The sequence below is a fragment of the Papaver somniferum genome, chromosome 8 (assembly GCF_003573695.1).
Source record: "Papaver somniferum cultivar HN1 chromosome 8, ASM357369v1, whole genome shotgun sequence".
In the NCBI taxonomy this organism is placed as follows: domain Eukaryota; kingdom Viridiplantae; phylum Streptophyta; class Magnoliopsida; order Ranunculales; family Papaveraceae; genus Papaver; species Papaver somniferum.
The window spans coordinates 36,975,553-37,047,641 of NC_039365.1; the positions used below are offsets into that span (position 1 = coordinate 36,975,553).

At 38.2% G+C, this 72,089-nt stretch overlaps 3 protein-coding genes, 1 long non-coding RNA gene and 1 pseudogene across 4 annotated transcripts; all 5 read left to right on the forward strand.

The window, feature by feature from the left end:
• The first annotated feature begins 13,417 nt into the window (after nt 1–13,417).
• LOC113306549 (12-oxophytodienoate reductase 1-like) lies at nt 13,418–19,336 on the forward strand. The gene is made up of 7 exons (XM_026555471.1): nt 13,418–13,469; nt 17,657–17,666; nt 17,749–17,889; nt 17,986–18,116; nt 18,383–18,523; nt 18,617–18,788; nt 19,045–19,336. The coding sequence occupies exons 1-7, from the start codon at nt 13,418–13,420 to the stop codon at nt 19,208–19,210; spliced, it is 813 nt and encodes a 270-aa protein (XP_026411256.1). The 3' UTR covers nt 19,211–19,336.
• Nucleotides 19,337–20,594: 1,258 nt separating this feature from the next.
• On the forward strand, nt 20,595–24,835 carry LOC113306548 (annotated as a pseudogene).
• A 668-nt stretch (nt 24,836–25,503) lies between these two features.
• LOC113306550 (putative 12-oxophytodienoate reductase 11) lies at nt 25,504–28,295 on the forward strand. The gene is made up of 5 exons (XM_026555472.1): nt 25,504–25,692; nt 25,949–26,089; nt 26,239–26,369; nt 26,938–27,114; nt 27,360–28,295. The coding sequence occupies exons 1-5, from the start codon at nt 25,622–25,624 to the stop codon at nt 27,962–27,964; spliced, it is 1,125 nt and encodes a 374-aa protein (XP_026411257.1). The 5' UTR covers nt 25,504–25,621; the 3' UTR covers nt 27,965–28,295.
• Nucleotides 28,296–39,312: 11,017 nt separating this feature from the next.
• LOC113305415 (12-oxophytodienoate reductase 1-like) lies at nt 39,313–39,783 on the forward strand. The gene has a single exon (XM_026554455.1). The coding sequence runs from the start codon at nt 39,313–39,315 to the stop codon at nt 39,781–39,783; it is 471 nt and encodes a 156-aa protein (XP_026410240.1).
• Nucleotides 39,784–51,988: 12,205 nt separating this feature from the next.
• Nucleotides 51,989–53,470, forward strand: LOC113301740. The gene is made up of 2 exons (XR_003336456.1): nt 51,989–52,203; nt 53,309–53,470. It is a non-coding gene; the product is annotated as an uncharacterized LOC113301740 (long non-coding RNA).
• The last annotated feature ends 18,619 nt before the right edge of the window (nt 53,471–72,089 follow it).

Below are 72,089 nucleotides of genomic sequence, written 5' to 3' on the forward strand. Positions count from 1 at the left end.
TGGGCCAGAGGATTCCCAGACGGTGGGGGCCTGGGCAACGTTCTAGGATATGGGGCGTAAAATATGTACGCACCCATTCCGTCGACCCGTTGCCTTAAGATTGGTTGGGTATCTCTTTCTGCTGGGTGCCTTCCCCCTGGTCCTACACTTATGGACACTGATGGGGGAGCCCTGAGAGATTGTAGATTAACTACTTTCCCCAATATTGTAGGTAGATTCCTCAGACGTGATAATTTGAAAGCTTGCTTAATTGATAAGTTGAGGTTTGCAATTCCTCTTCCAGAGATAGAAACATGTTGGGCGGGGAGGCTCCTTTCTTCTTCTGGTATATTCCCAGCAGATTCAAATCTGCGTTGCTTCTATGGGAAGTATGGTTTGAGCCATTTAGCATTCCAAGGATGCCGGAGAACCTCACCTTTTAGATTATGGAGGTAGTAAGAACCATTACCCGCGATGTCGTGGATCATAAACGGTCCTCCCCATGTAGGTGCTAACTTTCCCCATTTCTTTTCTTGCTGATATCGTGGGATTGTTCTCAACACATACTGTCCCTCTACAAAATTTCGTAGCTTTACCTTTTTGTTGTACTCCCTTGCTAGTCTTCGTTGATAATTTTCCATCTTTTGCAATGCTACTTCCCTCCTTCCCTCCAAATCGTCCAACCTTTCTAACATCATATCTGTTGTTAGGTTTTTCTCCCAGGCTTCAGTCTTCGTGGTTGGCATGAGGATTTCTGTAGGTATGACTGCTTCAGCTCCATAAGTAAGAAGAAACGGGGATTCTCCGGTAGCGGACCTTCGTGTTGTCCTGTATGCCCACAAGACATTGTGCAGTTGTTCGCACCATCTTCCCTTATGCTCGTCTAATTGTTTTTTGAGTATAAGGGCGAGGGTCTTGTTGGTAGCTTCCGCTTGTCCGTTGCTTTGAGGGTATAAGGGAGTGGACTTGTTCTTTCTTATTTTAAAGGTGTCGAAGAGCATGTCTATATTTTTTCCCTGTAATTGCTTGCCGTTATCAGACACAATTTCAGCAGGTATACCAAATCTGCAAATGATGTTCTGGAATATGAAAGTGAACACATCCGCGTCTCTGATCCTGGCCAAGGCCTTAGACTCCACCCATTTACTGAAGTAGTCCGTGGCTACTATCAAAAATCGTCTCTTCCTGGATCCTTCGATGAAAGGCCCGACGATGTCTACTCCCCATTTTGCAAATGGCCACGGGCTATCGACAGAGTTTAGCAATGTTGCCGGCGCGTGGATTTTTTTTCGCGAAGCGCTGGCATTCTTCGCATCGTCGGGACATCCTCGCAGCATCTTGTATCATGGTCGGCCAGTAATATCCTTGCGTTTTTGCCTTGTCAGCTAGTGATCTCATACCGCTATGATTCCCTGCGTCACCATAATGGATATCCTTTAGAATTCGATGCCCTTCTTTTCGGGATAAGCAGCGTAGTAATGGTCCGAGGAAAGATTTTCTATATAGGACCCCGTCCCGAAGATCGTATCTTCCCACTTTGGAGAGCGTCTTTCTAGCTTGCTTCCGATCCGCAGGTAGGCTTCCTTTGTCGAGGAAAGCATGTATTGTCACCCTCCAGTCATCTTCATTGCTGAAATCTTCGTCTTGATTTGCTTTTGACAAGATGTCTTCTTCATCAAAGTCGTTATGGATGTCTTCTCCTACTTGGTCTTCAATATCTTCTTCCATCGTATCTTGATTGGTAGCGAAGGAGAATTGAGATGCAATCGAAGGCTCGTATACCCTTGCTATTTTAATACCTTCGGCATTTTTATCCCTCAACATGGATGATATGTATGCTAGGGCATCCGCATGCCTGAGGTCCCTTCTGCATAAGTGCCGGAACTTAATGTTCGGGATTTGTGAAGCCAATGTTTGGACCAATGCCATGTAAGCTGAAAGGGTGTCGTCGTACACATTATATTCGAGCGCGATTTGCCGTATGACCAGCTGCGAATCACTTGTCAGCCTTACATCGGTTACCCCCATCTCTATTATTATACGTAGGGCATGTATGACAGCTTCGTATTCAACAATGTTATTGGTATGCTCTTTGAATTCCAATCTAAGTGCCTGTATGATTCTTTCTCCAGTTGGGGTGATGATGACAATACCTATTCCTGCCCCTTCCTTATTTTTAGATCCGTCGACGAAGACTTCCCATTGTCTATGACTCGCAGGTTCGAGGATATCCATTGGATCCTTGATTGCTTCTTCGGTTTCTGGTATTCCCTTGATCTCTTCGTCGTTGTCTAGAGGGAGGTCTGCTAAGAAATCTGCCAGAACTTGGGACTTCTGAGAATGCTGAATTTCATGAATGATGTTGAATTGGTCCAGATGGGTGTTCCATTTGGCTATTCGGCCCACTTTTCCTGTGCTTTTGAGGACTGCTTCCAATGGTGCTCTGCATGGTACCCTGACGAAGTGAGTTAGGAAGTAGGTTCTTAGTTTTTGGGTAGCCCATACCAGTGCGAGGATGAGTTGTTCAATCTTAGTATAATTTCTTTCCGCGGGATTGAGTGTCTTGCTGACGTAATAGATGGGCTGTTCTATCTTTGTATTGGTTTTGACTAATACCGCGCTGACTGCGTCCTCCGTTGCTGCTATGTACAGTGCCAAAACTTCATCAGGGTCAGGTTTCTGCAGGATAGGGATCGAAGCTAGATGTTCTTTGATCTTTTGGAATGCTTCCTCGCAATCGGCGGTCCATTCGAACCTGCTTCCTTTCTTAAGAATATTGAAGAAATGTTTGCACTTGTCCGAAGATCGTGCAATAAATCTGCCAAACGCTGCTATGGACCCATTGAGCTTCTGCACTTCCTTTAGATTCTTTGGTGACGGCATCTCTACTATGGCTTGAATCTTAGCTGGGTCTACCTCGATGCCCCTTTTCGTCACCAGATAACCGAGGAACTTCCCTGAGGTGACACCGAAAGTACATTTCTCCGGATTTACTTTCATGTGATGTTGTCTCATTACATTGAAAATATTCCTCAGGTCCTGGTGGTGATTTTCACGCAGCTTGCTTTTGACGAGCATGTCGTCCACGTAGACTTCTAGGGTTCCTCCAATCCATGGTTTGAAGATAGCATCGACCATCCTTTGGTATGTTGCCCCTGCGTTTCGGAGCCCGAAAGGCATTCTGGTATAGCAATAAAGGCCATGTGGTGTATAGAATGCTGTGTGTTGCTGATCTTCTTCTGCCAGGGCTACTTGGTTGTAGCCAGAGTATCCGTCCATAAACGACAGCTCCTCGTACCCTTCAACTGCTTCAACCAGTTGATCTATGCTCGGCAGGGGATAGCTGTCCTTTGGACACGCCTTGTTGAGGTTAGTAAAGTCGATGCATATTCTAACCCCTCCATTTTTCTTAGGAACAATGACCATGTTGGATATCCAGGTAGGATACTTGACTTCCTTGATAAATCCTGCGTCTAGTAGCTTCCGAAGTTCTGTTTCTACCGCCTCATGATATTCTGGAGCCACTTTTCGTATTTTCTGCATGAACGGGGGTGTGCCCTGTTTGATGCGTAGTTCATGTTGGATTACTTTTGGGTCGATCCCTGGCATATCTCCTAACTTCCAGGCGAACACATCCGCATATTCCTTGAGTAATTTGGTTAAGGAATGTTCTCTCCCTTCGCCCATGATGGTCCCGATTTTGACCCTCTTTGGGTCTTCTTCCGTTCCTATGTTGATTTCCTTAGTGGGTTCCACGGGTGTGAACATAGGCCTTGGGTTTCCGAGGACTGGGGCGCTCTTTAATTGCTATTTGGCGTGTTTCTGCTCTTTGTTGATTGTTGAGGTACTTGTTTCCGAGCCTCGGACATTACCCTGTATCATCAAGCCTTTTCCTGTGGTTTCCTTAAGGAATAGTTCTACGGCTTTCTCTTGCGTGGTTTCTTGATTTCTTACTCTTCGGATTTTTCGCTGTTCTTCTTGCTCGTTGTTGATATGATCCTGAGTGGCCTGGCATTCTCGTGTAGCGATTCGATCTCCCTTGATCTCCATAATTCCCTCAGGTGTTGGAAATCTTAGGTACTGGTGGTATGTTGCCGCCACTCCTTTGAGCTTGTGTACCCACTGTCGTCCAATAATGGCGTTGTAGGGGGAAGGGGTATCCACCACACTGAATCGGGTATCCAGTTTCATGGGCCCTGCGTTAACCTGTAGCACAATGTCTCCCAAGGGCTTCGTGGCCGCTCCATTGAATCCGTAGATGGTGTGATAAGAGGTCATCAACTGTTCATCATGGAGCTTCATCCGTTTGAATGCGTCATAGAATAGGACATTCACAGAGCTTCCCCCGTCTATGAGGATTTTTTTGAGGTTACACCCCGCTATTGGTAATGTCAGGACCAAGGAATCGTTATGGTCTTCCATATCTTCTTCGATATCCTCGGCATCGAAGATGACGGGTAATTCCATCCATTTTTCATGTTCGTCCACTGTTATCCCATCAACCTTATATAACTCGCAGCGATCTTCGAATTGCTTCCGTAACCTTTTTCCAATCTGTGCTGTGAGCGAGGGTCCTATGGCTGCGGAACACGAGATGGTGTTGATTGTTCGGTTTTCTTCCGGAAGTTGGACTGGCTTGGTTCGTTTGGATCTGTCCTCGGTAACCTCCTTCCGTATGTAATGTTTGAGCTCTCCCGCATCAATTAATTTTTGAATCATTATTTTAAGGTTCTTGCATTTTTCGGTCTGGTGTCCGTTGAAACAGTGATACTCACAGTAATCTTTAGACTTTTCGGATCTTGGGGGCTGCTTTCCCTTAGACCATGGCCATTCTAAGTTTTCCCTCCCTTTGATCTCCCGCAGGATACGAGCATAGCTAGCGTTGAGTTTCGTGTAAACTTGGTCTTCGAATTTTCGGTCGCCTGTTCTTCGTTCATCCCTCTGTTCCTTTCTATCTTCGTGAGGTCTCTCATCTGAGGAACCCCTTTTGGCCCCATTGGTTTGTTCTGCTGAATTGGTGCGGTGAGACCTCTGCGGATATGCCCTCGGGTTTTCCCGTTGAATTTTTTCAAGTCGAGCGTGCTTCTCGATAATTATTCGGAGATCGCCTTCTGTCTTGGGCACGCTCCCGTGAATTTCAACAAATAGGGGACTCATTCGGTCCAAGCCCCACTTATAGCAATTGATGCTCACCACTGGGTCCACGCTTCCTATGGCTTGGCAGATCCTATGCCATCTGTTTGTGTATTCTCTCGTGGTTTCCTTGTAGCCGATTGCTAGTGAGAAAAGCTTATCCATCCCAGTGTTTACAGTCTTGTTGTACATGTATGTTCTTAAGAATTTCTCTGCCAGTTGGTCGTATGAGTGTATGGAGTTTGGTGGCAGATTATCAAACCATGATAACGCCGATCCCTTCAAACTTGACGGGAAGTATCTACAGAGTACAGCGTCGTTCTGTCCCCATCTTGCTAGGACGCGGTTGTAGTACCGAACATGTGCAGCAGGGTCGCTGGACCCATCATAGCATTCGAACGTCGGGACATGGCATTTCAGGGGAATAGGGGTGTTGGCCAAGCGATGCGTCAGGGGCGTGGAGTTAGCTTCTCTCATAACCTCTTCTAACCTTCCCCCTCCTTGTTTATTTTTCAATTGCCTGATCTCTGCCATCATCTCATCTCGCAGTTCCTCCATTGCGCGTTGGTGTTCTAAGTTCTTCAGATCATTTCCGTTTGATTCTCCATCGTCATAGTCCGGGTCGGATACGCTATGTCTCCTTGTTGCGTCTTCATTAGTCGCTAGGACGACTCTGCAGTCTTGGTTTGGCTCTGGTGCTTTGGAGCTTGCTTCATCAAGTTGTTGGTTGGTCTTTGTGCTTAGAGCAATCCGCTCCTTTAAATCTTGATTTTCTCTGGCCAAAAGTGCTACAGCTTCTGCGTAAACCTGTTGGTTCCTTCTCAGTTCCTCGAGCTCAGCCATTAGCTGGTGTGATTGGTTGGACCCCTGATTGGGAGTCCCCGCACGTGCCGCTACAGCCGTGGCGCCACCCTCCTCCATGGTCTGTACCAAAGGTGGCAGGGGTTCAACTTCTGTTGCTGGTGTTTCCAAATTGGAGTGAGCGCCCCTTTGCGGTGCCCGAGCCGTCGGTATGGTTTGGTTCTGGTTATTTGTTAACGGCATTCCAAAGGTTAGCAGATGCGCGGGTTGGAATGTTCTGGATTCATCCACCCTTTCCCTTGGTTGGTTAAGTTGACTCATGGCGAAGGTATTGCTAGCCTCCGCGGCCTTCGGGACTACCGCGGCTTCCCCGTATTTTATCGTTGCTGCTCTGAGAGCCGCCATTGCAACTGAATTAGCGTTCATGGGTGAAGTGATTTCAGTTGTATCCTGCCTTCGATTGGTCATTTTAGTTTTATCTCCTTTCTGCTTGCTTCGGGTGATGATCGGGGTTGTCCGGGGTGTTTCTTTTGACAAAGCTTTGGATTTTCCTGCTTCCTGCGTCTTCTCCATCACGTGCCTTTTTGTTGACGAAATCTAGCGTAAACTCGCCTTCTTTACTCACAACACGTTCTCTCTGTATAAATTTATTCAAACAGAAACGGGAATATCCGCGTGAAGCGGGTTAGTTGTCGAAATACAATTTTTCAAAAGCGGGTTTATTAAAGGCGATCTTTAGTATATATAAAAAAAACTATGAAAACTGTAAATCCGACGGATTAGGACAATAACCCATGCTTGGAACACTAACTCTTATCGAAGGAAAAAGGTGGGTTTTTGAATATAATACTGTTGACGAATGATCTATACAGTCAGAGCTGATAAAATCGGAGCAATCGTATGCCAAATTAGAATGAAATCACAGGACAAGATAAATCTTTTACCGGGACGAAGTCCCTGTTTCTAGCGCCAAATTGTGGACACACGAACTACGCGGGGTCCGAATGCCCGCAATCAATTGTTAAAGTCTAAAGAGATTACGATGATGATACCCGGATGTGGGTTCATTGGCTCAAAACCCACGGGTTTATCATGGCCTCCTCCAACTTCCCCATGCGTAGCGATTATGCATGGGGTACAAATATAAAAGGAAAACAACATATATAAGCAAATGCATGCGGAACTAAATAAATGCAAAGTGCTGAAATGTAAATAAGACCAAGGTTTACGTGGTTCAGCACTAAGGCCTACGTCCACGGGGTTTGTTGTTCTGCTATATTATTCACGGTTACACGAATAGTTTGAATGACTTGGGGTTTACATATTTCTCTCCACTATGGGATTCCTTACCTTTGCTATTCTCTCTCTCTCTCTCTCCTCTGATGTTTTCGATTTTGACCCTCTTTGGGTCTTCTTCCGTTCCTATGTTGATTTCCTTAGTGGGTTCCACGGGTGTGAACATAGGCCTTGGGTTTCCGAGGACTGGGGCGCTCTTTAATTGCTATTTGGCGTGTTTCTGCTCTTTGTTGATTGTTGAGGTACTTGTTTCCGAGCCTCGGACATTACCCTGTATCATCAAGCCTTTTCCTGTGGTTTCCTTAAGGAATAGTTCTACGGCTTTCTCTTGCGTGGTTTCTTGATTTCTTACTCTTCGGATTTTTCGCTGTTCTTCTTGCTCGTTGTTGATATGATCCTGAGTGGCCTGGCATTCTCGTGTAGCGATTCGATCTCCCTTGATCTCCATAATTCCCTCAGGTGTTGGAAATCTTAGGTACTGGTGGTATGTTGCCGCCACTCCTTTGAGCTTGTGTACCCACTGTCGTCCAATAATGGCGTTGTAGGGGGAAGGGGTATCCACCACACTGAATCGGGTATCCAGTTTCATGGGCCCTGCGTTAACCTGTAACACAATGTCTCCCAAGGGCTTCGTGGCCGCTCCATTGAATCCGTAGATGGTGTGATAAGAGGTCATCAACTGTTCATCATGGAGCTTCATCCGTTTGAATGCGTCATAGAATAGGACATTCACAGAGCTTCCCCCGTCTATGAGGATTTTTTTGAGGTTACACCCCGCTATTGGTAATGTCAGGACCAAGGGATCGTTATGGTCTTCCATATCTTCTTCGATATCCTCGGCATCGAAGATGACGGGTAATTCCATCCATTTTTCATGTTCGTCCACTGTTATCCCATCAACCTTATATAACTCGCAGCAATCTTCGAATTGCTTCCGTAACCTTTTTCCAATCTGTGCTGTGAGCGAGGGTCCTATGGCTGCGGAACACGAGATGGTGTTGATTGTTCGGTTTTCTTCCGGAAGTTGGACTGGCTTGGTTCGTTTGGATCTGTCCTCGGTAACCTCCTTCCGTATGTAATGTTTGAGCTCTCCCGCATCAATTAATTTTTGAATCATTATTTTAAGGTTCTTGCATTTTTCGGTCTGGTGTCCGTTGAAACAGTGATACTCACAGTAATCTTTAGACTTTTCGGATCTTGGGGGCTGCTTTCCCTTAGACCATGGCCATTCTAAGTTTTCCCTCCCTTTGATCTCCCGCAGGATACGAGCATAGCTAGCGTTGAGTTTCGTGTAAACTTGGTCTTCGAATTTTCGGTCGCCTATTCTTCGTTCATCCCTCCGTTCCTTTCTATCTTCGTGAGGTCTCTCATCTGAGGAACCCCTTTTGGCCCCATTGGTTTGTTCTGCTGAATTGGTGCGGTGAGACCTCTGCGGATATGCCCTCGGGTTTTCCCGTTGAATTTCTTCAAGTCGAGCGTGCTTCTCGATAATTATTCGGAGATCGCCTTCTGTCTTGGGCACGCTCCCGTGAATTTCAACAAATAGGGGACTCATTCGGTCCAAGCCCCACTTATAGCAATTGATGCTCACCACTGGGTCCACGCTTCCTATGGCTTGGCAGATCCTATGCCATCTGTTTGTGTATTCTCTCGTGGTTTCCTTGTAGCCGTTTGCTAGTGAGAAAAGCTTATCCATCCCAGTGTTTACAGTCTTGTTGTACATGTATGTTCTTAAGAATTTCTCTGCCAGTTGGTCGTATGAGTGTATGGAGTTTGGTGGCAGATTATCGAACCATGATAACGCCGATCCCTTCAAACTTGACGGGAAGTATCTACAGAGTACGGCGTCGTTCTGTCCCCATCTTGCTAGGACGCGGTTGTAGTACCGAACATGTGCAGCAGGGTCGCTGGACCCATCATAGCATTCGAACGTCGGGACATGGCATTTCAGGGGAATAGGGGTGTTGGCCAAGCGATGCGTCAGGGGCGTGGAGTTAGCTTCTCTCATAACCTCTTCTAACCTTCCCCCTCCTTGTTTATTTTTCAATTGCCTGATCTCTGCCATCATCTCATCTCGCAGTTCCTCCATTGTGCGTTGGTGTTCTAAGTTCTTCAGATCATTTCCGTTTGATTCTCCATCGTCATAGTCCGGGTCGGATACGCTATGTCTCCTTGTTGCGTCTTCATTAGTCGCTAGGACGACTCTGCAGTCTTGGTTTGGCTCTGGTGCTTTGGAGCTTGCTTCATCAAGTTGTTGGTTGGTCTTTGTGCTTAGAGCAATCCACTCCTTTAAATCTTGATTTTCTCTGGCCAAAAGTGCTACAGCTTCTGCGTAAACCTGTTGGTTCCTTCTCAGTTCCTCGAGCTCAGCCATTAGCTGGTGTGATTGGTTGGACCCCTGATTGGGAGTCCCCGCACGTGCCGCTACAGCCGTGGCGCCACCCTCCTCCATGGTCTGTACCAAAGGTGGCAGGGGTTCAACTTCTGTTGCTGGTGTTTCCAAATTGGAGTGAGCGCCCCTTTGCGGTGCCCGAGCCGTCGGTATGGTTTGGTTCTGGTTATTTGTTAGCGGCATTCCAAAGGTTAGCAGATGCGCGGGTTGGAATGTTCTGGATTCATCCACCCTTTCCCTTGGTTGGTTACGTTGACTCATGGCGAAGGTATTGCTAGCCTACGCGGCCTTCGGGACTACCGCGGCTTCCCCGTATTTTATCGTTGCTGCTCTGAGAGCCGCCATTGCAACTGAATTAGCGTTCATGGGTGAAGTGATTTCAGTTGTATCCTGCCTTCGATTGGTCATTTTAGTTTTATCTCCTTTCTGCTTGCTTCGGGTGATGATCGGGGTTGTCCGGGGTGTTTCTTTTGACAAAGCTTTGGATTTTCCTGCTTCCTGCGTCTTCTCCATCACGTGCCTTTTTGTTGACGAAATCTAGCGTAAACTCGCCTTCTTTACTCACAACACGTTCTCTCTGTATAAATTTATTCAAACAGAAACGGGAATATCCGCGTGAAGCGGGTTAGTTGTCGAAATACAATTTTTCAAAAGCGGGTTTATTAAAGGCGATCTTTAGTATATATAAAAAAAAACTATGAAAACTGTAAATCCGACGGATTAGGACAACAACCCATGCTTGGAACACTAACTCTTATCGAAGGCAAAAGGTGGGTTTTTGAATATAATACTGTTGACGAATGATCTATACAGTCAGAGCTGATAAAATCGGAGCAATCGTATGCCAAATTAGAATGAAATCACAGGACAAGATAAATCTTTTACCGGGACGAAGTTCCTGTTTCTAGCGCCAAATTGTGGACACACGAACTACGCGGGGTCCGAATGCCCGCAATCAATTGTTAAAGTCTAAAGAGATTACGATGATGATACCCGGATGTGGGTTCATTGGATCAAAACCCACGGGTTTATCATGGCCTCCTCCAACTTCCCCATGCGTAGCGATTATGCATGGGGTACAAATATAAAAGGAAAACAACATATATAAGCAAATGCATGCGGAACTAAATAAATGCAAAGTGCTGAAATGTAAATAAGACCAAGGTTTACGTGGTTCAGCACTAAGGCCTACGTCCACGGGGTTTGTTGTTCTGCTATATTATTCACGGTTACACGAATAGTTTGAATGACTTGGGGTTTACATATTTCTCTCCACTATGGGATTCCTTACCTTTGCTATTCTCTCTCTCTCTCTCTCCTCTGATGTTTTTTCGATCCCCCTCCCCCTTTGTGGAGATTGGGTATTTATAAGGTAGGAATGTGGGACCCATCTCTGAAGACCGTTGGAACCTTATCTTCTAGTGTCTTGTGTCCATCACGCAGAGGTCTGCGTTTCCCCCTAGATCCCGCGGAGGCATCTTCGCTCGTTCCACAGGTCGGTCGACACGTGCACTGCTCAGAGTGTTTAATGCGGGTGGTTGAGGGGTCTGCTCGTGTCAGACAAGTGTCTTCTGCCCCTGTCAGTCCGTGTCAGCTGACTTTCTCCCCACCGTTGATCTTAGCTCCTCTTCTGGGGATGAGATAAAGCAACTCCTAGGGGTTTATTTGGTGCTTCGCGACGCATCGTGTTTTGATGTCTTGGCTTGCATGCTTTCCACGTACCTTTCTGTATCCACGTGTCCGATAGTGAGATATATGTGTACACACCAAGAGAGGAATTCAACCAACAAGAGGCTGAGAGAGACATCCTGTTATCCTAGTCGGCCATGTTCCGGGTTTTCACTACTCGGTCTAGTTATAAATGTTGTCAACATAAGCTTTAGTATGTTTTTGCAAGTACAATGCATATCTTTCATCAGTTAAATCAAGAGCTTTTTGGTTGTGATTTTCCCCCCCAAAATGCAAGTGAAGTTTTCCGGGCCCCGTAATGACTAGATCACCGCTGCCACGGGGGAGGGCCAATCAAAGAAAAACGAAACACTATTATGCGTAATGGTGTTATATGGCTAAAATTGATATGCATGGTAGTTTATGTAAATTTTCCTTTTTTTTATGCATCTTTTATGGCATCAATTTACCCCATGTGTATTTATCCTTTGTGGTGGTTTGCATCAATTTTCCCATGTATTATAATTTTTTGTGGTGCTTTGTATAATGGCTATGCATTAAATTTTAAAAGTCACCATCGGATTTTTCGTAAAAACACTAAATTCTATATTGTTGTTTGTACTCGTTTTGTAAATTTTTTAAAATCATTGTCAATGACACAAAATTTGTAAAATTCCAAGGCATGGATTTTTAGATATGTTAAAGTTTGGTTGTCAATTATACCCCAGAAAAATAGGATGTATAAAGAGATATAATAATTAGACTAAAAGGAGGGACATTTTAGGTTTTTCAGCTCCTAAGAGCAACTGCAGTGGTGCGATCAAAACCAAAGATCAAAGATCAAAAAAAAGATCAAATTTTGGGTTTAGTCCGTGTTGTCACGTAACGGTCGCGATTAAAATTTGGTCGCGCGTAATTTAAAGATCCGCCCCAAAAAAATTTCATCGGGCGTATCTCAAATGTCCGCCCAATCAATCACCAGGCACACTTTAAGTTTACGCCTGTCAACAGGCGTACTTTAAGTTAACGCCTCACTTTTTTTTTTTTTTTTAATTTGAATTTTCATCGGGCGTAATTTAAATCTCCGCCCGTTAACAAGCGTACTTTAAATTTACGCCCAGCAACAAGCGTACTTTAAATTTACGCCCGACTATATTAGGATTTGGTATTTGGTCGCGACCAAATATGGTCTGGAATTTGATCTTTGGCTGGGATTTGATCTTTACTCCGTCCCACTGCGTCACGATCTCATCCCAAATTTTTGGTTATACTCGCCCACTGTGGATGCTCTAAAGACTACCACCAAAACCAAATCCAATCTTTTTATTAGATTATGCTTCATTTGACAAAAAAGTTGCCATAAAAGGACTCCCTCCCTACTCCGGTCGGTCGGCCCAATTATAGGTGAACATGGATACGCTTCCCTTTTTTTTCCTTGTCTTTGGTGATTGGTGACCCCGTCCATGACGTTGCAAATTGTCACAATTATAAATTAATTTTGTCCAACCCAAAAGTTTTTCAACAGCCCTTCGAGATGTAGTACAGTATATGTTTATTTTAATGTACTAACGCTTTTGTGGATCCTTAAACAAACACTAAAATGAATTCAATGGTTCAACCAAAAACAACCAATGAATTTGGGCACATAAATCCGTTCTCCCCTTTCTTTTTTTGTCGATGGGATGATAATTAGCATTAACAATGATACTCATGGCTGCTAATGGAGGTATTAGTTTATTGGAAACGGTACAAAAACCCATAGAAAAACTAAATAGTCCTCGTATGGATTTGAATACCTTTCCTAGTGGTCCGGCACCCCATTAGCAACGTTGACGATGCTATCAATAGTCAATAGAGAAGCTTCAAGCTGCATCTTGTTCAAAAATTATGCGAAACTAGTGAAATCCAAGGTTTTAACAGCGAAATTCTGAAAAACTGACCGGACACAAAAAGTAGATAATCACTCAGGTAATTCCGTAATAAGATCTAAAGTTATGGGCTAAGAGTAGAGCTAGTTTTGTCAGTGGTACGACTGTGAATACCATTTTCCTGGACTATAAATAGAGCACACGCATAGTTTCAAACATTCAAAAAAAGAGAAAACAAAATCAGAAGAAGAAAGAAAGAAAGATTTAAATTCTTAGAAAAATGGAGGCAACGCCACTATTCAGACCTTACAAAATGGGCAATTTCGAACTCTATTGGGTATATTCTTGTATATTTTGTATATATTTACTTACTTGTATTGAGAAGATATTCACCTCTTTTAGAATATCTTCAGACTATGGTTGTAACCCTACTCCTTTATATAGGAGTCTTTGTTATCAATGAATCACACACGGAATTATCCTTCTTGTCTTGTTGCTTAGGTTATCTCGTCTTGTCTTAGGTTATTGAAACCTTCATGGTATCGTGAGTCCGGTAACAATGTCTAGTATTTCAACTTCAACTTCCTCTTCACCAAACAAACAGTCTTCTTTATATGCTCTCGCCTCCAATGATGGACCAGGGACTATCATCACACATGTAGTTCTCAAAGGATCAAAATCGGGAGCTGTTAAAACTACATTGAAGTGCACCTATTGTGGTCATAATGGACATCTTGAGGATCGTTGTTGGGAGAAGCATGGGTATCCAGATGGTCGCCAACCCAGACGTCCACCTGCAGCTTATCTCAAAACCGAGTCACCATCTCACCGTAATCAACCAGCAGCTAAGGCAAACGCTGTTGTTGGTGAGATGCAGACTGCAAATCATGTTCGTCTCTCTGGTAAGCGTGGTCACATCTGGATTGTTGACACAGGAGCCTCCAACCATGTTTGTTGTGATGACACTGTGTTTGAATCTTGTTATAATATTAGTCCTCTTCAGGTTGGTCTGCCTAATGGTGTCAGCATACAAGCAACCAAAATTGGCATTGTGCAGTTAAATGATTTTCTTATATTGCACAATGTGCTGTTTGTTCCTCAATTCACATGCAATCTTCTCTCGGTTTCTCAACTTTTATCTTCATCGCATGCTACTCATGCACAGAAGAATAATATAAGTGTTCAATTCACTAACTCTGAATGTGTTATACAGGACCATACTTTGAGGACGAGGATTGGTATGGGTAAGCTCATGGATGGGTTGTATTGCTTGATGATGGGGAAACCAGCTCGTGTCAACGTTGTGTTAGAGAAGACTGCAGCAGAATTATGGCACAAACGGCTTGGTCATCCTTCTATCCAAGCTTTGAAGTCTCTACCTCAGATTGGTTGTGTTGATAGTCAGTTAGATTTTCATGCTTGTGATATCTGTCATAGAGCCAAGCAAACTCGTACTTCGTTTCCATTGAGCACTAGTAGGGCAGTTGATTTATTTGAATTAATTCATTGCGACGTTTGGGGGCCTTATCATCCAAATCGTGCCTGTAACTCCAGATATTTTTTAACCATTGTCGATGATTTTTCTAGATGTGTTTGGGTGTATTTGATGAAAACCAAAGATGAGGTACCTACCTTGTTAACAAACTTCTTTGCACTAGTTGACAGACAGTTTACTCGAAAGGTTAAGACTTTCCGCAGTGATAATGGAACCGAGTTCAAAGGTCTTGTCTCTTATTTTCGAAACAATGGCATTATTCATCAAACCTCTGTTGTTAAGACACCACAGAAAAATGCTAGGGTGGAAAGAAAGCATCGTCACATTCTTAATGTTGCTCGTGCGCTACGTTTTCAAGCATCCTTACTAATTGACTTTTGGGGAGAATGTGTTCTTACTGCTGCCTACTTAATTAATCGAACCCCTTCTCGTATTCTTCACTTCAAGACGCCTTATGATCTTCTTTATGGTTCGGCTCCATCTATTCACTCTCTTAGGGTTTTTGGATGTCTTTGTTACGCAAAAAATCTCAATCCTGGTGATAAATTTGGCAGTCGTAGTCGTCGTTGCATATTTCTCGGCTATCCATTTGGAAAGAAGGCCTGGCATTTATTTGATCTTGACACAGGTCATTACTTTCAGTCTCGAGACGTACATTTTATTGAAGATACTTTCCCGTTGGCAGATAATGATGAGCTTCAAAAATTGCACTCACTGTATTCTGATGCGGTCACTGATTCAGTTCCTAGAAATTTGTCTGATGATCATTTTGCAACTGACTACAATAATGCACATGTATCTGGTGGTTCTTCTTCCGCTGCTACTCTCTCGCCTGTTGACACTACACCTCCACAGACTAGTTCTCATGTTCCGTCAGTCTGCTTGGATGATGCACATCACACAGCACACATTGCTGAGAATGATGCACATATTGATTCAGTGCCTGCTTCTTCTTCTATTGTGCCTGCGTCTGGTACGGATGTTGTCACTTCTTCTCTCACAGAAGATACGGATGGTCGAGATCATTGTACTACAGTTTCAGATGAGGAACTTGGCCGGGGTAAACGTACAAAATTTGAGAATGTTAGGCACAAGGATTTTGTCCAATGGCAGGGTGTTTCAAAGCAGTCTAACACAACCTTGGTTTCCCCTGCAGCTTCACCTATACCAGTCAAGTCCTCAGGTACTCCCTATTCTATAACTCATTTTGTGAATTGTGATGCATTTTCTACTGCACATCGTTGTTTTGTTGCAGCTATTTCAACTGATGTTGAACCCAAATCATTCAAAGAGGCACTGGCTGATCCAAGATGGCGCCAGGCAATGCAGGATGAGATTGCTGCACTTATTTCCAATGGTACATGGACAATTGAAGATTTGCCTGCCAACAAGTCTGCAATTGGTTGCATGTGGGTTTTTCGCATTAAGCGAAAGTCTGATGGCTTTGTTGAACGTTACAAAGCCAGATTAGTTGTTTTTGGAAATCATCAACAGGAAGGAATTAATTTCACTGAAACTTTTGCTCCCACAGTAAAGATGGTTACTGTGAGAACTCTTCTTGCAGTTGCTGCAATAAATAACTGGGAATTAGTTCAGATGGATGTGCATAATGCTTTTCTTCATGGGGATTTAAATGAAGAAGTCTATATGCGACTTCCTCCTGGTTTTAGTATGGGATTATCTGGCAATGTTTGTAGACTTCGTAAGTCATTGTATGGTCTACGCCAGGCTCCACGGTGTTGGTATGCTAAGCTAGCAGCTGCTTTGCGTACTTATGGGTTTTCTACTAGTGCTTATGATCATTCGTTATTTCTGTATCGTCATGGGAATATTATCATGTATATTCTTGTATATGTGGATGATCTTGTTATTGCTGGTAACAACACAGATGTTATTCGAAAATTTCAGGAATATCTAGGCAGATGTTTTCACATGAAGAATTTGGGAAAATTAAAATACTTTCTAGGCATTGAGGTAGCTAGAAGTTCCAAAGGAATTTTCCTTTGTCAGCGCAAATATGCTCTAGATATATTGACAGAAACAGGTCTTCTTGGTTCAAAACCAGCTAATATTCCTATGGAAGAAAATCATAGGCTGGCTCTTGCCTCAGACTCACCTATGACTGATCCTGCTCGTTACAGAAGGCTGGTAGGGAAACTGATCTATCTTAATCTTACACGGCCGGATCTATGTTATTCTGTTCATATTCTTTCCCAGTTTTTACAACATCCAACTCAATCACATTGGGATGTTGCACTTAGAGTTGTGCGTTATTTGAAATCTAGCCCGGGGCAAGGTATTTTACTTCGTGCTGATTCCAAGTTAGTTCTTGATGCTTATTGTGATGCATATTGGGCTAGTTGTCCACTTAGTCGACGTTCTCTCACGGCACACTTTATCTTTCTCGGGGGTTCTCCTATATCTTGGAAAACAAAGAAACAAACCACAGTTTCTCGTTCGTTAGCCGAAGCAGAATATCGTGCTTTGGCTTCCACAACTTGTGAAATCATTTGGTTAAAAGGGTTATTACGGAATTTTGGTGTAGGACATACAAAACCAGTCTCGCTTCACTGTGATAGTCAAGCAGCGTTGCATATCGCTAATAATCCCGTCTTTCATGAACGAACAAAGCATATCGAGATTGACTGTCATTTTGTACGTGACGAAATACTTCGAGGTACTATTCGTCCATCCTATATTCATACTACCTCTCAACTAGCTGATATTCTGACTAAAGCCTTGGGACGTCAGCAGTTTCAAACTCTTCTTCTCAAGCTGGGCATTTCGACTCTTCATGCTCCAACTTGAGGGGGGGTATTGGGTATATTCTTGTATATTTTGTATATATTTACTTACTTGTATTGAGAAGATATTCACCTCTTTTAGAATATCTTCAGACTATGGTTGTAACCCTACTCCTTTATATAGGAGTCTTTGTTATCAATGAATCACACACGGAATTATCCTTCTTGTCTTGTTGCTTAGGTTATCTCGTCTTGTCTTAGGTTATTGAAACCTTCAAACTCTCTCACAGGTTTGCAACTCTTTATCATATTTTAGTTTCTTCTTCGATGATTCGATCCTTGCATGTTTTGGTTTTCTGTACTTCTTGCTAGGGTTGTTTTGGCACCTCTAACAAGAAACAGGTCTTATGGAAATGTACCCCAACCACATGCGGCCTTGTATTACTCGCAGCGAACCACTAACGGAGGTCTTCTAATTACAGAAGCCACCGGAGTCTCTGAAACAGCTCAAGGGTACGTTTTCCTTGATCAGGGGTAGTTGGCTGCACGCATTAGCGTTTAGCAGATGTGGGTAGTTGGGTTTACTCTGTATTTCTTTCATTTTTGAAGGTATCCGGAGACACCAGGAATTTGGACAAAAGAGCATGTTGAGGCATGGATACCGATCGTGCAAGCTGTTCACGACAAGGGTGGCAAGTTCTTTTGCCAGATTTGGCATGTAGGCCGAGTATCCACTCATGGTACCATTTTGTTCTCTTTCTTAATCTGGTTACTCTGAAATTTGTACATAATCAATAACAAAAATTAGCATTTCTTTTTCTCATAATAACTGTGTAATTTTTTTCAACCTAAGCCTATCACGATATCTCTAGGGGCTAAGTTACTGAAATTATTGTCCCTTTGTACTTGTCTCTAAGTTCAAAGAACTTGAGTTCAATTTTCCCCACCGTTAGTGCTGAACCATTTTCTTATCTTCTCCGTTCAGATTTCCAGCCTAATGGAATAGCTCCAATATCTTGTACTGATAAGGGATGTACACCTGGCCTCTACGGAGTGGATTGGACAGCTCCTCGTCGATTGAGCACTGATGAAATCCCACAAATAATCGATGATTTTAGGCGTGCTGCAAGGAACTCAATTGAAGCTGGTAATTTTCTTTTATTGTCTTGTTTAGGCTGCCAAATAGCATAACATCGTTATTTACCACATATTCGGTTATATATTGAACAAAAATGTGCAGGTTTTGATGGAGTTGAGATCCATGGCGCAAACGGTTACCTTATCGATCAATTCATGAAGGATCAGGTTAATGACAGAATAGATGAGTATGGTGGAAACTTAGAGAAGCGATGTCGCTTTGCGCTAGACATTGTTAAAGCTGTAGTCGAAGAGATCGGAGCTGACAAAGTTGGAATTAGAATCTCTCCCTTTGCCGATTACATGGAAGCGGGAGATTCAAACCCTGAAGCTCTCAGCCTTTCCATGGCTGAACCATTAAACAAATACGGAATTTTGTACCTCCATGTGATAGAGCCAAGGATGGTCAAGGTTTGATAATATCTATGAAACCCCTTACAGTACCTCACCAACAAGGAAAGCTTTTAACGGGATTTTCATTTCTGCCGGAGGTTATAAGAGAGAAGATAGTAACAAAGCGATCGATAAGAATCATGCTGATCTAGTTGCATATGGTCGTTTGTTTTTGGCTAACCCAGATTTGCCTAAACGTTTTGCCATTGATGCACCACTAAACAAGTATGACAGGGACACTTTTTACACACTTGATCCAGTTATTGGTTATACTGACTACCCATTCCTAGACCAAGACAATTAGTCCCAAGGCCGCCCCGTCTTTTGCTTTGCTTTATGTCTTTTTATTTGGATATCATTTTTGAATTATGTTGTTCTTGTGAATTAAGATCATTCAGATCTTTTATGGGAAAGCTAGTTCTGTTTTGTACTGGGATTTTATCATTTTAATAAACAGAATAAAATTTGAGTATACTGCCTATGCACTGTTGCCCGATCGGCACAGTTAAAGAAAGAAACTGAACGGGCTCTAGCCCGCTATTATTCAATCCCTCGTATATAACGGCGTGAAACAAATACGATTATTTTCCTTTCTTCTCCCGGAGCTTCTTCTAGGGCTGCTGCTGCTGCTGCTGAAAATGAAGATTTAATAGAGGAATCCATTATGTAATCATACTGATTCATCATCAGGTTAGTTTCTCTTTGGGTACGAATTCATCATTATAATAATCAAAATATGGATGTGATTTGATTTCTGTCGATTTCAAATGAGATTTGAGTTTAGGCTTGGTTTATAGTTTGCTTAAAATTCATTATGATGTAATGGTAGAGCACTTATATATGTAGTATATTTGGTCTTAGAGAGAAGTTTGAATTGAAAACATGACCCTAATTCTGAATGTTTAATTTGAGCTTTGTGTTAAATATTTTTCCAAAAATAAAAATCAGAACTATGGTGTATCTGTTTGTTCTGAATTTCATCAATAAGGTGTAAGAAATTAGCTAACTACAGAACAAACCTGAAATCCCAACATGTTGAAGCTATTGATAATTATCCAATTAGCTTTTTCTAAATTTATCAACTGATTCAAAATAAGCTTCAACTAAGCTGGGTATGTTCCAGGCACACCCAAGAAAGATGTACATCTGACACCTGCAGAGGTAGAGGTAACCCAACTTGTCTTGCTACGTTCAGAGCTCATGGCACACACACACTGTAGATGATGCAGTTAACTGATTGTTTTTATTCTCCACGTGGTCAAATTGGGGAATAGAGCTCCTGATTTCGTTCCTGGATTTCTTTCTGTAAAACTATGTAGTTTCTTGATAAGTTCAGTTAGATCTGCTAAACCCACTGTTTCTAATCATTTTACATTGGACTGCATACTATCTGATTTAGTTAAAACACCATTATCATCTCCTTCTGATTCGAATTTTGATTCCAAAGTTCTGTCCAAGTTTTGGTTTGATTAATTTGGATATGGAGTTGGTTGTGACTAATGTGGTTTTGAGACCTTTCGAGACTAATGGCATGACTGGTTAATGTTTTTAGCTGCCTTGCTTGACTGGAAAAGATGGATACTACTTGAATATGATAGAGAATAATGAGCTTCAACTCAACGAATAAGAAGGTTGGCCTCATGAGAGTGGCCAAGAGGGCACAAGTATGCAGGGAGGTACATTTTTAACAGATTTACACTTACTGTATTATGACTATTTGATATTGCAACATTGTGTTCTTTTTATCATCAACAATATATCATACTGATTTAGACAGTATTACCAATACAGACAAGCAATACTAGGAAAATTTCGTGCACCCCTATAACTCATAACGGAGTATAATTTATCTTTTGGGATTAGAATCATAATGTAAATCCATGTAATCTGTTCATCCATGTTGTTAGAGTACTAGACTACTGGAAAACCTTCAAAACTCCAGAACTGGGTTCTGTTCTGCATCATCAGTTACCTATCTATGGAGAATTCATTATCTGTATCTGTAGAAATAAAGAACATTTCTTCTTGAACATGTTTGATGCTTTCAATCAATTAACCATAACGTAGAAAGCTGAACTATGCCTTTACTTTTAACTCTTCTGCCCGTATTGTAGTCCGTGTCGGTAATGGTTGCACAAGACTTGGATAGGTTCTGTCACTTTAGCATGTATACCATGTCTTGGATTTTGTGGTAGTGATCTAAGGGTTTGGTATAAAGTAATACACCTTAGATATTATGTATCCATTTATTGTTAACTGCACGCGTTGGGATTAATGCAATTACAGACCAATATTATTTTTCTCTATGTTTTCTTGATGATGCCATTATAAACATATCATTAAATCGCAGAATTAGTGTTATAGAGAGACTGAGTCCACAAATTTTAAATAATGTCTTTACAGTATGAGTACGAGTGTATGACTCTGTGACAATTTACTGCCACCATCAACTGTTATATTTCAAGTGATAGTTTGATTATGAACTGGTGGTTGGGGTGCCGCTACGAAAGAATTTCTTAAAATTACTTTCTTTTGGCTCCGTTATTTATAAATGGAGTATAACACTATGACCACCTAATGGTCTTTGCTGGTGGCATTAATTTGTACATGAGGTGGTGCTGAAAGTAGATGTATTGCATATTCACAACTTAAAGCATCATATAGCTAAGCCAAGAAAAATGTGATATTGGTACTGGTCATCCCCTATAGCAACTATCTTTTGTTTTCTTCTTCATATATAATTGGACCACTGTGTATAGTGGGTGTCTCCAGCTCAATCTGTTTCCATGGTCTCTCACATCTCTTACTAAAACAAGGAGGAGGAGAACTTATTTTCATTTATCTTAGTGACATGAAAGTGTTGGAATATATATATATATATTGTAGATCAATTGGGAAATCCTCAATCTAATCATGAAAATGGCAATAGAAGAAGAATAAACATCATTGCCTAACAGGGGTTTGCAGAGTGTCATAGTTCTGCGGAACTGGAAGATAAAGTGTAAAAAATTTAGGATTTGCCGACGTGCAACGCAGTGCACTTCGTTTGTTTTTGTCTAAGAAAAATTACAAACTGAAATTTTATGCATACTTATAGTTATTCAAGATCAAGTAGTTTGGATAAATCCGATAACCATAAATAACAAAACAACTAGGTTTATTAGCTACCTATTCAATCTGGTTAGTTTGGTAAGGTGAATTCATTACATAACAAATTAGAGAGGTGAGTGGGGTCAACTTGCCTTCATGTGGTCCCTCCACCTTAATAGCTACCTATTGTAGTTATTTATAATTGATATAGGTAATGGTCGGATTCAATTTCTCACAAACTATAAGATAAGACTGAGAGTTTGAACTATAGAACACAATTCAGCGAAGGGGAAATGAAGAAAAAGAAGGAAAACTGTGTGAGGAAATTAAAAAGAAATGGAAACAATACCACTACTCAAACCTTACAAAATGGGCAATTATCAACTCTCTCACAGGTATGTGTACTGTAGCCAGGAAATCTCAATTAGGTAAGGTATTTGTTTGATTACGTGTGTACAGTGCACTATACTGTGATTAAACGTCTAAGTACATAAGGTTTGTACAAAAAGAAACTTATTATTTTCTCTTTTTCCCTTTGTGTTCATAATTTGAATCTCTTAAATAATAATTTTAGATTTTGTTAAAGAAAATCAATTCTTTCTACATTATACAAGAGTTACAATGCTTGAGTGACAAACTCTCAAATGTTCATGATTTGTTGATTGAAGGATTAATTAAGAATGTCACATCGTTTTGGTTGACAATGCCCCACAATTTAATTGTTGCAGCATTGCAGTTAATTAGACAAATTGTGTTATGATCATTGTTTAACCACTGACCTTGCAACAACCCGTGCAGCTCGCCATCTAGGGCCTAACCTGACCCTAGTAATCCAGCACGAACTGGCACGCTAGTAAAACTGTGTTTATTCACTTTTGTTTAACCTTTCTCATTGTTTTGTCAATCATCCTGTGATGAAATTATATTTTGTTTTGAACTCAAATAAAAAAAGTTTTTCGTTGGTTTGTAGGGTTGTTTTAGCGCCTCTATCAGGACGTAGGTCTTATGGATACATACCTCAGCCACATGCGGTCTTGTATTACTCGCAGCGAACCACTAACGGAGGCCTTCTTATTGCTGAAGCTGCTGGGGTATCTGAAACAGCTCCAGGGTACAATTTCTCATATTCAAACAATTAGTAATTTACTGCTAAGATGTAGTAATAAATGTTATATTACCTCACATAAAAAAAACTTTTATCCATATAAATCATAGATGGTCATTTTTCTTTGATGTAGATAATTTTACTCAAACCAAGTTTCACAAATTTAAACTGAAGTTAATTTTAATTTTGTTAGGTATCCAGAAATACCTGGAATTTGGACCAAAGAGCATGTAAAAGCATGGAAACCAATTGTACAAGCTGTTCATGACAAGGGTGGCATCTTCTTTTGCCAGATTTGGCATGCAGGCAGAGTTTCCACTTATGGTATTTTCTTATCTTTTGTATTTTCCCACAATAAAAGTTATATGTATTTTAATTAAGAAGAGAGAAATTTTTTCGTTAATTTAGGGATGAAACCAATTTATTTGTGCAAATGTTTGACCGACTGTAGGAAGCTCATCATAAATTGGCATGAATGGGTTTAATGGAAAAAAAACCTCTTTATTTGATGTATTTCTTTATTGTCGGCTCTTTCAAATTATGTTACATTTAAATTCTAATACACTTAGACTTATTCATTTTTTTTGTTTTTGTATTTAGACGCCCAACCTAATGGGAAAGCACCAATCTCTTCCACTGATAAGGGTTGTACACCTGGCTTCCAGGGAGTGGATTGGTCAGCTCCTCATCGGTTGAGCACTGATGAAATCCCACAAGTCATCGATGATTTTAGGCTCGCTGCAAGGTATGCCATTGAAGCAGGTAATTATCTTTTATCCTTTTTCTAGAATGATAAATATGGTACCGTAATGTGTAAATTTGGTTGTTAGGCATATGAGTAACTTGATGGTAACTACTTATAGACCTTTTTTGAGGTATACATTGTAGTTAACCATCTTTCTCTTTAACTTTTGAGCATCTAGAATACATTGTTATTAACCCTTAAATGGATGGCATGTTATTCATATACGTTTAGGTTTTGATGGAGTTGAGGTCCATGGTGCCTTCTTGATCAATTCATGATGGATACAGTGAATTACAGAAACGATGTCGATTTGCTCTAGAAGTTGTTAAAGCCGTCGTCGAAGAAATAGGAGCAGATAAAGTCGGAATGAGGCTCTCTCCTTTTGCGGATTACATGGAAACGGGTGATTCAAACCCTGAAGCTCTAGGCCTTTTCATGGCTGAATCACTAGGCGAATTTGGAATTTTGTATCTTCATGTACTAGAGCCCAGGATGGTCGCCCTGGGAGAGTCTCGGGATACCCCTTACAGTAGTTTGGCAATGAGAAAAGCTTTCAAGGGAACTTTCATTGCTGCCGGAGGTTACACGAAAGTCGATGGCAACAAAGTTATCGATGAGGATGGTGCTGATCTTGTTGCATTTGGTCGTTTGTTTGTGGCTAACCCAGATTTGCCTAAACGTTTTTCCATTGATGCACCACTGAATAGGTACAATAGTGACACTTTTTAGACACTTGATCCAGTTGTTGGTTACACTGACTACCCATTCTTGGACTAATACAATTAGTCCTAATGCCCGGCAGTTAACTGTCTTCCTTTGTCTTTTTTTCTTGGTTATCAGGTTTGAGTTATGTTCTTGTGTAATTTGGTGAGGTAATTAAGATCATTCAGATCTTTTATGTGAAAGTGTTGTCCTGTACTCGGATTTAAATAACAAATGTTATGATCTGCTAATGTAACATGTTATCTACTTAACCGAGAGCTGAAGTTTTTCCTTTAAGCAAAAAAGAACCATGGATTAAAAGGCATGGAGTGGTCCAAAACAGAGAGTTGTTTGTTTCGGCTCACTGTACCACTAGATATAGCAACAACTCTTTGCTTCGGACCACACTCTTAGCCCAAGGATGATCCCACCTACTCTGGTATGCCAAAATCCAAACAAAATGTTCATTAAGCGTTTTCATCTTCCACAATTCGACGATGCCCTCAGTTTTAAGAAAAGTGATTTTTCAATTTGGCACATTTTTAGACAAAAAATATATATATATATAAAAAAAGATCATTTTTCATGAATGGGTACACCGTAAGTATCCCATGAACTGTACTACATTCCTGACGCCGCCAGTTCACTACATTCGAGAGGCTAATCTGATGCATCATTGCGTTGCTCAGTAGGAGACACTGTCATTATCAACGGGTCGTTGTCTTCTTTTCCCCCCGAACGGGAAGGAAGACCGTCTGGTCAGCAAAACACAAAATTTATTAGTATTATATTTATGAGTAAATCCCAATCTTCCTTTTTTAGGTGACTGATAAATGACACAAGCAATGACGTATATTGCCAATTCTAGCATAGAAAGAAACTAAAAATGCTGCAAAATATCTTGACATTAAAAGCAGCCCTTAATCACATACCTTGTCTGTTGAAATGTACTTAAAATTCCACATCTTTCATTTCTATAAATTTGGGGGAGACATTTCCCAATTACACCAATCCAAAAAGGAAGAGAAAAATAATATAATTGTCAAATTACAAAGGGAGTAGAAAAAACAAAAATGAGTACTGAAAAATCTCAAGTTCCTCTCCTCACTCCATACAAGCTTGGAAAATATGATCTTTCTCACAGGTAATCTTCTCACCCTTTTCATTCCCACTTTCCTTGTAGAATCCAACTTCAATATCTGTTCTATGTTTCATAAAGATTTGTGTTGGAAATTTGAAATCAGTGGAAGATTTCTTACTGATTTAATATTATTTTGCTGTGATTCAATTTATTAAAGATTTTTAGGGATCGACTGAGAGTGTTTGATTAAATAACGCTTTCAAAATCTTTGTAAAATATTACAAAATTGAAGACTTTGTTGTTTTTAATTTTGTTGCAGAGTCGTAATGGCACCATTGACTAGACAAAGATCTTACAAGAATGTCCCTCAGCCACATGCCATTTTGTATTATTCTCAGAGGGCCAGTAAAGGAGGACTCATCATATCTGAAGCCACTGGTGTTTCTGATACTGCTCAAGGGTAAATTTCTCTTCTTTTCATTTGTTTAGGGTGTAGGTGAATTTCGGTATCAGATCGTTGTGTTCAACTCTTACGACTTTATGCGCCTCTACCACCGGAGAGGTATCTCACCTTGTGAATTCATATTTATATTGTTTATGTTTGTATAGATATCCAGATACACCTGGGATTTGGACAAAAGAGCAAGTAGAAGCTTGGAAACCTATAGTTGATGCAGTTCATGCTAAAGGTGGTGTTTTCTTCTGTCAAATTTGGCACGTTGGCCGAGTTTCAAATGCTGGTAAGTTTAGATCAATTAGCTCTTCTCGTGCTGTAGACTAGATGTTGTTCAAAATGCATTTTTATGTAAGGTTTTGTACTTGGAGTACTCGATGTAAAAATTGTACTCCTAAGGCAATTCCCAAGCAATGATTTCCTGGAATGGATAGTTGAGGTCCTCATGGAGGTATTTAGAGTGAGTAAGATTTGTCCCCTACGATAAGAAAACTGTGATTGCCTTCTCAAGGTGCTTATGTCTTGTAAATGAAGTAGGAGTACATGGAGTCCTATGATTACCTCCTAAGTCCTGATGTTACGTAATTATTTGTATTCGGTAGAGAGGATGACACTAGAACCTCAACAAATTTGGAGCCCGTATTATGGATGTTGATAATAGGACAAATACCTCAACCTTTGTGAGAAACCAATATAGTTGTGATCATTTTGGATGTCATTTTCTTCTCATACTATTAAAATGCGAAACCTACTGCAAGTATTGTCTGAAAAACTTCAGCAGTATTGTAAGTCTTAAGACTTTTATTATACCAAGTTACATGACTGTCTCGCCCTAAGCAATTTCCATTTTCCAGGTTTTCAGCCAAATGGGCAAGCTCCAATATCATCTTCAGACAAGATATTGGAGTCCCAGGTGCGAGCCAATGGTGTCGACGTGGCAAGGTTCTCACCTCCACGGCGATTAGAGACAGAGGAAATTCCTCAAATTGTCAATGATTTCAGACTTGCTGCACGGAACGCTATGGAAGCCGGTACTTGTTTGTTTTTCAGTTTCTGTGCATTGAGGTTAAACTAACACATTTAAGATTTATGGAAACTGAGGAAAAAGATTAGGAATGCTGTTTCATTCAAGAATAATTGCGTTTCTTTAGGAGACTTCAGTAGTGTTAGGACATTTAAAAGGACCAACTTTTCTCACATTTGATGTAAAGCCTTACTCTAATAGAATGCAAATTTTGTCTATGTTGTTCCTAATGTAAAAGCTTGTGACATGTAGGTTTCGATGGAGTTGAGATTCATGGGGCTCATGGTTACCTAATCGACCAGTTCATGAAAGACCAAGTCAATGACAGGACTGACAAATACGGCGGGAGCCTAGAAAATCAATGTCGCTTCGCACTAGAAGTAGTTGAAGCTGTTGTGGATGAGATAGGAGCCGATAAAATAGGGATTAGGCTCTCTCCTTTCGCAAATTATATGGAATCGGGTGATTCAAACCCCACTGCTCTGGGACTTCACATGGCGGAATCCTTGAACAAATACAATATTCTCTTCTGCCACATGGTCGAGCCAAGGATGAAAACTGTTGCAGAGAAGTGTCAAACACCCCATAGTCTTCTACCTATCAGAAAAGCTTTCAAGGGGACATTCATGGTTGCTGGAGGTTATGATAGAGAAGATGGTAATAAAGCTATCACCAGCAATTCAGCAGATCTTGTTGTATTTGGTCGGTTATTCTTAGCAAACCCAGACTTGCCAAAGAGATTTGAGATTAATGCTCCTCTTAATAAGTACAACAGAGAGACATTCTACATTTCTGACCCTGTTCTTGGTTATACTGACTACCCATTTCTGGAATCAATAGATCAAATTTCCAACTAAGCTTGTCAGGGAAAAAGAAAGATTAAGGACGGTATCAACACTAGAATTATTTCTTCTGCCTGCCTCTCAAGTGTCAAAGAATGACACACTTCTGTTGGCATGTTACATGCTAGCTAGGTTAAGGGCACCAGGTTGTTAAGGTGACTCAGTTATTAGCCGTTAATTGTCTTTAATTAAGTCTTGTAATTCTGTTTTTAGTTATTTGAACCCCCTGTGCTACTGACCCGTATTGTGCATGCTGTCCTCGTGAGTTAGTGGGTATAAGTCCTTGTGGTTGGTCCTGTTTTGACCTATAAGAATTATTAATCCAAAGCCATCTTTTTTCTCTCAACTTTTTGTTCTTCCCAATCCAATCTCTATGATATGAGTTGCTTCTGAGCTAATTTGTAGTGTAGATCACTACAATTGGTATCAGAGCACTCGATTCGAGTGTTCCTGTGTGATTATGGTGACTCGGAAAGAATTTGACGCTTTGAACAAGCATGTGAATGAACTGTCCAACGATCAAAATGAGGGTTTCAAGGATCTCAGTAAAAAAATTGATGAAGCTCAGAACACAATTTCTCCAGCGTTGTTACCAGGGCTAGAAGCCTATTTGATTCTAACATGGCATCTCTGGAAGAGAAAATTCTCGGTCGAAAAAATCAGGTGAAGGATTACTTGAAACCCCCCAAACCCAACCTGGGAATGGTGGTCCAACACCAGGAGGTAACCATCAGATTTGGTCTAACCAATTTTCAAATACTCATAAACCTAAATTCGATTTTCCTAAGTTTGACGGGAATAACCCTAGATCCTGGATTCGTAAGTGTAATAAGTTCTTTCAATTACATCTTATGGATGAGGAGCAAGAAGTCATGGTTGCTTCTTTGTATTTAGAGGGTAAATCAGATTTATGGTATCAAGATTATCAGGTGGGAAGAGAGATAATCTTATGGGAAGAGCTTTGCAGACAAATTTTAGATTTCAAGAGTTAGGTCATGATGATGTGGTAGGAAAATTCAACAAGCTCTGTCAAGAAGGTAAAATGTTAGAGTACCAAGAGCTTTTTGAAGAGCTCAAGGCCTTAATGACTACCAAGAATCGATATCTTAATGATGCTTACTTTACTTCTAGCTTTTTCAGTGGACTAAAGGAAGAAATTAGAATGGCAGTCCAAATGCATCCACCCTCTACACTCAATCAGGCCATGTACTTAGCCAGAATACAAGAGGCTGTGTTAGAGAAAACAGCTAGGAAAGCCAAATTTGTTTCCAAACTTCCTCCACTCTCTTTGGACAGTAGCACCTCTAAAAGTTTTGTGACTCCACCAAAGTCAAACTCACCTTCTCCAAAATGTGGTGCTAGCCTTAAATTACCTCCTATTAAGAAGTTAACTTATGTTGAGATGAGGGCAAGAAGAGAGAAGGGTTTGTGCAATAATTGTGATGAAAAGCATGAAATGGGTTACATGTGTGTTAAACAACAGTTATACATGTTGGTTGTTGATGAAAAAGAGCTAGCTTCTTCTGAAAAAGAATCTCCTGGTACTTCACCAATCATACAAGAGGTAGAAGAGGAAGTGGAGATTTTCTTACATGCCTTATATGGTAATGTTTCTCACAACACTATTAAAATTCAGGGTATTACTAATAATAAAAAGTCATTCACTGTCCTAATTGACAGTGAAGCACCCATAGTTTCATTGACCCAGAGATGGCCAGACTCAGTGGTGCATTGATAGAGCCCGCTGCTGCTTTACATGTAGCTATGGCATATGATAACAAGGTGCCGAGTGATGCTAAATGTCCACTGTTTAGGTGGAATATGCAGGGGCACAAATTTTCTTTTTGATGTCAGGTTCTTAGACTTGGGTGGGTGTGACATGGTGTTAGGAGTAGAATGGATGAGGAATATAAGTCCTGTAAAGTTTGATTCAAGAAGATGACAGTATCTTTCACTCATGAGGGTAAGGAAATTGAGCTTACACGAATTACTTAAGAAATCAGAATCTCCTCCATGTTAGTGGGTGCTTGCCATAAGTACCTCAAGAAGAATAAAAATGGAATGGCAGGACATCTGTTTTGCATTACAACCATAAATCCCAACCCTCAAACACCAAAAATACTAGATCCTATACTCACAAAATACTCCTGAATATTCAAAGAACCAACTTCATTACCACATATAAGATCTCATGACCATCATATACCTCTACAACCAAATACTGCACTGCATAACCAAAGGCCCTATAGAATTCCTTATGTACAAAAGGAAGTAGTTGAGAAACTAGTTGAGGAAATGCTCAATTCAGGAGGAATCAAGCCTAGTCACAGCCCTTTTTCTTCCCCAATTTTATTAGTTAAGAAGAAAGATGGGAGATGGATATTTTGTGTTGACTACAGGAAGCTTAATGAGATTACTGTTAAGGAAAAGTACCCAATTCCAGTGATTGAGGAGCAATTGGATGAACTAAAAGAGTCATTTATTTTCTCCAAGATTGACTTGAGAGCAGGATACTACCATATTAGAGTGTCACCTGGAGATACTCAGAAAACTGCCTTCAAGACATACCAATGGCATTATGAATTTTTGGTTATGCCTTTTGGCTTGACTAGTACTCCGGCTAGCTTTCAAGCCTTAATGAATGATATGTTTAAACCCTATCTTAGGAAGTTAATATTAGTGTTTTTTGATGATATAATAGTTTACAACCCAGATATGGAGTCACATAAGAAGCATTAACAGCTGAATCTAGAGACTCTCCAGGAGAACCAACTATTTGCAAAGCTCAGCAAGTGGTCATTTGGCCAAGATAAGTAAGAGTATTTGGGGAATATCATCTCTGTTAAGGGGGTAGTTGTTGATCCCATTTAAATAGACTGCATGGTAAGATGGCCTACTCCTGCAACTATCAAGGATTTAAGAGGATTTCTGGGTCTAACAGGGTACTATTGAAAACTTGTAAGGAATTATGGTCTCATTGCAAAACCATTAACAAACTTATTAAAAAAGAATTGTTTCCATTGGGACAACTCAACTCGAGTAGATTTTCAAAAACTAAAGGACGTTGTCTTAGTTTAACCAGACTTCAGCAAACCTTTTGATATATCTACTGATGCCTGTGACACTGGAGTTGGGGCAGTGCTGATGCAGGGTGGGAGGCCTATAGCTTACTACATCAAAGGAATGGGTCTAAGTTCTTAGCTATGTTCACGTATGAGAAGGAATTGATGGCAGTGGTGATGGTTGTAACTAAGTGGATATCCTACTTGTTGGGGAACAAATTTACTATTTCACTGACCACCAGAGCATTAGATACTTCATGGAGCAAAGGATTCACTCACTACTACAACAAAAATGGTTGGTCAAATTGTTGGGGTATGACTATGAATTGAAGTATAAGAACAAATATGAAAATCATGTGGCAGATGCCTTATCCAGAGTCCACATTGAAGAGGAACCCTCATGCCAAAATTTAATTCAATTACATCCTGAGTGGTTCACAGAAGTAGAAGACACACAAGCTGAAGATTTAATTCTTAAACTAACTGTGCATGATGAAGCAGTAGAAAATTATTTTGACCAGCAAGGGGTATTGAGGTACAAAGGAAGAATATATATTGGACAAAGAGGAGAATTAAGACAGAAGGTCATTCTCTCTACTCACTGTTCTCCTATTGGAGGGAAATCTGGGGAACAAGCCACATATCAAAGGGCCAAATTATACTCCTTCTGGATGGGAATGCAAAATGATAATAAGGATTTTGTCAAAGGTTGTGATGTTTGAAAGCAACACATGAGATTCAATACCAGCCCAACAGGCCTACTTCAGCCACTTCCCATTCCCGAACAAGCGTGGGAGCATATAAGTATGGATTTCATTTCTGGTCTCCAAAATTCTGAAGGAAGGGAGGTCATACTGGTGGTGGTGGATAGACTAGTAGTGGTGGGAAGATTCACTAAGTTCAGCCATTTCATTGCTTTGAGCCATCCCTATACTGCAGCTTCAGTAGCAAAGGTATTCATAGACACTATATTTAAACTTCATGATCTTCCTAAATCTATAGTGTTAGATAGGGATGAAATATTTGTGAGCAATTTCTGGAAAGCCCTGTTTTCTAGGCTAGGTTCTGCATTACACATGAGCACAACCTATGACCCTCAAATAGATGGACAGACTGAGAGGGTGAATGCTTGCCTGGAATCCTATTTAAGATGTATCACCATCTTCAAACCTAGCAAATGGGTAGATGCCTTGGCACAGTGGTGGTACAACACCAGTTTCCATACAAGTTTAAAGATCACACCCTTTGAAGCCTTGTATGGATATGCACCTCCTCCGTTTGGGATTTCTTCAACAACACGGGGAGTTAATCCAGATGTAGATGACTACATAGAGTAGAGGCAATCCATGAAACATCTACTAAAAGAAGCACTAGAAGAAGCTCAACACAGGATCAAAAGCCAAGCTGACAGTAAGAGGACAAAGATGTAATTTGCAGTTGGGGACTGGGTATATCTAAGGTTACAACCATACAGACAGACATCAGTCCAACTGAAAAGTAATTTCAAGCTCTCAGCTAAATTCTTGGTCCTTACCATATTGAAGCAAAGGTTGGCCAAGTGGCCTACAAACTGAAGTTACCAGCTGAATCCAAAATTCATCCAAACTTTCATGTCTCTGAACCCCAAGCTTGGATATGGAGTCTTACTACAAACAACTTTACCCAAGTTATCCAAGGAAGGGGAGATGAAGGTAAGACCCTTACAGGTGCTAGACAGTAGAGTTATCAAAAAGAAGAATTACTCAGTCAAGCAAGTGTTGATCTAATAGGAGGGAATGTAAAGTTCTGAAGCTACTTGGGAAGACAAGAAGGCCATAGAAGTGCAGTTTCCGAAACTGATTCTTGAGAACAAGAATCAAAAGAAGGGGGAGCATTTGTCATAGAATGACATTCTTCTGTTGGCATGTTACAAGATAGATATGTTAAGGGGCACCAGGTTATTAACGGAACTCAGTTATTAGTCTTTAATTGTCTTTAATTAAGTCTTTTAATTCTGTTTTTAGTTATTTGAACCCCTGTGCTACTCACACGTGTTGTGCACGCTGTTCTTGTGATTTAACGATATAAGTCCTTGTAGTTGGTCCTGTTCAGACCTATCAAGAATTGTTAATCCAAAACCATCTTTTCTCTCTCAACTTTTTGTTCTTTCAAATCCAATCTCTATCCTTGGAGATTTGAGTTGCTTCTGAGCTAATTTGTAGTGTAAATCACTACATCAAGTTTCCCAGTGGCAATGTAAGGAACTGCAGTTGTTTTCTGAGGTCAAGTGAGAGGTCGTGTCATCATGATAAATGTAATGACAGTTCAGTATAATAAATCAATCCTGGTTTTTTAGCATGTAATTTCACCATTTTATACACATGATGGAATTTTTTCCTCTTTTAAGATCTTGCCATTGTTCTGTGCCTGTACACTGACTGGCTTTGATCAATTGGGTTATTAAGCTATTAAATAGAACTTCAACTTCCCTGGACAGCACAATCTCTTTCCATGTGGTTACCCCTACCAACTCTAATGATCGACAAAACACAGTCATTTCATTAGCTCAACCAATCTCATTTACATCACGAACTGGGATACGCAAATTTATGTACATTCACTATCTACCAAACCATCTCTGGATCTGCTGTTGTTTTGTCTTCTACAACGTAAAATTTTTTACTAAGCCCCGAGAAACAAAATGTGTCCGTAAAAGTTATTCCAATTCTAGAATCAATTGAGGTACGCCTCATACCACAGACATGTTATGCTCAATGGCCGAAAAAGGAGAAGTAGCAGCTTTATAGAACATCCCAGATTCAGGCCACAAAAGAAAAAAAAATGAAATCCCATATTCCCAGCAGTGAGAGTGCAATGAACACAAACACCATTCCTGCCGGAAGTCTACTCGATTACACATTCTGCATTTAACTTTGAATTCCAAAGAGTTCAAGGCAAAAGAAGAAAGTGCATCACTGGTTTCTTGTTTGCTCGGAATGGAAAGGAAGACTGTGGTGAGCAAAGCACACATAATATAACAATGTGTTTGTCTTCAATGAGACTGCCTGTTTATATAGGCTCTAGAGAACCGACTAGGGATCTAAATAAAGAAGTTAAACAAAAATAAAATTCTTAAACATAAAATAAACTAAAATAGTTGCAAGTAAACTAAGAAACAGAGCAAATACTAGAAGCTTCAAAGCTTAGTGTGTGAAAGATAAGGGGTGTCCTGCATCATTCCCCATTTCTTGGAAATAACTCGCCTCTGAGTTGGTAGAAACAAGTAAAATAGCATTATCACTATGAAAGGTGAAAATCTCTTGAACATTGAACACAGTAGAGATGTTCCAGTCTTTAGGTAGATCAATGACATATGCATTGTCACTGATTTTCTTCAAAATTTTAAAAGGGCCATACTTCTTCATCTTAGTCTTGTTATAAGTTCCAACTGAAACTCTTCCTTTGCGCAGATGAATCATGACTAGTTCTCCTTCCTGAAAAGTCTTGAATCTTTTATGCTTATCTACAGTATCCTTATACTTAGCATTAGACTCCTCAAGTTTTGTTTTGACTTCATTATGTAGCTGAGAATCTTACTCCAACAGATTATCATCTTTGATATTTGAATTATGTGACTTAGGAAGTACAACCAAGTCTAATACATGATTAGGAACCTTAGAGTAAAATATTTCAAATGGAGTCTTGCATGTGTATCTATTCACTTAAGTGCTGAATGCAAACTCCATGTGAGGTAATAATGAATCCCATTGTTTACTATTATCCATGCATTTAACTCTAATCAAGTTTCCCAATGATCTATTGACTACTTCAGTTTTTACATCGGTTTGTGGATGTGAAATAGTGCTGAACTGTAAACTAGTACCTAAACGTAACCACAAAGTCTTCCAGAAATAACTTAAACATTTCGTATCTCTATCAAAAGTAATGGACTTTGGAATGCCATGCAAATGAACCACTTCCTTGAAGAATAAAGATGCAATATTTGAAGCATCATTAGACTTTTTGCAGGCAATAAAATGTTCCATCTTGGAGTATCTTTCTACCACAACCATCACAGAATTACTCCCTCTAGATGTACGAGGTAACCCAAGGATAAAATCCATGCTTATGTCAACCCATAGAGCTTCTAATACGTGCAAAGGAGTATAAATCCCGGTATTATGAATTGTACCCTTAGCTTGCTGACAAACCATGCATTTATAACGTATCTTTGAACATCACATATTTGGGAAGCCCGAAAAATAATTCTTCAACATAGTTTTATCTCTGCCAAAATGACCACCAAGACCACTTCCATACAGTTCACGTATTAAATGCAGACGTAGAGATCCATTAGGAATACAAAGACGATTGCATTCAAATAAGAAACCATCTTGGATGAGAAAATTATCAACTCCATGAGCTGAAGAACTGCATTGCTCTCAAAGTAACTTGAAATCTGTATCTTCAACATAGATCTCTTTGATGTAATCAAAGCAAAACTTTCATTATGAATAGTAGTTAAAAGATGACTCCTTCTGCTTAAAGCATGTGCAACTTGATTTAGTTTTCCACTCTTGTGTTTAATGGAAAAAGTATACTTATTAATTATTGACAGCCATCTATCATGCATACGATTAACCTTAGCTGAAATATGAAGATATTTTAACACATGATTATCAGTATTGAAGATAAACTCACGATGAACCAAGTAAGTATGCCACTTTTTGAGAGATTGTACAAGAGAAAGTAATTCTAATTCATATGTAGACCACTTATTTTGTGTATCAGAACTTTTTTCACTATGATAAGCAACTGGATGTCCATCTTGAGATAAAACTGCTCCAATTCCAATAATAGAAGCATCACAATCAACTTGAAAAGGCTTGGAAAAGTCAGGCATGACAATAATATGAGATAAACATAGTCTTTCTTTAAGTGTATTAAAACTTCTATCAGCTTCTTCAGTCCAAATAAATCTTCCTTTCTTAAAACAATCAGTAAGAGGTGCAACAATTGTGCTGAAATTCTTTACAAAACGCCTATAAAAAGAAGCTAAGACATGACATCTTCTTACCTCCTTGATAGAATTAGGAACATGACAATCCACAATAACTTTAACTTTAGAAGGATGTACATGAATCCTCTTAGAAGAGATGACATAATCCAAAAATGTGACTTCAGGCGACATAAATGTGCATTTCTTTAAGTTTACAAACAAAGAATGATCAGATAACACCTTAAACACTTGAGAAAGATGACTGAGATGCTCTTTGTTATTGCGACTAAAAATCAAGATGTCATCAAAGTACACAATGACAAACTTACTCAGAAAGGGTTGTGAAAATTGATTCATTAGTCTCATAAAAGTGTTGGGGGCATTAGATAAACCAAATGTCATAACAACCCATTCATATAAACCTTCTCTTGTCTTGAAAGCAGTCTTCCATTCATATCCTTCTCTGATTCTAATTTGACAATATCCACTCCTAAGATCAAGTTTAGTAAAAATTACTGATCCAGAAAGCAAATCAATCATGTCTTAAATTCTAGGAATAGGAAATTCATAAGGAATGGTGATGTGGTTCAAGGCTCTACAATCTATACACATTCTCCAACCATTATCTTTCTTAGGCACTAAGAATGCAGGACAAGCACAAGGGTTGTTGCTGGGTCGAATCAAGCCTTTAGCCAATAAGTCATTAACTTGACCCTGTAAAATTTCACTTTATATAGGGCTTAACCTATAACGAGCTTTATTAGGTAGTGAAACACCAGAGACGAAGTCAATGAAATGTTGTATATCTCTTAAAGGTGGTAAAAGTAATAGGCAACTCTTCATGAAATAACTCATTATATTGTGATAATAAAGGTTGTACCTGAATAGGAACTGCGATCATTGGCTTGCTGTCTTCATGAGAACTCAAAGTATGAGTTGAATTCAAACAACGTGAAATTGTAGCCACCTAGGCACTAGTCTTGTCATCACTATGTTCCTTGATCACTGAAGAAGACTTGGAAGGATGCAGAACTTTATTTTTACCATCTTTATAGAATGTGTATGTATTTTTAAAACAATTTTGAACTGTACGTATGTCATACTGCCATGGTATTCCAAGAAGAAGATGTGTAGCATTCATATCTATCACATCACATAAAACTGAGTCTTCAAAACCAATAAAATAGAACGTTACTACACATTCATGTGTAATACGTTGAGTAGAAGAACTTGTTACCCATCCTACAAAATAAGGATGAGGATGTGGTTTAACATGTAGACCTAATTTCTCTACCACCATTTATTATATATAATTATCGAGTCACAAACCTTTCCTCCAATAAAACACTTGGTCTTAAAGATGCTATGTCTTTGAGAATAACAAGGTTGAGTAAGCATGAGTGGACGAATCATACCTACTAAATTATCACCATAGACTTCATGTAAGTCAGGATATTCCTCTTCTTCATAATCTTCATCATCCAAAGTTTCCTTCTCATTGGATTCATGTTGCACTGAGTTGTCTCCAATGAAACCATTAAACCTGCGACAGTCAGCGGAAGAATGGCCAACTTGATGACATTTATTGCACCTATCCCCTCGAAATTTGGAGTAAATATTAGCTAGTTTAGAAGGAGAAGGAAATTGTTGTTGGGTTTTATTAAAAAACCTAATACCAGGAGGTTTGGATTGTGTGGTTGCTGAATAGGTGAAATCTCAGTGGGATTTGGTAAAATAGGTGAAGAATTTGCATGTAATGGTGACTGAGAAAAAGAAAAGTTCACTGATGTTTGTTGTTGATGTTGAAATGGAGGAACACTCTCTTCTTGATAACTATAACTTGGAGGAGAAAAATAATAGCTATCTTGGTAATTTTCACCTGAAAATTTTTGTGTTTTATAGTTGCTAGAAGAACGAGGCTGACGAGATTGAAGAAACTTAGAAGTACGTTACAGACGTTTCTCAATCTTGATGGCTTGTTGAATAGTTTCCACCATAGTAAATACATACTGCGGCATACTATATTGAATCAACCTATTTAATCCTTCAATGAACCGTGCCACCAATTGCTCCTATGTTTCATGTATTTGATTACGAGCAATCAAATTATAAACTCATCAACGTATTCCTCCACAGGTCTAGCACCTTGTTGACAATTTTGTGGTTTAACAAATAATTGTTGTCTATAGTCTTGAGGAAGAAACTTATCTCGAAGTAGGTTACGCATGCGCTCCCAAGTACGTACTGGAGGTTTACGATACTTGATTCTATCCTCATACTGATTTTCCCACCAAGCAGAAGCTCCACCTTTGAGTTTATAAGCCACCAGCTTAACCTTTGATTCATCAGGTACTTCCATAAATTGAAAGAAAGCTTCAACTTCATAAAGCCAATCAATTAATTCTTCAATTCTGAAAATCCCATTGAAGTTAGGAATATCAGCTTTTAATTTATATTCTGGTAAAGAATCATAAGAGTTTTTTCCAGTTCTAAGACGCCTGTCCTCAATCCATCTCTTGTGTTGATCATCTTCAAAAGAATCATCTTCATCACTGTCAACTTGTAAGACTGAAGTTTTCTTTCTTGGATTGAGAATAAAGCTTCATGTTGTTTCTTTTTTTTTTCATTCCTACTAAAACGTGCTCAAGAATATCATAAGTGTAAACAAAACCATATGGCTTAGGAGTAGATTCTCCTTATTACTTGGAAGATGAATCTAAAGTTTTTGTAGAAGATTCAGCAATCTCTTTGGTTGGATACCTAAGAACTTCATAATTGCATCTAATTGTGAAGGCATCTCTTCCAGCTTAGTTATTCTTTCATTTAAATCTCTTTGCATCGTTTCAACATCAGAAGATAACTTATTAAGCCTTGTCTCTGTAGTATCAGCCATGAAATAAAAGTAGGGTTTATGAGTTTTTTTTTAGGGTTGCGGAAGTGAAAACATGAACTAAGAAAATAATAAAAATATAATATACTGTTGAATGATACCAACTAATGTAAAACAAATAAGAAGAAAGCAATACTGAGATTACAGAGAAACGAAAAGAAGTTAAAGAAACGAAAAGAATGATAAACTTGTTAAAGAAGTTAAGAAGATGAAGATGGTAATAATATGGTAATAACAATAATGATAACAATGTGTTTGTCTTCAATGAGACTGCCTGTTTATATAGGCTCTAGAGAACCGACTAGGAATCTAAATGAATAAGTTAAACAAAAATAGAATTCCTAAACATAAAATAAACTGAAAGAGTTGCAAGTAAACTAAGAAACGGAGAAAAGACTAGAAGCTTCTAAGATTAGTCTGTGAAAGATAAGGGATGTCCTGCATCACTGACAAATACGAAGGGAGCCTAGAAAATCGTTGTCGCTTCGCACTAGAAGTAAATGAAGTAGTTGTGGATGAGATGGGAGCAGATATATTGGAGATTAGTCTCTCTCCTTTCTCAAATTATATGGAATCGGGTTATTCAAATCCCACTGCTTTGGGAGTTTACATGGATGAATCCTTGAACAAGTATGGAATTCTCTACTGCCACATGGTCGAGCCAAGGATGATAATTGTAGAAAAGAAGTGTCATACACTCCATAGTCTTATACCAATGAGAAAATCTTTCACGGGAACATTCATGGTTGGTGGAGGTTATGACAGAGAAGATGGTAATAAAGCTATTTTCAGCAATTCAGCAGATCTTTTTGTGTTCGGTAGGTTATTCTTATCAAACCCGAACTTGCCAAAGAGATTTGATATTAATGCTCCTCTTACTAAGTACAACAGAGAAACATTCTAGATTTCTGATCTGGTTCTTGGTTATACCGATTACCCATTTATGGAATCAGTAGACCATATCTCCAACTAAGCTTGTAGGGAAAGAAAAAAGATGAAGAACCGGTGTCATCACTAGTCAAGAATCATTTTGTCTGTTTCCTCTTAAGTTTCATGGTAACAATATAAGGAACTGTAGTGATTGTTTTGGGGCAAGTAAAAGGTCATGTCGTCATGATAAATGTAATGGAGGTTCAATGCAATAAGATGGTGACTACTCATATGGATAGCCATGGGGGCATGCATGCCAATCCATGTCACTGTCTCGTTCGTAAAAAAAAAAAAAAAACCATACCCATCCTGTTATTCACATGAATTTGAGCAGAGAAGGTATGGAGAATACTCATATGGGATGGGTTTTTCATAGTTTTCCCATACCATTAAGTTAATACATAATTTTGTCTACAATCACAACTTAAGTATGATGATTCAAACAAAAATTATAACTTAAGGGTTGTGGAATGTGTGTTAAAAAAACTCTCATTCACTACCAAATCCAATGATAGACTAGATGAAAAGGTGTTTTTGTGACCGTAGGGAAGTTATATTAACTTACTAAGCGGTTGATGTTAAGCCGCTTGGAGAGAAAAATAGGTTTTGTTTTTGTTATTTTAATAATAAAACCTAAATGGGCTCTGTGTTAAAGTGTTTTAAACATATTAAAACTAAAGAAAACTGGCAGATAATCAGCCGCTCAAGCAAAAAGTTTTCCAAGCGGCTGATCTTCGGCCTCTTAGTCTTCACTTTTACTCACTATTTCATATGAAAGTGGACCACTTATCATCCTATAGTGGCACCTAATTTGATCATATTTCATCATACTCTTTCAATTTGAATGAGAATTATCATTCCATAGTCCTTGCTCTAAAATCAATGCATTCAAAATATCAAATTTAGAAATTCATCTTAAAACGAAACAAAGAAAACAATTGATCCACAAATGATTCATTCTTAAGCATCTTCAGTCCATGTTAATCATCTCATGATCTTCTTCAATTTCTCTATCTTAACTTTTAGAGAATGTGTCTGATAAAAAAAATAAAAAAAAAGGAAAATCGATGAATAAACAAGAATGATCAAGAAATAATAAATTAAAATGACTTCGGTAAGTGATGGTAATGTCTTATACTAAATAAATACGGTACAAATTCTTTCATAATGTCCAAACCTTATAATGATATGAATATGCAGGGGTGGGTATGGGGTAAAGACCTTGAATCTCATCACCACCCCATCCTCGGAACTTGGGCTTTGAGTATTATACATTCCTTACCTCATCCATGTTTGTTCGGGAAAACCCTAAATAGAACGAGAACTGTACCCACGAGGATGGATTTGGGTGGAGAAAATGGCAAGCCCTATTTTTAGTATGTAGTCTCATCATTTTACACGAAACAACATAATGATAAGATTGATGTAAATTTGAAAAAATAATCAAGCTCGAGAAAGATAAAAGAATGAAATAACAATTTCAAATTGTAAAACTGAAATAAAAATCGACTCGACTCAAGGCGTAAGACAAGCATCTAAGATACTTATAGTATCAAAACGAAGGCCTATAAGTACGACCTACGCTCACTCTCAAAAAAAGTAGACCATCACGTGCAAAACACTAGAGGAACAGAAAGACACGCGTTGATTTGACACAAGTGCCTAGCTGACATTAAAAATATGCAGAGGTAAAAGAACATTTTGTAAGAAAAATTACATTGATTAACAACCCCCTTAACATACCTCAAAATTCTTTCGGCAGTAGTCATATGAGTAGTAGCGAGTCTCTGCATATGCAGATATACCTGATTGATAGCAAAAGATATTTGAGATATTGCAGACCACCAACAAAGTTAAGATTTGACCTCTGTTAGATTGTCAAGATAATCTCAATCATCGGTGTTTTTGACTCCTATGATTCGGGACTCGAGTCTACACCAGTTCCAAGTTGAATCGTACCGGTTCAGTCTAAATATTCATCTCTCCCATTTTTAGGTTTTTTTCCCCGTTTTCCACAAATGGTTCCCAACACACGATCTCCATCTCCTAAGATAAGGCAGTGAACCATTAAACTGTATGTTGCTTCTTGATTTATATTAAGCATATTATCTTCCATATGAAAAAGAGAGGGTACCAAGTACACAGGGAACCTTTTCGTTCATGAACTTGTACGGAAAAATTTGTTACGATTAATAAGTATAGATCAACATAAAAGATCCTTATTCCTGATTGTAAAACAAGTTCCTTAGATGATCTCCAAAATCAATATCCAAGAACGACCTAGTATGTACCCCAACCGATTAACAACAACAACAAGTCTTGTAATCTACACGAATTCACAATAACAAGTCTTGTAGGTTTTTTAATACAGTTTGAGCTTAAAAACTGTTTAGGTTGTTTAACGTACTATTTCTGATATTTCTATTATAAAGATAAACAATATAATGCGAAAAAGAAATAACACAAGACACCAATTTTTTTGCTATATGAGGAAACTATAATCTTCTAGAAAAACCTCGGACCTAGTACATTTTGAACGCTACAATTCATTAAGACTTTATAAACACTATCCTAGTATCATACTTCGGATTGGAAAGGTATCCAGAAAGTAGAGTCACAGCTAGTATGAGATAGGTATTCCTATCTTACCTAATACCCGCTACTAAAAGTTGCACAATAGGCTACAGGGTCTAACTCCAGATCTACGAATACGAGCCTTCAAGAAGTCAGTAACCCTTACTTAACAGCAAGGCTTATACTTAGCAGCTCAAATAAAGTACACATAAGTACGCCCACGTAAGTAAACAAGGTTAACCAGATCAGCTTCTTGTATAGTTGATACCAAATCGGACCTCCGAGTCATTCGGCTTCAGTTGTGCTCCTTACGTCTTTGGATGCAATGTGATCCTACATACTTGACTCCCATAGCTGACGCACTTTACAACCCTATGAGTTGCTTCAGCCAAAGTGAAGACTTTTGACTATCCAACCTCTAACAGATAGCCTTTGATTTCCCTCAGAAAGATATTCAATTAAGGTAATGGATATCTGTTTGCTTACGAGAGATATTCAAAGTAAAGAAGATACCAATAAAACCTCAACAATAATGATAATTTACTCTCCCCAAAAGGTTATAGAGATGTCTAATTGATTCTACCTCACAAGATCAATCAAACATATATGAAAATTGTGCAATTACCAAATCTGAGACGAAGAGTACTTTGTAATTTCTATCAATCTTATTGCATACTCGATAATTATTGAATTTTCGTATATCATAAGAGACATACCTTTAAAATTCATAAGAATTACGATGATCAAGATAAGATTTCGGACCTGAAGAACTACCAGGTAAAAGATAGTCCGATTAGAATTAATGAATCATTTAGTGAAGACTTCAAAAGTCGTAGCCTAATACAATTTTCCACAAGGAAACCTAGGTCTTTAAAGGACGACTCTAGCAGCAATTAGGACTTAGAAGTGGCATAATTGAGATTCTAGTTTGTATAGAGACCTATATCTATAATGATGAACAATGATCGGTAGCTTACAATCAAAGATGAGTTTGAGAACTATTTTTCATGTTTATGAATTAATTTGACCATAAGTAAGATTAACTTCTCAATATACATTGATCATGCAAGTATATGAGAAGTTTACCTTGACTGTTCGACCGCATATTTGTTTTCCATGAATCATCAAGCTATCATGGAGTTCAATAGCTCTCAAATACAAAATCATTTTGTGAACTGTCCAAAACCGTTTGTGAACTAATTGTCGTCTCGGAGTTCTAAAACTTTTCATATCCATAAGTTCTCGAATTGTCCAAATCAGTTCGTATACTTAAGTAATAAAAAGTGTCCAACAACCACTTAAAATAAATCAGCTAGCGTACTGATCAAATCAGTCCATTTACTTGAGGATTTAAAAGTATTCAAGAACATATCAAAATCAACCAGTTCACAAACTAAATAAATCAGGTCACGTACGTGAGTTAATAGGAGAACAATCCATCAAGTTTATTACTTATAAGATCCAAGATTATATACTGTCGAAATCAGTTCGTGTACATAAAAATAACTTGAGCAATATGATAAGTACTTTTGACGTAATTACGATATGTCGAAAAATAAATTTCTCTCAACCTATTGTGCGGATATGTTCTTCATTGCTTGAATTTATAATTCGAGATTTACCAAGTACTAGCTTCAACTCGAAATTTTTATTCACAATATTTATCAAATACTAAATTCATATGACATTATCTCAGTAGATAAAATGGTAGAAATATTGAGTAAGTAGGATAATCAGTCTTTACGTACCTTTGTTGATGGAGTTCTCGTAGATGTCTTTATTGTTCTTCAGTGTTCAAGGTCGATTGGTGAATTCTAATATTGAAGCACCATTTTTTATTCCTAGCCCGAGACCGACCTTAGTTTACTATAAATCAAGATATAGTTTTGATCAACTAAATTTAATAACAATCTTGACATACCAAAACTTATGAGTTTGACCGACGATTCTCTAACATCATTTATTACTAACACCCTTACTAAACCTCAAATCCTTTTGGCAGTAGTCAAATGAGTGGTAGTGGAACAAAACATATTTGAGATATTTCATGTTAGAGCATTGCTCGGTTGAACTCACAAGTGTAGCTATATCAAGCTTGTTGTCAAATTTAATTGTCAAAACTATATCTTTGTTTCTAGTCTACAATTAGTTAAGTATAGATCTAGGATAAAGGTAGTTGAGAAATGAACCAGTCATCAATAAAAGGTAAGTGAAGACCGAACCACCTATTTCTCAAGTTATATTCACCTTTCTGTCCTTGAGACGATTGTCGTATAAATAATTAGACTAGCTTGCATAGACAAGAATTTCGAGTCGAAAAATAATTATTTGGTTTACAAATTTCTCGAAATATAATGACTACGCTTAATGAACATTTGTTCATACTTGATCAAATTTCGGTGGAGAACAATTTATAGGTTGGAACCAAATCATGATTCAAGTTTATCATTCGAATATAGCCTGGAACAATGATATGTGTCACTGATGTTACTCGGGAATGTTTCGAATTGATTTAGAGACAGTGTTATCAGTCTTACAAACTGAGAGAACTGTTATATGTCTGAATCTGTATTACATGTACTTCTAAACAAATGATGACATTCTTAGTTCAAGGAAACATAAGAGATTGTTGAAAATCAAGGCAATCAACAAGAAATTATTTTTAAGAGTGAACGATAAAAAAACATTACATCAAGTAAAGTACTGGAGCAAGGCTCAACAGTTTTATGGTCATTATTTCGTAAAGGACAAAAAATATAAAATATAACAACAACTACTTTCTCAAGACACAAAGGCTTCTTGAGAATTATGAGAATCCTTCCACATTACAAGAAGGATGCTACATTGAGCAGTAATGTTGTATTTTGATGAGATTTTTGCTCATCAAGAATATTGCCTTCTTCTCTCTTTCCTTCTTGAAGATTTTCAGAAAAATCACTAGGATTAGTTGAAAGAGATTTAACTGAAGGGGAACAAGGAATACCTGAACCTGTCGCTTTCCTTGCCTTTTGATACTCCGTTTGAGTCTGTTTATGCCGATCTTGAGATCTGAGACTCGATTATTGATATGAATGAAATCTGGAGCAGACACCTCGGGTTCACTGTCTTCTTTAGAAGGAGATAAGGAATTTAACTTTTCTTTCTTACTCCTATGCCTTTTTCTCTTTTCAGAGTAATTTAGAGAGTCATTTGTCCACCTGACATTCTTCCTTCTACAATTGTAGGCATTATTTGTCTCAAAATCATAATCTAGAAATGACTCATCACAGCATTTCTCTTGATTGCAGACACTGCCCTTTACTCCAATATGAGAGACATGTTTAATTACTTCTTTAGATATCCATACAAGAATGTTGTGAAGTTTCACATTCCTCAGTCGAAAAAGACATCTTCGTTCAAGATACTATTTATTTCCGCAATAATAACAGTTAAAGGATTTGTTTTTGACTTTTCTCATGCGAGTTAAATTAGAAGGAGTACAATCCTTGTTTCCAAAACCGTCGTCTGCTGGTAAGGTTTTTTCAGGTGAAGAGTTGGCATTAGCTTGAACAAAATTGATCTTATCATTACTTGGAACGTCTATTACCTTATAGCCCAGACCACGTGTATCACAATGTTCTTTACATGCTCCAAGCATAGAAGATAATTTTGTAGAGCTAGCACTGAATCTTTTCAGATTCTCCTCCAGTGATTTTACCTTATTAAGGGCAGCAGCGAGATGGGACTCCAAAGATTTTTCTCTGGCGAGGAGACTGAGTTCTCTGTCATTAGATTTTTTTTGTTGAGAGTCATATCTTGCTTCAGATTCCGCAAGTCTTTCTTTCAACACAAATATATTTCGAAGGAAATTATCACATTTGGACCTTTTTGAGCGTAAGTCTTCTTCTCGATCTTTAACGGTAGATTGTAAAATTTTATATCCACAATCATAACCTTTAAAGAGTTTTCTCATCTTTCTGTTTTCTTGACAGAGAGGTGCCAAATATTTTCCCAAGCAATCTGTTGACTTCTTTTCTTTCAAGGCACGGTAAATGAGCTTGATATATTGAGAGACTTCCTCACCAATAGTTTGTCCTTCTTCTGAATCAATCACCTCTGAAAGATCATCCAACTGGTCATCAAGACATTTTTCCCAGTTGAAGGCAGATTCAGACACAGAGGTAGGTTCATTAGGCTTCTTAGATGTCTCAGGATTTTGAAACATCTCATAGGAACTCTGATTTGGTGTTGCGTTATCAGAGATATTACTGCCGTCCATAGAGTCAGATCGCTACAAACACAGACTTATAAGGTATTTAAACGTGTTTGCCTTCTCTCGTACCAATTGAAAAAGCGGGGGTCTAACAACCGCACCCAATATTTCGCTCAGCAATCTGTATAGACTAACTCCAATATACTTTTAAGAGAATCAACAAGACAGTCAGACTCAATCTTAATAAAAAGTATATCAAGGAGTTATATCTCAATTTCTCGATTCAATACTTACTCAAGAAAATAGAAATCTGCGAGTCTAATTGAAAACAAGAGAAGTTAACTTGAGCGGTACCAAAGACCAGTGTTCAAGTATCAATCAATTTCAATCAACAACCAAAGATTGGATTTAACAATTGATCGATTCAACGCACAGCCTGTGATATTTTAATTATATAACAAAATATAATGCGGAAAAGAAATAACACAGACACCTGAAGTTTTGTTAACTAGGAAACCGCAAATGCTGAAAAACCTCGGAACCTAGTCCAGATTGAACACACACTGTATTAAACCGCTACAGACACTAGCCTACTACAAACTAACTTCGGTCTGGACTGTAGTTGAAACCAAATCAATCTCACACTGATACAACGTACATTTGCGCTCCTTACGTATCTAATCCCATCAGGATACTACGCACTTGATTCCCTTAGCTGATCTCACCCACAACTAAGAGTTGCTACGACCCAAAGTCGAAGACTTTAATAAACAAATTTGTATCACACTGAAAAGTCTACAGGAATAGATAAATCTGTCTCCCACAGAAATACCTACAAGTTTTGTTCCGTCTTTTTATAAATCAAGGTGAACAGGAACCAATCGATAACCCGGACTTATATTCCCGAAGAAAAACCTAGAATATCAATAACCTCACAATAATCTAAAACGTATGATGGCGAAACTAGATATTTCGAAATCACAAACGATGAGACCAAGGTGTTTGTGACTACATTTCTATCTTGACTATCGGAGAAATTAATCTCAAGCCAATCTTATGATTGTACTCAAATACGATAGAAACAACAAGATCAGATCACACAACTACAGAGAAAATAGTTGGGTCTGGATTCACAATGCCAATGAAGTCTTCAAGTCGTTAACCTACAGGGTCTCGATAGAAACCTAAGTTTAAAGGAGAATCGACTATAGCTTATACAACTAGTATCACACAGGAGGTATGGGATTAGGTTTCCCAGTTACTAGAGTTCTCCTTTATATAGTCTTTAAATGGGTTTGCAATCAATGGTACCTTGGTAAAAAAGCATTCAATATGCACCGTTAGATGAAAAACTGATTAGATTCAAGCTAATATCTTTCAACCGTTAGATCGAATCTTAGCTTTTTATACACACATGAAATGTAACTTCATTTAGGTTTGAGGTAACGGTACCTAAACGTGTACAAGTCGTTGGTTCAACAGTAGTTAACCATAGGTTATCCATATGAGCACTTTCATATCAACCTTATTCTTCTTTACCACAACTAGTTCAAATGACTCAAATAAACTAGTTAGAGAGTTTTTCAATTGCTTAGATCTCATAGAAGTATACAAGACACAATCGAAACAAAAACAGTTTTGATTCAATCGAATCGATTCATGAACATTATATCCACGGTTTGCAAAGATTGCATTCCTTAAAATATAAATGTCATAGTTCACGAATTAAACTATTTTCAGAAAATAACCTACTTAAGTACGCATACTGGTACACGGACTTAAGTACCCGAATTAAGTTTGTTTTCAGTTCACAAACTCCAGCAGAAATTCATGGGATGTGAACTTCCCACAACATGCGTACTGGTACGCGGACTTTAGTTCTGGTTATCTTGAGCAGCAAAGTATGCATACTTTGGTTCAAGGATATTGGACTTACACACATATGAGTTGTCTCACAATGTTTATATCCAACCATGGTTATGTATTCTAACCTCTCATTTCAATCATTGAAACATTCTTAGAGAACGTTATATAGTTGTTGTTCACAAACTATTTTTCGTCAAATCGATTTTCAAATGATTGAAACTAATATGACTTTCATCACTAGTAAAGATGAACTTGGCCAAAGAGAAAGCTTACCAACACATATTTCGATAAATAGATAAGCAAGATAAACTCAGCTAGAAATAGTACATGTGTATAATCATAGTCTTTTTAGCAATACGACTTTTGTCTCAAGATAGGAGATAAAGTATACTTTTGAGTGATAGATAAGTTCAGGTCTCCACATACCTTTTTGTCGATGAAGTTCCACCAGTTCCTTGAGTAGTTCTTCGTCTTTGCATGATGAACACCGTGGATTCTAGCGCTCAACTACACTTTCTATCCTAGTCCGAGACTTAGCTATTAGTAGACTAGAAATCAAGGCTTATAGTTTTGGCAACTAAACTTGACAAACAAGTTGAGATAGCAACGCTTACGAGTTCGACCGAGCAGTGCTCTAACAACCTCCCCCTTTGTGAATTTTAGTGACAAAACTATCAATACATATCGAATACAAAATAAATAAACTTTGAAGCTTCTCTTCCACATGAATGATCTTCTTGGTTCTTCAACATTACTCGAAATCTTCGTCACTTCCAAGTACTCCAATGATTCCAAAGGTTGTAAGTTTAGCATCATCGTTATTGAAAATCCGTAGCCATAACAATGAGAAAATAAATGCTCTCAATCATTGTTACACAGTGTCATAGTATTATTACACAACATCAAAGTTCAATTTTATCACAACTTCGACAACAGTACTATGGTGATATGTATCACTCCCCCTTAGTCAATAATCCATCTCACATGAAAACCACTCCCCCGTTACATAATGATCTGAAAACCATATGTATTTGTATTGTGAACTACAGATTAATTCTCCCCATTTTTGTCAATAAAATTGGCAAAGGTACGAAAACTAGTGGGATCCTAATGAAATTTCCATAGATACACTTCATGACCAAATGAAAGTACATATCAACTTTTTAGATGAAATATATCATATAGCCGAAGCTAAGTGCATTCATCAAGGAGTTTATAAATATACAAGATAACCCCTATAATATTTCACATCCGCACTCCCCTCAAAGATTTGGCAATTAAGCACAAGTTCAATTAAGAACTCTCCCCCATAATATGTCATTCCCGAAAGAACAACAAGAGCGACCTTCCTTTCACAAGAAAAGAAGGATTTCTTTGGACAACACAAATCACATAAGAATATGAATTTGTATCCAAAATACTCAATTAAATTAACCACAAGACATCCCATGATTAATTTAATCGGAAATGCTTAACATAAGCAAACTTAAGGAGCCGCACAGTACATACATAAGAAATATGGATCCAGGAAGATCAATACTGTGGAATAGACAAGGATTCATTCTATTGTTGATGGTGGATTTTCAGTAAGGGGTAAAATCGAAAAATCATGATACTGCATATTTCTGCCCCGGCTTCAGGAACGCATGCGACGATTCGTTTTTACGATCCGTGAACCGTTTCACGATATCTGATCGAGTACCTCTCAAATCCACGATGAATATAATTCTCGAAAGGCCTCCTACTTGTTGAGCGTTCGATGCTACACATTTCATTGTGCCTCTCTATGTAGAAGAAAGATTGTGCGGTCCTCCATACATAATTGTTTATTGAGAGGGAAAAAAGCCTTTAGGACTTCAGCGACACTCACTGTTCCCTGACTACATAGAGAGACTTGCCTCTACATAGAAGAATGATTGGGCGGTTCTCCGTATGATTGAGAGCTTAGACGTCGGTGACACTCATTGTTCCCTGACTATGTAGAGAGCCGTGTGTAGATTCAGGCGGTTCTCCATACATAATTGTTGAGAGGTCAAAACACCTTCAGGACGTCGGCAACACTCGATGTTCCCTGACTATGCACCTTTCGGGACGAATATGACGCTTAACTGGATAATATCCCATCTGCAATAGATTAATTCTACCGTGACATTCACCACTGAATTCCTAGAAGATAATCTATTTAATCTCATTACTCCGATTTCATGGTCGAATCCATGGATGATCTCATGGAATGGTAATAGATAATCTTATTACTCTGATTCTGTAGTCGAATCCACGATCTTATGGGATGGTAATGCTCATTTTATTATTCTGAATCCATGGTCGAACCACGGCTGATCCTATGGATTGATAATAAATAACTACTCACCTTCATTACTCAGTTTCATGAATTATTCTCCACTGAATTTCATAAATTAGTAATAAATACTTAACAACCGGGCATCTGGACCGTCACTGAGTAAGCCCCAAGAAATGGTGCAAGTGTGCTCGACATTGATGCACGACCGAGCACCCGAATGCACGAACAAGCATTCGAAAATATGGACAAATGAGGAATCCTACAAAAAACAGAAAAGAGAAAATAATAAAGAGGCGCCCAGGGACCAGGCCCACCGGTCGGTCGGCCATGCCCTAGCCGTGTCCGGTCCCCATGCCTCTTCCATTATTTTTCCTTATTTTATTATTTTCATGAAACTCCTTCATTCTAGGAACTTTCCTTATTTGAGGAAAATTCACGGTTTCTCCATATTTTCATGGTTTCATGAGAAATAATAATATAAAATACGAAAAGGTGTCGGGGGACCGGGAAACCTAGCCAGAAGGCCATGCCCTGGCCGGTGGCCGATCCCACACTTGTAGTCCCTTGTCTTTTCATAACTATTATTTCCCTAATCTCATGAAACTCCTCTGTTTCAACAAAATTCATGGTTTCTCCATAATTTCACGGTTTCACGAGGGAATAATAATATAAAATAGGAAAAGATATTGCGGGACCGGGCTACCTGTCCGGCTGGCTATGCCCTAGCCGTGTGTAAGGACCCTCAAGCTCGTCAACGCTATTAGACTAGTCAAGGCACGTCTTAGTTGTTAATAACCCGATTGATTTAACACGAACGTTAATTAATAGAAATTAATATAACCACGATCTAGGTACGAATTTAGCATCAATGAATAGATCTCGAAAAGTTATACGGAATGGACTACTTGAAACACATCAATCGGATACCGGAAGAGAAAGATATCACGCGTGGAGAATCGGAGTCAAAATTGTCAAACCGCCATTGACCGTTGCAGTTGACCTTTTCTTTGGCTTGAATTCTGTTGACCGAACCTCTCATTATTAAATGGCTATCCCTAAACATATCTCTGATCATTGATACCTTATAATATCTAATTAGTAGCTTTTATATATAAATTAATAAGTAACCACTTATTAGTTAGATATTATAATCTTATGCATGTTAGTTGACACCTGGGCTATGTAGTGTTAGACCAAGAGATAAGTTTAGAAGTTTGCTTTAAAGGAAATTGATTGATTGATAAGAAGAAGTTAGGCGTTAAATGTTTTTCACGACTATAAGAAATATAAAGATGAAGAGTAAGTTTGGGAGAGAGATGAGAGTTTGAGAATTATTAGTGGAGTAGTAATTCATAGTGGTGGGATAAACACGAAATTGATGGAATATTAATTAGTCGGAGATGATGGTGTTGCAAAATGAAATGAGTTCAAGAGTTAGCAGGTGTATGTGATTTCTGGAGGTAATAAATCATCAACCTTAATATTAATTAGTGGATTATTATGCTAATTGGATTAGTTAGAACGTTATCTATACATATTTTTGAATTGAAGCGGAACTCTGGATGTTATGTAATTGAGTCATGTATTCGTATTGGATGCCATGTTGTTAGTTAACTCGTTAGTGATCTTCTAGAGAGGTTCAGAGGTAGAATTTGGTATATATCAGTGGTAGGAGTTGGTGAATCATTTTGGGATGATAAGACTTTAAGTGTCACCATGTAGGCAAACAGAACGGTTTCTTCTAAGCTTAGGGTAATCAAGAGAATTAGATCGACTGAATTGCTAGGGGAGAAACAGGGTAATATCCAGAATAATATACGTGCTTAGCTCATTAATTAGCCAGACGGCCAGATAGAACAAACAGATAGGATATATCGAATTGGATAATTTTGTGCCATTATTGTTGTGTGAATCCTCTAGCTAAATATCTTAGAATTTATGTGTGGTTTACGGTAATTTAACAACGATCGATTCAAAAAATGATCATGTGGAAAAAGGATCTTGAGGTATGCGTGACTTTTCATCAAAAGAAGTGGGAATATTTTTAACTCTTTTAAAACCATTGTTGTTGTTTTTTACAAAAATTTATGTTTAACAAACTAAGGCATTGTCAGTTTGTGCGTTTCATGCATTGTTTAGTTTGTATTATGTTTGTTCTGTTGATTCTTTGAATCTTTCCATGAATTGGAAAGGACCTGTAATGTTTTGTTGTCAATATGAATTGTTATGGGAAATGAGAATTTCCACGTGTGGTATATAGGATACGCTCCTTCATTTATATCTACATGAATTCATTTTTTATGCTTATTAGGTGTGGAACAACCCGACATCAATATAGCTATGTAGGTGTGTAAAAACCCGGCATCACTAATATATATTGTTTGAAGAAGGAGTTTGTCCATATACATTGTTCGTGCATTTTCAGTGACTTAGTCACTTTGACGTTTGGGAAAACATGAATTGTTTTCCAAATCTTGCTCATGATTTCCTTAAAGTTAAATGTTATTCCTGTTGGGCACCCCTTTTAGGGATGATGTGCTCACCCATTCCCACTTTCAATTTCAGAGACAGATCAGAGTTGCGCAGCTAGTCAGTTTGTTAGATTACTGCGGCTATGTTTGTTATGTTGCATATTATATTTGTAAACCAAATGGCTAATGTATATGTATTATTTGAGAGAAGTTCTTGTATATATATTTCTGAGCGGGGGTTAAGTTTTGTAGCAGATTTCTTAATTGCTTGTTTAAGTAAATGATTTAGATTTTTGTGCCTCTTATTTAGTTAATCTCTTGGATTAGTCAGCTGCTAGCTTAGGGGGCGCTACACCGTGGCCGGTCCCACACCTTACAATCCTCAATCTTTCATAATTATTATTTCCCTCATCTAATGAAACTCCTCAGTTTGAGCAAAAATCATGGTTTCTTCATATTTTCCCAAATATTGCTCAAATCATGAAAAAGCCAAAAAGTCAAATGGTCACATGACCGACTAGGCTATTCACGAAAAATATTAAAATATAATTATTTTATTATTCTCAAAAATTGATGAAACGAGCAAAGTTCTACTTGGCTCATTCGAGAAAAATCAAGAATTTCAGTCAAAGATCAAACTCTTCTGAAAATTCAACATATTGCTCAAACACACACTAGAAAATACCGAAACTATCAGGAATGGGATACGAACATTATGGTGACACGGGCATGCTCCCTGACCGGCAAAGGAAGGCTTTAAGGCTTGCAACGAGACGGTCCCACACGTTTTCATAATTTTGACCTAATTTGCGCAATCGCTCATACTAGGTCCAAACTCTTTTCAACCAACCTGGAGTTTGCTCAAACGACCATCAGCTGATCCCACGACCATCAAGAGCCGGTATCATGCCCTCTTGGTCGGTCCCTCACTTTTCCATAATTATGTTTTATCACCTAATGCTCAATCGAGCACTATTTCAATAAATGATGAAACCGACTTTTAATCATCATTCTTTCACCAAATGGACAACTAAGGACCCTGGTGCATGCTCACTCGAGCACTTGGGGGTCACATGGACGTTCATCATCCCCTGTGGTCGGTCCCTCTATTACTCATGACCTATTTTCAGTGATTCATCAATTGACGAATAATTGATCAAAAATTAGGGTTTCGAATAAATGCTCCACAAATCATCATTCTGAGCAAATTCAAACACTAATAAATTTATGTTTGATTCAACAATCAACATCTGGATTAATCATATAATATTTGGTAAGCTACCAATATATTAATTAATATTTTATTGGGTCACGTCACCAATAAATAATTCGTCGAATTGAGCAATACTTGCTCAGTTGCTCGAATATTGATCCAACTATCAATATTCAGTAATTTATCAGTAATTCGTTGAATTGAGAAATACTTGCTCAGTCGCTCGAATATTGATCCAACTATCAATATTCAGTGATATGTCGAATTGAGCAATACTTGCTCAGTCGCTCGAATATTGATCCAACTATCAATATTCAGTAATTTATCAGTAATTCGTCGAATTGAGCAATACTTGTTCAGTTACTTGAATATTAATCCAACTATAAATATTCAGTAATTCGTCGAACTGAGCAATACTTGCTCAGTTGCTCAAATATTGATCCAACTATCGATATTCAGATGCTCAGTTGCTCGAATTTACAATATTTGCTCAGACGAGCAACATCTAAGAACGTCTAACATGTTCAATCCATGAATCATCGAGCATTCGATCGCTCATGCTCAATTCAACAAAACTTAGACTCGTTGTCTAATCAATCAACACTGACTAATAAAATACACGTCCGTCATGCAGACTCCACGATTCGTGAGACATCAATCACGTCACATGGGGGGATATCAATTAGGGTTTTGGTCTGGCGGCCTACGGCATGTGGATTCATACACGATGAGAAATGTGAGTAAGTCGTGCAAATGGTTGAAGGAGTTAGCAAAGTAGTGGGTGGACGGTAACCACGTCTCCGCATGACCTGGAACTGGTTTCACCAAGATTTCTCACTTCCCCACTCTTTCACTCAAGAAACTGTCACATTTATATGGATCAAGGTGTTTACTATTCTGACAATATAAATAAGTCTCTGAATCCATGATTGATAGGACAACATTCTTCAACACAGAATTTCTCGAGCAATTACTCTCAAGAATTCGTCAATCTCCCAGAACTTATTCGAACTCATCAGTTCACAAAAAACTTGTAGAAACCTTCAACACATCCACAATCCTTGATCATCATTGATCTCAAACAATTATCGGCTTCCCTCCTAAAGATCAACCCATCTCCCTCTTTGCGACCGAATTGACTCTGGAACGACCATTGACTTAGTTTAGGCCGGAGCCCTACAGATTGATCTCTAGAATCTAAGGACTCCCTTTTCAGTGCATCTGTGTGAGGTCGAACAGTTTTCTCGGTTGAGGAGTCCCGATAACACGCTCGTCTCTTCAATCCCTGAAAAACCAGCAAATCTTTTTTCCCCATCTACATCTATTTTCCATCATTATTTGCACAATGACATACAATAGACATAATCCTTGTAAATAAAAGTTTTATCCTTTCTTCCATAAAATAATGACATAAAGTCTTTAACTTTTGTAAGTCAAAAGTTCATTCAATCTTTTATCAATACTTGCATATCTACATATGAACGACTTAACTTTTGACCACGTGTGGGACAATCATAGTTCACGGACGCAAACACACATATCCGATAACAAATTGCAATGTATAAAACCATAAAGATTAATACTGAAAAAATCATCTTCCAAACAAACTTTAGAATTTAAGCAAATAAATCTAAAAACATTGAAGATGAAAATCGTTGGACATAGCTATGTGTAATCACAATAATGGCTATTCCAAACTCTGGTTATTCTTCCTAAAACACAAGAATGAAATTCTCATAAGAATATTTCCGAGACAAAATAAAATCAACTCTTAGAGAGTCATGATTTCGAAAAAACATTAAACATAGCCAGCAACCAGAGATTGAACATGGACGAGCTCATCAGTTGCTTTCTTCAGTTCCTTTTTTAGAAAGTCAAGATTCCTTGTTGTAATTCCAAGTTGTTCGCATACGACCTCAAAATATCGAAGTAGATTTCCTACCAGTTGTGATGACATCTGAACTGGTAGTTTGTTTTCATGATCAACAGCATGATAGCAGGTTATGAAAACACGGTTCTCGTGAAATTCGATAGTCTTGCCATTCTCAACATTGTCTTCCTTGTTGCATCCATCCATTGTGCACACAGAAATCAGGTGAAACTTTTGACGTTACGGAACGTGTATGTAACAAAACGGAGCATGATACATATATATATATATATATATGAGTGTTTCTCAGGAAACCCTAGGGATACTCGTATATGTTCCGTGTGGGTCAGGTGTACGTGCACTTATGGTTACAACCTTGGTAAGAGACCAAAATAATAATGGAGCTAAATTTAGAAGAAGTCTTTAAAAATTCAAGAATCATTCTAAACAAAGGATGACATTCTCAGTTCAAGGGAACATAAAAGATTGTTTAAAATAAAGGCAATCAACAAGAAATTATTCTCAAGAGTGAATGATCAAAAAACATTACATCAAGTAAAGTACTGGATCAAGGCTCAACAGTTTTATGGTCATTATTTCGTAAAGGACAAAAAATATAAAATATAACAACAACTACTTTCTCAAGACACAAAGGCTTCTTGAGAATTATGAGCATCCTTCCACATTACAAGAAGGATGCTACATTGAGCAGTAATGTTGTATTTTGATGAGATTTTTGCTCATCAAGAATATTGCATTCTTCTCTCTTTCCTTCTTGAAGATTTTCAGAAAAATCACTAGGATTAGTTGAAAGAGATTTAACCGAAGGGGAAAAAGGAATGCCTGAACCTGACGCTTTCCTTGCATTTTTGATACTCCGTTTGAGTCTGTTTATGCTGATCTTGAGCTCTGAGACTCTATTATTGATATGAATGAAATCTGGAGCAGACACCTTGGGTTTACTGTCTTCTTTATAAGGAGATAAAGAATTTAGCTTTTCTTTCTCCTATGACTTTTTTTTCTTTTCAGAGTAATTTAAAGAGTCAGTTATCCACCTGACATTCTTCCTTCTACAATTATAGGCATTTTTTGTCTCAAAATCATAATCTAGAAATGACTCATCACAGCATTTCTCTTGATTACAGACACTTCCCTTTACTCCAGCAATATTAGAGACAGGTTTGATTACTTCTATAGACATCCATATAAGAATGTTGTGAAGTTTCTCATTCCTCAGTCGAAAACGACATCTTCGTTCAATATACCCTTTATTTCCGCAATAATAGCAGTTAAAAGATTTGTTTTTGACTTTTCTCATGCGAGTTAAATTGGAAGGAGTACAATCATTTTTTCCAAAACCATCGGCTGCTGGTAAGGTTTTTTCACATGAAGAGTTGACATTAGCTTGAACAAAATTGATCTTATCATTACTTGGAGCGTCTATTCCCTTATAGCCCATACCACGTGTATCACGATGTTCTTTGCATGCTCCAAGCATAGAAAATAATTTTGTAGAGCTAGAACTGAATCTTTTCAGATTCTCCTCCAGTGATTTTACCTTATTAAGGGAAGCAGCGAGATCGGTCTCCAAAGATTTTTCTCTGGCGAGGAGACTGAGTTCTCTGTCATTAGAATTTTTTTGTTGAGAGTCATATCTTGCTTCAGATTCCGCAAGTCTTTCTTTCAACACAAATATATTTCGAAGGAAATTATCACATTTGGACCTTTTTGAGCGTAAGTCTTCTTCTCGATCTTTAACGGTATATTATAAAAGTTTATATCCACAATCATAACCTTTAAAGAGTTTTCTCATCTTTCTGTTTTCTTGACAGAGAGGTGCCAAATATTTTCCCAAGCAATCTGTTGACTTCTTTTCTTTCAAGGCACGGTAAATGAGCTTGATATATTGAGAGACTTCCTCACCAATAGTTTGTCCTTCTTCTGAATCAATCTCCTCTGAAAGATCATCCAACTGGTCATCAAGACATTTTTCCCAGTTGAAGGCAGATTCAGACACAGAGGTAGGTTCATTAGGCTTCTTAGATGTCTCAGGATTTTGAAACATCTCATAGGAACTCTGATCTGGTGTTGCGTTATCAGAGATATTACTGCCGTCCATAAAGTCAGATCGCTACAAACACAGACTTATAAGGTATTTAAACGTGTTTGCCTTCTCTCGTACCAATTGAAAAAGCGGGGGTCTAACAACCGCACCCAATATTTCGCTCAGCAATCTGTATGGACTAACTCCAATATACTTTTAAGAGAATCAACTAGACAGTCAGACTCAATCTTAATAAAAAGTATATCAAGGAGTTATATCTCAATTTCTCGATTCAATACTTACTCAAGAAAATAGAAATCTGCGAGTCTAATTGAAAACAAGAGAAGTTAACTTGAGCGGTACCAAAGACCAATGTTCAAGTATCAATCAATTTCAATCAACAACCAAAGATTGGATTTAACAATTGATCGATTCAACGCACAGCCTGTGATATTTCAATTATATAATAAAATATAATGCGGAAAAGAAATAACACAGACACCAGAAGTTTTGTTAACGAGGAAACCGAAAATGCATTAAAACCCCGGGACCTAGTCCATATTGAACACACTGTATTAAGCCGCTACAGACACTATCCTACTACAAATTAACTTCGGTCTGGACTGTAGTTGAACCCCAATCAATCTCACATTGATCCAAGATACGGTTGCGTTCGTTACGTTTCTGATCCCAGCAAGATACTATGCACTTGATTCCCTTAGCTGATCTCATCCACAACTAAGAGTTTCTACGAACCAAAGTCGAAGACTTTAATAAATAAATTTGTATGACACAGAAAAGTCTACAGGAATAGATAAATCTGTCTCCCACAGAAATACCTACAAGTTTTGTTCCGTCTTTTGATAAATCAAGGTGAACAGGAACCAATCGATAACAACCTAAAATTATCAATCACCTCACAATAATCTAAATCGTATGATGCCGGAACTAGATATTGCGGAATCACAAACGATGAGATGAAGGTGTTTGTGACTACTTTTCTATCTTGCCTATCAGAGAAATTAATCTCAAGCCAATCTTACGATTGTACTCAAATACGATAGAAACAACAAGATCATATCACGCAACTACAGAGAAAATAGTTGGGTCTGGATTCACAATCCCAATGAAGTCTTCAAGTCGTTAACCTACAAGGTCTCGATAGAAACCTAAGGTTAAAGGAGAACTGACTCTAGCTTATACACCTAGTATAACACAGGAGGTGTGGGGATTAGGTTTCCCAGTTGCTAGAGTTCTCCTTTATATAGTCTTCAAATCAGGGGTTGCAATCAATGCTACCTTGGTAACAAAGCATTCAATATTCACCGTTAGATGAAAACCTGATTAGACTCAAGCTAATATCTTTCAGCCGTTAGATTGAATCTAAGATTGTTATACACACATAAAATGTAACTTCATTTAGGTTTGAGTAACCATACCTAAACGTGTACAAGTCGTTGGTTCAACGGTAGTTAACCATAGGTTAACCATATGAGTACTTTCATATCAATCTTATTCTTCTTTACCACAACTAGTTCAGATGACTCAAATGAACTAGTTAGAGAATTGTTCAATTGCTTAGATCTCATAGAAGTATACAAGACACAATTGAAATAAAAAAAGTTTTGATTCACTCGAATCGATTCATGAACATTATAGCCACGGTTTGCAAAGATTGCATTCCTTAAAATATAAATGTCTTAGTTCACAAATTAAACTATTTTTAGAAAATAACCTATTTAAGTACGCATACTGGTACTCGGACTTAAGTACCCGGATTAAGTTTGTTTTCAGTTCACAAATTCCAGCAGAAATTCACGGGATGTGAACTTCCGACAGTACGCGTACTGGTACGCGGACTTTAGTTCCGGTTATCATGAGCAGCAAAGTACGGATACTTTGGTTCAAGGATATTGAACTTACAAACATATGATTTGTCTCACAATGTTTATATCCAACCATGGTTATGTATTCTAAACTCTCATTTCAATCGTTGAAACATTCTTAGAGAACGTTATATAGTTGTTGTTCACAAACTATTTTTTCGTCAAAGCGATTTTCAAGTGATTGAAACTAATATGACTTTCCTCACTAGTAAAGATGAACTTGGCAAAAGCGAAAGCTTACCAACACATATTTTGAGAAATAGATAAGCGAGATAAACTCATTTAGAAATAGTATATGTGTATAATCATAGTCTATATAGAAATATGACTTTTGTCTCAAGATAGGAGATAAAGTAGACTTTTGAGTGATAGATAAGTTCAAGTCTCCACATACCTTTTTGTCGATGAAGTTCCACCAGTTCCTTGAGTAGTTCTTCGTCTTTGCATGATGAACACCATGGAGTCTGGAGCTCAACTACAATTTCTATCCTAGTCTGAGATTTAGCTATTAGTAGACTAGAAATCAAGACTTATAGTGTTGGAAACTAAACTTGACAAACAAGCTTGAGATAGAAACGCTTGCGAGTTCGGACGAACAGTGCTCTAACAGTAATAATCAAAGTTCTCTTTGTCTGAGACTTTGTTGATTCCATAAGTTTTATACTTGTGAGGTGAATAATAATCTAGGCTGCATTTCGGGTTGCATAAGTCCGGATTTTGAGGATAGCCATACTCTTATCAAGTTGTTATCGATTTCCATCACCTAGATCTTTCGTTTGATCTGATCATCCTTTTATATCGTAAATCAGAAAATCAATCACATGCTTAATCTGTGGGAGGCAGATTTGGTATAAAGTCTTTGAGTTGAAGCAAATCTTAGTTTGTGTGAGACCGTCTAAGGGAATAAATTGCGTAGAGTCCTGTTGGGATTCAAGAGGCGTAAAGAGCGTGATTGTACCTGAATCAGTGGGAGACTGAGTTCGGGCTCAACTAAATTCCAGACCGAAGTTAATTAAGGTCCCAGGGTTTTTCTGAATTTACGGCTTCCTCGTTAACAATTTTTTTGGTATTTATGTTATTTCTTTTTCCACATTATATTTTTTATCTTATAATTGAAATATCATAGGTTGTACGTTGATCAATCACAGTAGATAGGTCCGACCTTGTTTATTGGATAAGACTTGATTGATCCTTGGATATTGGTATTTGGTACCGTCCAAGAACTCTCTTTGTAGTTAGGTTCACAGATTTAGTTCTGTAAACATTCTAACAACAAGAGGTAGAGAGAGATATAACTCTAGAAACTTTTCTTGATTGAGTTTTAACTCTCGGAGTTGTGTTGAGTTAGTCCATACAAACTTCCTACGAAAAACTTGGTGGTGTGTTTTGGTACCCCCAATGTTTTTATTTCAGGCCACTAACCAAAGATTTATATTATATTATATTATATTATCAAGATAATCTCAGTCATTGGATTTTTGACTTGTACGAATCGATTCGGGACTCGAGTTTACACCATTTCCGATTCGGGACTCGAGTTTACACCATTTCCAAGTTTAATCATATTGATTCAGCTATACGAGTCTAAATATTCAGCTCACCCCCTTTTCTTTTTTTCGTCTTTCACAAAAACTCTTGATAGGATTCTAATCCATAAACTCCACCTCTTAAAATAAGGAATTTAACCACTATACTATACGTTGCTTTTTTATTTATATTAAGCATATTATCTGTATGATACATTTAAATTATATAATCTTCTTATTCCATGAGTTTTCAGTCCAAAAGTAATTGGTTGTACGTTAATAGAGATTGAACTCTTCTCCGTAGATCCATATCGCCATAAACACAAACTTATTAGGTCTAACAGTGTTTTTCTGCTTTGATACCAATTGAAAAGTAGAGGACCAACGACGGAACCAGGAATTTATGTTTGGGTAGCAGGGTGTGCCACACGTTGTCTTTCCTTTGGAGCACAAAGCTTTGAATCAAAAAAATTCACCTTATAACAAATATTATGGGACAAATTTTTGTATCGAAAGTAGTAATCTTTATTTGCGAGGCGCTCAAAGGATGCCTAATTTTTTTTTCTGGCTTTAAAAGTTATTTTTTGGTTTGCAAAAATATTGGAAGGACTGTTAAATCCTAAAATATTTTAACTTTTTGCATATAAGCATAATAAGTCATAACACACTTTATTTTTGTCCGTATAACTACACTGCATTTTTAGATTTTCGATTACATAAAATCAACGAAAACTAATTCTGTGGATGAATACATTCAGAGACATATATAAAACATAGTTACTTTAGAAGAAAAAAAAAATTCAGGACAAACACTTACTTAATTAAGGACAAAACAACTGTAATTTGAGAAACTTTTCCACACTCTCCTAACATGTAATTAACGGTAAAATATAAAATACAACAACACATACAAGCCATCAGATATTCTTCGAGATTATACTAAGTTTTCTTTTTCTTTTAGACGGTAATGGGTTATCCATATTTTTTACCTGAGCTATTTTTTTCCCTCCAAGCAATTCAGCTGCAATCATGTTCATTACGCCTCTTGAACCTCCCAAGATTATGCACATTTGATTACCTTACCTGATGTCCTTTACATCCTAAGAGTTTATTCAACCTCGGTGAAGACTTTGACCGATCTACCTCTAACAGACAAGCCTGTTTGATTTCCCTTTTGATATATGTTTCAATCTATGTTCGGAAATCTGTTTGCAGTAGACAAACCTCATGAATCAGGAACACTTACACTCAGTTAGCTAAGAATCCTGGATTACTAACCACCCTCTCAAGAACAATCCAAACAAATCAAAGAAGAGTGTATACATCTATCTTAACGAATCACAAAGTCTGAGATGAATATAAGTTTGTGATTTCTATCTATCTCGTTTTTGATCCTAGATTATGAAAACCTCAAAAATCAATAAGAATAAGATCCAGATTCAAGAACTATCGGGTAAAAGATAGTATGACCGAGCTTCACGAATCCCTACATGAAGTGTTCAAATTCATAACCCAGTTTTTTTTCAGAGGAAAACTAGGTTTTAGAGGACGAATCTATCTTAGCAACTAGCATACAAAAGTTTCAGGGATTAAGAAACATTGTTGCAAGAGTCTCTTTATTTATAGATTTGAAGGCTCCAGGTATCTTTGAATTATAGCTAGGTTGCTTGGAATTCAAGCAAACACCTTCTCATTTTCTTATTATATTAGGAATTCATGTAAGCATGTGAAAAATCTTCCTTGAAATTGCACAGAATAATACTCATTATGGTCCATGATTCTGGAACCGTACACGATGGTTCATGGAAGATAAGTAGTCTTTAAACTTACAATCATATAGTGATGTTCAATAACACTCAAAACTAATCAATGATCCCCAAAACGCAAAGTGATTAAGTGAATAAAGTTGTCTTAGAAGTTTCTATGCCAGTCTTAGCAAAGTCGAACATATATGTAGAATAGTTCATGACATTTTGCTAATATTGAACCAGGTAGGTTTGCATACCTATGTCAGTTCACGAAACAGAACCAAAGGCTTGGAAAACCTTGGAAATTCGTGAATGAAGGACCCGAAGGGTTTTCAAACCGGGTTTGCAAACCTTTGTAGTTCCTGATCTACAGACCGAAGGGGTTTACAAACCTTGACAGTCACTACGTGAGTAGTGGATTGCAAACCATATGTTAGAGCGTAGCTTGGTTGATCCCACCAAGCGTTGGTATGTCAAGTTTGGTTGTCTTATTTTAGTGAATCAAAACTAATTTTAAGAGTTGCTTGATTATGTACTAGAGTCAACTTCGTATAGGTTAGCTTGAAAGTATTAGGATATGAGACATTACAAGTATTGTGAAGACTTGAAGAAGTGAATAAGTAAGAAGCTACAACGACAACATCATCCTTCCACTTGAAGTTAGTGATATTTGACTTGACAAAGATGGAATCAATCCGGGATAAAGATCCAGTCCATGAAATATACTCTAGTAAATTCTTGAATATACTTCAAGTGATATTATCAATTTTTGGTAATAAAAGAGTAAACATACTTTTGGACAAAAACATGGAATCAATCCGAAATAAAGATCCAGTTCATGAAAAAACGGTTTTCCAAAAGAAAGACCTAGATACAAAATCGGAATTGTTTCCCCACAAGTCTCGGTTTCCGATTTTTAGAGATTCTCCTAAAACTAGTTATTTCCGATTTTTGATATCATGTCTTCCTATAAAAGATAACCTCTTTCTATGTGTCCAAACATGTTGGGGAAGATTGGTCAAAACCGTAACTAGGGTTTCTCATATTTTCACAAGTATGGGAAAAAGGAAATCAAGAACCAAATCCGCTAATAATCGGATCAGGATTGAAGACATTGATAAGATCAGATTTCCTAACAGTACTGATAACAAGCATGATTTCGCTAGTTTTATTGACAACTCTTGTTACATGAATGTTGATAGTGGTTTCTAGCTTAGGGTTAAAATCGTAAAACCTTGCATCTGACGTCACTCTGCAAGGAAACAGTGTCGTGAGTGATAACCTCTCCACCAACATATTTATTTAGCCATTCAATATATTTAAATGAAATTTATCCAGACTGACGAATGTAGCAACCATCCCAAACGCTCTGCAAATTTAGGCACCTCACAAATACAAGACTCACTGAGTACTTTCATGTGTTATTTTCCCCGACAGAACCCTTAATATCGGTATGGCATGAAGGATTTGTGTTCACTCGCAGCGGAGTAACATGAACCTCCAAGTACCAAAGTTAAGGTCATCGCACGAAATGCTCAGACAAAAAGCACACTGCATTTTGTAGATAAGGATTTTTGTGGCATCACACAAAATCCAGCCAATTATTGTGATAACTCATAAACCCGACTAATTTGAAAAATTAGGGTTTCGCGCCCCGTGCAGTACACTAGACCCCGTTGGTCGAAAAACTATGTTTATCCAAACTAGGAGATTAAATCCACCACAGCGCGCTGGAAGTGTGCCCATGCCCTAGCTTGTCGGCCCCACTTCCCATCGACTAATCAGGTCGCTTTAAATCCACCACACTCACACAGAAGTGTATTCACTCCTATGCCTGTCCGACCCTCTTACATTAACAAATCAGGTTACTTTAAACTCGCCACAGTGTTGAAAAGAAGGAAATCGCGCCATATGGACGCAAAGCCAATTGGCTTCCCAAAAACGCACATACCAGGTACACATGCCAGATGCACATGCCAAACGCGCCAAACATGGCCACTCACCCCATGCGACATGCCATATAGGCTAATTAGGGTTTCGAAAAACCAAACCCTAATATAGGCAAGACTTCCACACCAACGTGCCAAAATTTCAGTGTCTACGGATACGCGCGCAACCGTGTTAAAGGCATGCACGAGCCATGCCATCCATGCCGCGATACCTCTAGCACAAGTTAAAGGTGCCACTGCTAATTAAAGGTATCCATGATCGACGGCTACCTTTCCTCATGAGATGCAATCTCAGCCATCCAAGTTTTCCACCAAACTAACAGGCTTGCGGCAACTTTTGAGCGACCATGCTGCCAAAAACTTTTGCCACGGCATCAAATCCCAGTCTGGCCATGACGCCTAATTTTGGCCACAGTGCCAAACCCTAGCCTTGGCCACGGCACCAATCCCTAACCTTGGCCATGCGGCCAAGCCTTAAATTTAGTCACGGAGCCAAATCCTAACCTTGGCTATGCTGTTAGAGCATTGCTCGGTCGAACTCGCATGCGTTTCTATTTCAAGCATGTTTGTCAATGTTAGTGATCAAAACTATAAGTCTTTATTTCTAGTCTACTATAGCTAAGTCTCGGACTAGGATAGAAAGTGTAGTTGAGCTCAAGGACTTCATGGCGATTCATCATACAAGAAGAAGAACTACTCAAGGAACCGGTGAAACTTCTCAATAAAAAGGTATGTGAAGACTTGAACTTATCTGTCACTCAAAAGTCTATCTACTCTATCTCCTACTTCTTGAGACAAAAAGTCGTATGCTATATATAGACTTAGGTTATACACATTTGGTATTTCGAGCCGAGTATAGCTCGCCTATCTATATTTAGAAATATGTGTTGGTAAGCGTTTCGCTTCGACCATGTTTATCTTTACCTAGTGACGAAAGTCATGATATGTTTCAATCACTTTGAAAATTGCTTTGGCGAGAAATGGTGTAACAACTATATAACGTCCTCTAAGAAGGCAGTATCCATGATGTTGGAACTTAACAAGTTTTTTGGAAAAGTGGAATTGGATGTGAAAGGCTATAAGTGATCCCTTTCATGATAATCCAAAGGTCAATTGTGGTGAAAAGACATTGTTCACCCAACACAACTTGATTGTGTTGTAAGTGCATCCTCACCAAGGAATACCTTGCTATGTATACGGTGAGGGAAGCACGCGCACAGATTATGTTCGGTAAGGCTGTATAATTCAGTTGGATTCATCTAAAAAGGTATGTCCATAAACTCGAGCAATATTTGTTCTTTTATTTGTTTATAGAACTTATAATGATTCACGTACCTTTCTTATCATTCTTTTCTACCTAACTTGATCTGTGTTTAAGGTTCTTAAACGTTTAGGTTTGAAAATAGTAGTTCGGGATGTTTGGACTTCATGGTACACCTACCAGGTATGCATAACATCTTTTAAAATCAAAATCCAGGGGTTTAAGTTCGCGGACTTGAAAATTCGTTTGCAAACCCGTATGCATACTTGACGTCGATATTCGGTAAACTTGCATTGGCCGTAACTTCTTCGTCCGAATTCGTAATGACCTCATTCTTTTTGCATTCTCTTCCTCTTTGAATTATATTTAAAATGGATATGATAATTATTTTATTTGAATGAGTTAAGATTGGTATTTGTCATGTCTCTTGTTTTTGAGTGTTTTGCTCAGTTTCGTTGCACTTGTTCCACTTCTCTTGGACTTGGCACTTGTATTCTTGGAGTACTACTCTTATAAGCTCATTGTAGCTTTTACAAGAATATTGTTGGTGAACCACAAAGAAGGAAGTTCAAGAACAGGCAGTAGTATGCATCACTATGGGATTCTTGAATGTTCACAATCATCTTATGTGAACTGTAGTGCATGGTCATTAATGACTTTGTATGTTCTTGTTTTTTAAGAAAATCTGTTTATATGCCTTTGGTAGCTATTCTTGGTGTAAATCCGGGCAAAAAAGATTGATTCTACCCTCAAAGGACAAATCATCTTATATGTGCATTACGAGTTTGTCCTGATGCCTATGAAACTTCTTATGAGAATTTATTCTTCTTTTGAGAAGGATTACTAGAGTTGCAATAGCAATTATTGTGATTACACATAGCTATGTCCAACGTTTTCATCTTCATGTCTTTAGATTTATTGGTTTAAATTCTAAAAATATTTGGAGGATGATGGTTTGCAGTATTTAATCTTTATGATTTGTTATATTGCAATTTGTTATGGGATATTGGTGTTTACGTCCGTAAACTATGTTGTCCCATATTTTGTTAAAAGTAAAGTCGTTCATGATCGGTATTCATATATTGATTTACGTATGAATAGAATTTTGACATATACAAAAGTTAAGCCTATATTGTAAATTCTTTGATGGAAGATAGGTTAAGATCTTTTGTGTTCAAGGATTATGTCTATTAAATATCGTTATGCAAATAGTGATGGAAGATAGAATGAATCCTTGTGTATTCCACAGTGTTGATCTTCACTGATCCATATTTTATGTAATACTGTGAGGCTCCATAATGTGTCTTATGTTGAGCACGATACAACCAAGTTGGTTAATTTTTGATTAGCTTTGTTGGTTGTTCCGTAAGGTACTTTATGTTGAGATTTCTTGAACTAAATTAATCATCTTCTTTGTTATTTAGTTATTGCTCTATAAGTTTTTTTATGTCGAGCAAAACAAATGACAATTAAATTGATTACTTTTGTAATTAGTTTGGTTGTGTATTCCAATTAGATTAATTATGGGTTCACTTGTAATTAATCTAGTTGAGTATCTTCATACTCCGTAAGATTCCTCTTATGTTGAGTATATGAACGACTATCATATTCATTTTCTAATGGTTATGTTAGTCGCATGCTCCGTAAGTTCTCTTATGTCGAGCATAATCAATTAAGTTGATCACTTTGTGTTTAATTTGATTGCGTATTCCGATTAGATTAATCATGGGTTTACCTGTGATTAACTTGATTGAGTTTTTGGATATATAAAATCATTCTCATGGTTTTTGGTGTCCAATCAAAATCCTTCTTTTCTTTTGAAATTAAGGTCGCTCTTGTTGTTCCCTTGGGAATGACATCAAATGAGGGAGAGTTATTTTGAAACTGTGCTTAATGGTCATATCTTGAGGGGTATGCGGCTGTGGAATTTTAAAGGGGTTATCTTGTATATTTAAACTCCTTGATGAATGCTATTAGCTTCGGCTATATGATTGCATTTAAATTAGATGGTATGTATTTTCTTTTAGTCATGAAATGTCTCTTACAGAAATTTTATTATGATCTCGTTCTTGTACCTTTGCCAATTTTATTGTCAAAAAGGGGGAGAATTAATATTTAGTTCACACTACAAATACATATGGTTTTAGGATCATTGTATAAGGGGGAGTGGTTTCCATGTGAGATGGAGTATTGACTAAGGGGAAGTGATACATATCACCATAGTATTATTGTTGAAGTTGTGATACAATTGGACTTTGACACTGTGTAATAATACTATGACACTGTATAACAATGATCGAGACCGATGCTTTCTCATTGTTATAGCTACGGATCTTCAACAACGGTGATGCTAAACTTACAACCTTTGGGATCATTGGAGTACTTGGAAGTGACGAAGATTTCGAGGAATGTTGAAGATTAGACATGTGGAATAGGAGCTACTAAAGTTTCTTTATCTTTTTTTTTGTATTCCATACATATTGATAGTTTTGTCACTAAAATTGACAAAGGGGGAGATTGTTAGAGCATTGCTCGGTCGAACTCGCATGCGTTGCTATATCAAGCATGTTTGTCAATGTTAGTGATCAAAACTATAATTCTTGATTTTTAGTCTACTATAGCTAAGTCTCGAACTAGGATAGAAAGTGTAGTTGAGCTCAAGGACTTCATGGCGATTCATCATACAAGAAGAAGAACTACTCAAGGAACCGGTGGAATTTGTCGACAAAAAGGTATGTGAAGACTTGAACTTATATGTCACTCAAAAGTCTATCTACTCTATCTCCTACTTCTTGAGACAAAAATTCGTATGCTATATATAGACTTAGATTATACACATTTGGTATTTCGAGCCGAGTATACCTCGCCTATCTATATCTCAAAATATGTGTTGGTAAGCGTTTCGCTTCGACCATGTTTATCTTTACCTAGTTATGAAATTCATGATATGTTTCAATCACTTTGAAAATTGCTTTGACGAGAAATGGTGTAACAACTGTATAACGTCCTCTAAGAATGTTTCAATGGTTGGAACGAGAGTTACATAACCAATGATGGACATAAGTATTGTTGTGGAAACACATATTTGCATAAGTCCTATCCCTTGAACCAAAGTTTGCGAACTCAGTCCGCGAATTGCCGAACTTCTCATCTCGAGAAATTCTGCCGGAGTTGACAAACTTGATACGTGAGTACCAGTCCGCGAACCGGCGGAAAGTCTTTGCCGAGATTTTCTGCTGGAGTTTGTAAACTCTGCCTGGTTGCTTAAGTCCGCGAACCTAGTGTGCGAACTTAAGAAGGTTATATATCTGAAGATGATTTCTGAACTTAAACTTATAAAGACTAAGGAATGAAAATTGCAAACCGTGGCTATAAAGTTCATGAACCGATTCAAGTGAATCAAATCATCTTTGCTTCAATTGTGTCTTGTGTAGTACATAAGATTTCCTTGCAATTGAACAACTGTCTAACTAGTTAATTTGAGTCACTTGAACTAGTTATGGTGTAGAAGAATATGGTTGGTATGAAATGCTCATATGACTAACCTTTTGGTTAACTATTGTTGAACCAACAATGTACACGTTTGGGTACGGTTAACAAACCTAGAAGCGTACATTTTATTTGTGTATAACAAGCTAAGTTTTCGATCTAATGGTTGAGAAATATTAGCTTGAATCTAAATCAGGTTTTCATCTAACGGTGGATATTGTTTGCTTTGTGACCAAGGCGAAACCCTGATTTTAAAGACTATATAAGGGGACATCTAGCAACTATGCAGAACTAATCCCCACACCTCACGTGTCATACTAGTTTGCGTGCTATAGTCGTTTCTCCTTTAACCTTTGGTTTTCTTCTTTTAAAACCAGGTTCACGACTTAAAGACTTCATTGGGATTGTGAAGCCAGACCAATACTACTTTTATCGTAGTTGTGTGATCTTCTCTTGCATCTTATATCGTACGAGTACAGATTGATTGGCTTGAGATTAATATCTCCGATAGGCAAGATATAAAAAGTAGTCACAAACATCTTCATCTCATTGTTTATGATTCCGCAACATCTTGTTTCGCTACCATACGATTAAGATTGTTGTGAGGTGATTGATTTATCTAGGTTGTTCTTCAGGAATATAAGAAAGGATTATCAATTGGTTCCTGTTCACCTTTATTATTATCAAAAGACGGAAAAAAAAACTTTAGGGTTTTTCTGTGGGAGACAGATTGATCCTTTGATAGACTTGTCTGTGTGAGATAGATTTGTTTATTGTTAAAGCCTGCGATTTTGGGTCGTAGCAACTCTTAGTTGTGGGTGAGATCATCTAAGGGAATCAAGTGCGCAGTATCCTGTTGGGATCAGAGGCGTAGGGAGTACAACTGTACCTTGGAGTAGGCTAGTGTATGTAGAAGCTTAATACAGTGTGTCTTCAATCTGGACTAGGTCCCGAAGTTTTTCTGCATTTGCGATTTCCTCGTTAACAAAATTTCTGGTGTCTGTGTTATTTCAGTTTCCGCATTATATTGTTTTATCTTTATAATTGAAATAATACAGGCTGTGTGTTAGATCATCAATTAAAGTAATCCAACCTTTGGTTGTTGATTGTCGTTGATTGATTCTTGGATATTGGTCTTTGGTACCATCCAAGTTATTCATTGTATTTGATTAGTACTCGCATTTTCTGTTTGGCGAAATCAAATCAAGAGTGAGAGATATAAACTCGTTGATGTACTTTTAATTGATTGAGTCTTGTTGATTCTCTTAAAAGTATATTCGAGTTTGTCCATACAGATTGCTAAGTGAAATATTGGGTGGCGTTGTTAGACCCCCGCTTTTTCACATGCTACAACACTACAAACGTGGTCATGCCACTGACATGTTGCTATGCCACAGCCACTGGCATGCCACCATGCTACAGCTACTAGCATGTTACTATGCCACGACCACTGGCATGCCACCATGCCACAGCTACTAGCATGCCGCCATTCCAAAGCTACTAGCATGACGCTATGCCACGGCCACTGGCATGCCACCATGCCACGGCCACTGGCATGCCGCCATGCCACGGCCACTGGCATGCTGCCACGCCACATCCACTAGCATGCCGTTACTTCATGGCTCCACCAGGCGCTACTATGCCAATTGCGCCACTTCGTTGTACAACAATATGCGGCCATAATCAGTGGCCACTCTTCCTCATGAGATGTAATCTCATCCATCAAAATTCGCCATCGAGCCGTTCAGCTCGTGACAAGTTTTAGGCGACTAGCCAAAACGAGCCTATCATCACATATGTTATTTACCTATGGTAAGCCTCTCATTTTTAACTTGCCACACGTAGAAAAGTGCTACATGTTTTCCACGAAAACACTCGAGACATCAAAA

Excerpts from the sequence above, each read along its gene's own strand:
- LOC113306549 (XM_026555471.1), top strand. The coding sequence starts at position 13,418 with ATGGAGGCAACGCCACTATTCAGACCTTACAAAATGGGCAATTTCGAA. Across the intron at positions 18,117-18,382 it reads AGGCCGAGTATCCACTCATG|CTCCAATATCTTGTACTGAT; the intron begins GTACCATTTTGT and ends CTAATGGAATAG. Across the intron at positions 18,524-18,616 it reads AAGGAACTCAATTGAAGCTG|GTTTTGATGGAGTTGAGATC; the intron begins GTAATTTTCTTT and ends AAAAATGTGCAG.
- LOC113306550 (XM_026555472.1), top strand. The coding sequence starts at position 25,622 with ATGAGTACTGAAAAATCTCAAGTTCCTCTCCTCACTCCATACAAGCTT. Across the intron at positions 26,090-26,238 it reads GTTTCTGATACTGCTCAAGG|ATATCCAGATACACCTGGGA; the intron begins GTAAATTTCTCT and ends ATGTTTGTATAG. Across the intron at positions 26,370-26,937 it reads TGGCCGAGTTTCAAATGCTG|GTTTTCAGCCAAATGGGCAA; the intron begins GTAAGTTTAGAT and ends TCCATTTTCCAG.
- LOC113305415 (XM_026554455.1), top strand. The coding sequence starts at position 39,313 with ATGTCCTGCATCACTGACAAATACGAAGGGAGCCTAGAAAATCGTTGT.